The following is a 72089-nucleotide window of genomic DNA, read 5'->3' as shown; positions in this document are numbered from 1 at the left end:
TATTCAGGAGCTAAGACCATTCCAATGCCCCCTTTTGCCATGCATAAGCTAAACCAACAATTAAGATAAGCACAAAAATTAAAGCTTCTATAAATACAGATACACCCAATACATCGAAACTCATTGCCCATGGATAAAGAAAAACCGTTTCAACATCATAAACAACAAAAATGAGAGCAAACATATAATAACAGATTCGAAATTGTAACCAAGCGTCGCCCATTGGTTCTATACCCGATTCATATCTAGAAAGTTTCTCCGACCCTTTCCTAATCGGGGCTAAAATGCCAAAATAGGAATAAGACTTGATATTATTAGAAATGCCCAAAAAATATCATATTCGTAAAGTAAAAACATAGACGCACTCCTATGAACACGGAAAATATACCGGATGGATTGATTCGAATTGAAATTGTCAAGTCATCCATAATTGTTTAGTCAAAACAAGAATTCATTTTGACTAAACCATCTAGTTTCCTTTGTTTATTGCGGGGCATATCTCATTTCAAGATTCATCGACTAACTTGACTTATATCCTATTTCCAATCTACTTATTTTTATTTCTTTTTATTTCAATTTTATTTAGCTAGTACAACTCTAACTATTCCTTTTATACAAATTCTCTTGTTTTCACCGAGGATTCTTGCTAAAGAAACCTACTTCCAAATAAAAAGAAAATAGAATTGTTATTTTGTGTTTAGAATTTCTAACTTATTATTTTTAAAATTGTTTATTCTAAATTCTTTAGAGATTTCAATTTTTTTTTTAGGAATAGAATCTGGAGTTTGTCATTTTTTCTTAGTGATTTCGAATAGAACAAGTATTCAAATGTAAGAGAATGGATAGGTATTTTGATTTCTAATATCTTAGTGTTGGTATATTCCTTTTCTTTTTTTAATTAGAGGGGTTTCTCTTGATTGAGTACAAAAAAAGAAGACCATTCCCTTTGTGCTTTGATAGGTCTAGGTAAGGTATACGAAGAAAAAGCCTATTTGACATTGTTGACAATGAAACTTACCAAAGAGATTCGTTTCTCAACAAACTTTGGCTTGTTCACAAATACAACAGGTCATTCCCTAGACCTATTTGAATTACTCTTTGAAGTTTTTAACCAGTTTCGTGTCATGATTTTAATTCCTAAATTCATTAGGATTAGGTATACCAAACAAAAGGAGTATCACTAACTTAACCCCTTGATTGTGGACAGGTAAATTCGTATAGAATTTACCTCCGAAGATTAATGAGGAAAGGTTGGTTTAATTATCCACGATTCGATCCCTTTTTCTTTCAGTTTTCTGTTCTGCTTTAAATGATTCCCGTGAGTGAGTATATAGGAATAATTTTGATTTCGATGAACCAACCCAGCCGGCCAGTTACAAGCAACAAACAATAATGAAGAAATGAAAATTAGAATATTTTCTATTTTTCATTTTCATTTTATTTTATAGGGCTATACGGACTCAAATCGTAGACCTTTTCAGTAAAACGGATCAAAATTATTATTATCAAAAATGATCTGAATTGTTTCAAAGACACAACATGAATTTATTTATTTTTTTTTTTTTTTTTTTTTTTTTTTGCCTTGGGCTCTTTCATTAACTGATAGAAATATCAGCCAGTCTGCCATATTTTTCAAAACAAGATTAAGGAGATGGCTCCATGTGCTCTGATTTATTATTTGGGATTCTAATCTAGGAGCACTACCAAAGTGTTTCACAGGTGGGGTTATGTTGACATAGGTCTACCTCTAGCCTAGATCAACCTAAGTTAAATGAAGTCTCTATCGTTCGGCTAAAAAAATAAATTATGAAACTTCATACACTTTAAAGTTCATAAGACGAAAAGAGATTTTTTGAGGACCTTATACTCATTATGCCAAGCATTGAATGGACTGGTATTGACCTTATCAATATCTCAAATCAATGTATGGGGTCTGTTTGGTACCTAAATGGGCACCAAAATTGGACCGAACCATTTTTCAGGCTACATTCCCTCACAGTTATGGAGCAAGACATCGATTTCTGAATAAGATGCATTTTTTTTTATTGTATGATGGACCTCCCAAAAAACATTGGCGCGCTTATAAACGAGGTGCTCTACCAATTAAGCTATAGCCCTTAGTGCTTGTGATACATATTTTATCATGTAGATAATTTCTTGTCAAGATGTATATTCTATGATCTAACATCCTCCATTTTTGAGTGGTATTGCTTGTATTAGTATTGCTCATAAGTAATATGATATTTATAATCCATCGATGGCATGTGTTCCATTTGGTTATCTTTGGGATGATAAATGACTTACTTAACTCAGTGGTTAGAGTATTGCTTTCATACAATAGGAGTCATTGGTTCAAATCCAATAATAGGTAGAACTTATTAGATACTGGAGTCAATGGTACCTAATACGTTTTTCGACCTACCCTCTTTTATTTTTATTGATTTTGTATCTTTTTTATTTATTTTATTTTTGTTGTAGCAAAATAGGATTCTGCTTGATTGGATTCACTCGACAGAATCCTATCAAAATAGGCTTAGAAACAGAACTTCTTTTGATTATTCGAACGCACCAACTAGTTAGGAAATCACATTGACAGCCTCTACTCTTGTCCTAGCTCGTCGGAGAGCTAGACTAGCCTCAATTATTTGTCTCTTTCCTTCAGCTTTTCTCAAATTAGCTTCGACTATTTCAAGAGTTTTCTGAGCTTCTTGTGGATCAAACAACTAGTTAGGAAATCATATTAACAGCCTCTACTCTTGTCCTAGCTCGTCGGAGAGCTAGACTAGCCTCAATTATTTGTCTCTTTCCTTCAGCTTTTCTCAAATTAGCTTCGACTATTTCAAGAGTTTTCTGAGCTTCTTGTGGATCAATGTCATTACCCTTTTCCACATCATTTACTAAAATAATGATCTCATTATTTCCTATTCTAGCAAAACCACCCATCAGAGCCATCGTTAACCATTGGTCCTCAAAGCGTATTCTCAAAATCCCTATATCTACAGTTGTAGCAATAGGGGCATGATTTGGTAATACACCAATTTGACCACTATTATTGTATAAAATGATTTCTTTCACTTCTGAATCCCAAACAATTTGATTAGGGGTCAGTACACAAAGATTTAAAGTTATTTCTTCAATTTTCTCTCCATTTATAAGTTCATAGCCTTCGCGGTAGCTTCATCAATATTACCTACCAAATAAAAGGCCTGTTCAGGAAGACCATCTAATTCTCTGAAAAGGATCAATTGAAACCCTCTAATGGTTTTTTCTAGACCAACATATTTCCTTGGAGAACCGATAAATACTTCTACTACAAAAAAAGGTTGTGATAAGAAACGCTCAATTTTTCGTGCTCTTGCTATGGTTAAACGATCCTCTTCGGATGATTTGTCCAACCCAAGGATAGCTATAATGTCCTGAAGCTCTTTGTAACGTTGTAAAGTTTGCTTAACTCTTTGCACAATTTTGTAATATTCTTCACCAACTATCCGAGGTTGAAGCATGGTTGACGTTGAATCTAAAGGATCTACTGCTAGATAGATCCCCTAGGCAGCTAATCCTCTTGATAGTAGTAGCATCTAAATGTGCAAATGTCGTAGCAGGAGCATGGTCAGTCAAATCATCTGCAAGTACATAAACTACTTGAATAAAAGTTATGGACCCTTTTTTGGTAGAATTAATTCTTTCTTGTAAAGTACCCATTTCGGTACTCAGGGTAGGTTGATAACTGATAGCGGAAGGCATTCTACCCAATAAGGCTAATACTTCGACTCTTGCTTGGACGAAATGAAAGATATTGTCAATAAATAGAAGTACGTCTTGTTCAATAACATCTCGAAAATATTCCGCCATAGTTAGGATAGTGAAACCAACTCTCATACGAGCTCGAGACAGTTCATTCATCTGGCCGTAAACTAGAGCCACTTTTGATTCTACAATATTTTCTTCATTAATCACTCCAGATTCTTTCATTTCCATGCAAAGATCATTTCCTTCACGAGTACGTTCACCCACTCCGCCAAATAAGAATACGCCCCAATGGGCTTTGGCAATATTGTTAATCAATTCCATAATGAGTACCGTTTTACCAACTCTAGCTCCACCAAATAGTATGATTTTTCTCCCACGACGATAAGGGGCTAAAAGATCTGCTACTTTAATTTCTGTTTCAAAAATAGATAATTTTGTATCTAACTGTATAAAGGCAGGGTAGATCTATGAATAGGAGATGTTGTTCGAATTTCTACAGGACCTAAATTATCAACAGGCTCTCCAAGCACGTTGAAAATTCGTCCCAAATTCGCTCCACATACCAGAACACTTAGAGGAGCTCCTGTGTCAATCACTTCCATTCCTCTCATCAGACCATCTTTAGTACTCATAGCTACAACTCTAACTCAATTATTTCCTAATAATTGTTGTACCTCACAAGTCACATTAATTGCTTGACCAACAGTATCTCGACCTTAACTACCAGAGCATTATAAATATTAGGCATCTTGCCTGACGAAAAGGCTACATCTAGTACCGGACCGATGATTTGGAAGATACGGCCCAGGTTTTTTTTTCAAGCGTGGAAACCCCAGAACCAGAAGTTATAGGATTAATTCTCATAATAATAAACAAAATATGTAGAAATTTTTTTTTTGCAAAAATCATCGAATTCAAAATAAAGGTCCGATAGCACGGAGATCAGTTAATTCAATAAGAAATGTCAATATGAAATGGGAGTTAGCACTTGATTTCGTTCGTACCATTCAATCGAATCCAATTCAATTGTTTACTTATTCATCCACTTGAAATTTTCAAAATAGCTTAGTTGAACTCGAAAATTTCAAATGGATGAATAAGAATCTTGAGAAAGTTTTCAATTGTCTATAATGTAGACAATCCCATCTATATTATAGAAAATATTCGATCGAATTCGAACCTGAACTCTTTACATTAGGATTCATTATTTCTATATCATCGGTGCTTCGTATTTTTTATTTCAGCATATCGATTTACGCTTAAGCCTAGCCTATATTTTTTCTTTTCATTTTTTATACCCTTTCATAGATGAATTCCACATATTCTCACATCTAGGATTTACATATACAACATATATCACTATCAAGAGGAAGTTTCTTATTAGTTACGTTAGGTATTTCGATTCCAAAAAAGGTTAAAAAAAAAAAAAAAAAAATTGGGTTGCACTATATATATGAAAGAGTATACAATAATGATGCATTTGGTAAATCAAATACCATGGTCTAATAATCAAACATTCTGATTACTTGATAATATTAGTATTAGTTGGGAAGTTTGTGAAAGATTCCTGTGAAAAGTTTCATTAACGCTTAATTCATGTTGAGTAGACCTTGTAGTTGTCAGAATTCTTAATTTATGAGTTGTAGGGAGGGATTTATGTCACCACAAATAGAGACTAAAGCAAGTGTTGGATTCAAAGTGGGTGTTAAAGAGTACAAATTGACTTATTATACTCTTGGATATGAAACCAAAGATACCGATATCTTGCAGCATTTCGAGCAACTCCTCAACCTGGAGTTCCGCTTGAAGAAGCAGGGCTATGGTGGCTGCAGGATCTTTTACTGGTACATGGATAACTGTGTGGACCGATGGACTTACCAGCCTTGATCGTTACAAAGGGTGATGCTACAATATTAAGCCCGTTCCTGGAGAAGTAGATCAATTTATCTGTTATGTAGCTTACCCTTTAGACCTTTTTGAAGAAGGTTCTGTTACTTACATGTTTACTTCCACTGTAGGTAATGTATTTAGGTTCAAAGCCCTGCGTGCTCTACGTCTGGAAGATCTACGAATCCATCTTACTGATATTAAAACTTTCCAAGGCCTGCCTCATGGGATCCAAGTTGAGAGAAATAAATTGAACAAGTATGGCCATCCCCTGTTGGGATGTACTATTAAACCAAAATTGGGGTTATCTGCTAAAAATTATGGTAGAGCAGTTTATGAATGTCTTCGTGGTGGACTTGGTTTTACCAAAGATGATGAAAATGTGAATTCCCAGCCATTTATGCGTTGGAGAGATCATTTCTTATTTTGTGCCGAAGAAATTTATAAAGCATAGGATGAAACAGGTGAAATCAAAGGGTATTACTTGAATGCTACAGCGGGTACATGCAAAGAAATGATCAAAAGAGCTATATTAGCTAGAGAATTGGGAGTTCCTATCATAGTGCATGACTACTTAATAGTAGGATTTACTGTAAATACTAGCTTGGCTCATTATTGCCAAGATAATGGACTACTTCTTCACATTCACCATGCAATGCATGTATTTATTGATAGACAGAAGAATCATGATATACACTTTTGTGTACTAGCTAAAGCATTACGTATGTCTACTGGAGATCATATTCACTCTTGTACCGTAGTAGGTAAACTCGAAGGGGAAAGATACATCACTTTAGGCTTTATTTATTTACTGCATGATGATTTTATTGAAAAAGATCGAAGTCGCGGTATTTATTTCACTCAAGATTTGGTCTCTCTATCAGGTGTTATTACCGTAGCTTCAAGGGGTATTCACGTTTGGCATATGCCCGCTCTGATCGAGATCATTGGGGATGATTTCGTACTATAGTTCGATGAAGGAACTTTAGGGTACCCTTGGGGTTTTTGGTAGTAGTCCAAGGGGTTGGTTTACTTTTGGGCATGCTTCGTTTGTTTTGCTCCTATTCCTCAGACACATTTGGCATGGTTCTAGAACCTTGTTCAGAGATGTTTTTGCCGGTATTAACCCAGATTTGGATGCTCAAGTAGAGTTTGGAGCATTCCCAAAAATTGGGGATCCAACGACAAGAAGACAAGTAGTCTGATACAAGAAAGCTTTGGTATTGAGTATTTACTTAGAACCAAATTTTTTGAAATGGGTAGTTGAAATTCCAAAAAAAAGAGTCAAATATTCTTACATTGAATCATTCATAGATGTGTATATCATATATGTGTCTATAGGCAACATATAGATTTTTTATGGATTCATCTGGTTCTTTTGAATCTTGCTCGAGCCGGATGATAAAAAATTATCATGTCTAGTTCCTTCGGGGGATGGATCTATAAGAATTCACCTATCCCAATAACAAAAAAAAACCTGATTTGAATGATCCTGTATTAAGAGCTAAATTGGCTAAAGGTATGGGTCATAATTATTACGGAGAACCCGCATGGCCCAATGATCTTTTATATATTTTTCCAGTAGTAATTCTAGGTACTATTGCATGTAATGTAGGCTTAGTGGTTCTAGAACCATCAATGATTGGTAAATCGGTAGATCCGTTTGCAACCCCTTTGGAAATATTACTTGAATGGTATTTCTTTCCCGTATTTCAAATACTTCGTACAGTGCCCAATAAATTATTGGGTGTTCTTTTAATGGTTTCAGTACCTGCGGGATTATTAACAGTACACTAACAGTACCCTTTTAGAGAATGTTAATAAATTCGAAAATCTATTTCGTCATCCAGTAGCGACAACCGTCTTTTTGATTGGTACTGCAGGTGCTCTTTGGTTGGGTATTGGTGCAACATTACCTATTGATAAATCCCTAACTTTAGGTCTTTTTTAACTTGATTCAATTGTGAAATAACACGACGTGTGTATCTAAGAAATAATTGCTTGAAAGCCAATTCTCCCTAGATACATCTATTCAATTCTGAATTTCTTTCGAATATATAAATTATGCTAAAGATTCAAAACATATTTTCATCTTAATGGAAAAAAAAAGACGACAAAAAAATCCAATAGATTTAAAACTTGTTTTTTGGTAAATCAATTACGAAATGTTTTTCTAGAATGACCAATATCTGTTTTATATCTTCTAGGCGCAAATGTTCAATTTTTCTGAGTTTAGCCAATTTATCGTGAAAAGTAAAAAGGGATAAAGGAATCGTGTGCTGATTGTCCTCTAAAGGTAAGTTTTCTTCTTCCTTATGTAAAAAGGGAATAAATCAATGAATCAAATTTCGGCAGGCTTCATGAAGTGCTTTTTTCAGAGTTAAACTCCCATTTGTCCATATTTCGAGAAAGACTATCTCTTGTTTTTCATTCTCATTCCTATAAGAATGAATACTATGATTCGCATTTCGAATAGGCATGAATATAGCAACTATAGAATAACTTCCATCTTGAAAGTTATGCGGTATTTTGATAAGATATCCCCAATTTCTCTTGATTTGTAATCTAATACGCAAATCAATTGGTTCTGTCAAGCTAGCTATATGTTGTGTATTATCAACGATTTCTACATATGATATCTTGAGCAGTTACATATCCTGGACCTCTGACATAAATAGACGTGTCACAAGTTCCATATAGATCACTTCTCAATACAATTTCTTTTAAATTCATTAAAATTTCATGGACCGATTCTTGAATACCTGTTATGGTAGAATATTCATGTGGGACTTTCTCAGATTTTACACATGTGATACATGTTCCTTCTATTTCTCCAAGTAAAGCTCTTTGCGTCGCAATGCCTATTGTGTCTACTTCACCTTTCATAAGTGGAGACAGAATAAAGCATCCATAATAAAGACCTTTACTATCTTCTCTTGATTCAACACACTTCCACTGTAGTGTCCGAGTAGATACTGTTACTTTCTCTCGAACCAGAGTAATATTATTTGATTTGATTGAATCATTTATTTCTCTTGAAATTTCTTCAATGTTTATTTCTACACACCTCTTTTTTTCGGGGTCTGCAACAATTATGTGGCATAGGGGTTACATCCCGTACGAAAGTTAATAGTATGCCACTTCTATGAATAGCTCATAATGTTGCGTTTCTTCCGAGATCGAGACCTTTTATCATGACTTCTGCTGATCTACGACTGTACGAATGGCATTTGCTGTTGCTGCTTAAGTGGCAAAGGTTGTCCCTCTTTTCGAACCCTTGAATCCATAAGTACCCGCTGAGGACCAAGAAACCACCCGACCCCGTACATCTGTAATCGTGACAACGGTATTATTGAAACTTGCTTAAACATGAATAACCCCCTTTGGTATTCTACGTGCACTCTTACGTGAACCAATACGTCCATTTCTATGTGAACCAACTCTCGGTATAGCTTTTGCCATATTTTATCATCTCATAAATATGAGTCAAAGATATATGGATATATCCATTTCATGTCAAAATAGATTCCTTATTTTTACGTCGAGTCCTTTAGTGAGTCTGATTATCCTTGTCTTTGTTTATGTCTCGGGTTGGAACAAATTTCTATAATGCTCCCCCGCCAACGGATTAGGCAACATTTTTCACAAATTTTACAAACAGAAGCTCTTATTTTCATATTTGTCATTCCTTATCTTAATTCTAAATCTACTTCTTGGAAGAAAATAAGTTTCTTGCAAGTTTTCATCTCGAATCTTATTGAATAAAAACCACTAATCCTTCCAATCCTTGTTGCAGAGTCGATAAATTATATGTTCTCTGGTTGAATCATAACGGCTTACTTCAATTTTGACTCTATCTCCTGGCAGTATCCGTATAAAACTACGTCGAATCTTTCCTGGAACATAACCCAGGATCAGATCTTCATTATCTAACTAAACCCAGAACACAAAATTGGGAAGCGATTCAGTAATTAAACCTTCATGAATCCATTTTTGTTCTTTCATTCCAAGTAAAGCCTCCTTGAAGTATCAACTAATGGAGGAGAAACGATATTAGACAACTCGTCCCTTTTCTTTTTTTTTTAGAAATAGGAAGAAGTTTCGGATCCAATTTGGATATTAAAAGGATTACCATATATAACAAAAAATTTCTTCGTCGATTCCTTTGAGTCGAGCCTCTCGGTCTGTCATTATACCTCGAGAAGTAGAAAGAATTACAATCCCCATCCCACCTAAAATTCTAGGAATTCGTTGAGAGTTAGAATAGATTCTTAGACCGGGTCGACTGATCCGTTTTAAATTTTAAAAATTTCTATAGAGTCTTTTCCTATTCTTTCTATGGCGCAGGTTTAAAACCGAAAAAGATTTGTTTTTTTTTTCTCGATGTTTCTAACGTTTTCAATAAAACCTTCTCGAAAAAGTATTTTCACAATATTTTCGGTAATATTAGTAGATCCGATGCAAACCACACTTTTTCTATCCATATCAGCATTTCGTATAGAGGTTATTATCTCAGCAATAGTGTCCCTACCCATGGTGAACTAAAATTATGGGTGCCCCAAAATTGGATATAATCAACATGTTTTTCTTTTCTTTTCTTTTTTACTTAATTTGTTTTATGCATATGAATTATTAAAGGTATATGCGTGAGACACAATCTACTAATTAATCTAGTTCTTAATCTATTTCTTTAAAATACCCACTATAAACATATCAGTGATCTAATTTATAATACCTCGGGAGCTAATGAAACTATTTTAGTAAAATTTAATTGTCTCAACTCTTTGGGGATTGCACCAAAATATCTATTTCCTTTTGGATTTCCTTCTTGGTCAATCACAACTGCAGTATTTTCATCATATCGTATTATCATATGCTGTCACGTTTAAATTCTTTACAGGTACGAACAATTACAGCTCTGACTACTTCTAGTTTTTCTAGGGGCATATTTGGTACTGCTTCTTTGATCATATCAACAGTAACGTCACCAATATGAGCATATCGATGATTGATAGCTCCTATTATTCGAATACACGTCAATTCTCAAGCCCCGCTATTATCTGCTACATTTAACATATTGAAACCCAAAACCATATCGCCATAATCCAACATATATATTCTGAGCTTATAAACATGTCTACAGGCCATTTCACGAGTACACTATATAGGATTCCAAAATATAACCCAACAGATAACAGCCTAGAAAATAACCCTACAGGTCGTCATCCATGTACATCAAACTCTGGAATCCTATAGGAGCTCCACAGCTAGCCATGCTCTCTTTGTAGTTCCATGCGCACCTACAATGCAAGAACTACATAAGCAAATGATTAGTAAGCAAAATCATGCATGTCCTGAACTTGAGTAATAACGACATATGACACCATGCCATTTACTTTAAATATCACGATAAGAAGTATCATATTTCAATATTCGTCAAAGTCGACTAGAAATCATTTCATTTGAAATCTTTCATTTCATTGGGCCTTGACCTAGCTATTATGCACCGGATAGAGCTCTGCATAATATCAATATCAATAATCAAATGGCTAATATGAAATCAACACCGGCGAGTGGACCATCCTCTCGTAACCACTAGAGGCTCATCCCCTGACTACCCCTATGATCACCCAAGAAGTCTCCCACCCGGCAGCGCCAATAATCATAATATCACAAGGACACAGTCGAGTGGTCCGCCCTCCCGCGATCACCAAATGCCCATCCCCTGTCTACCTTTGTAATCACCCAGGAAGTAACACCCGCAATGCCAAACATATCACATAAGCATGCCTCGATGCCCTAGTAGTAGTCAATAAAACATTTATAATGAAACTTACTTTGAAATCATGTTTTGCATGCAGGATTTTAAACCATGTCACATGTCGTGCATACATATGAAAATGCTCATAAATGACATATTTAATGAAAATTGATGTCAATAGGTTACGCAACCTCATACTCAATAATCGTAACCACCATATGATGTGCTATAAGCCTCTTATCAAAGTTATGTAGATATTACTATGTCACATATACTAGGTTCTTGCATCGTAGTTGCAAATGGATTTTCACTTACCTTTCACCTTTGTGTGTGCAAGCTTCTATGGAGATTAGATCAATATCCTTTTTCACTCGAAGTCGGAAAATCACCTGTATTACCATTTAATATTAAAGAGAATCCTCAATTTAATAACCTTAACGCACAAAATCCCAAAATACATCCATTCTCACCAAAACAATTTAGATGGAATCATCATTTCAAGTTACCGATGGTATTACAAACTTATCCCATAAATCTCGCTATTTCTCGAGTCAAATTATGAACTTCAACGTCATCCAAATGTTGTTGACAACCTAGTACCCTTAGAATCTATTTTCTAGGCCCAAGAGATGATTAATGTACATGTAAAGGCTGAAATCATATTAAACACAAAATTGGACAGAATATGTTTTCAGATTTCCCTTGCCGTCCAATTATTTTTACAATCCCTTTTCGCCCTCTTATCTATATCCAATGACTCCGAAATTTTTACCACATTTCTATAACATGTATGTGAAGGTAATCATGCTCTAAAGTCATGACAATTAAAGTTTTCTCAGTCTCAAAATAGTCCATTTCCACAACATTAAAATCAGACAGTTTCCATTGTGACAGTTTTCGGTTTCTATTTTATTAGCATGTCGCTAATCGGATTTCAGGCTATTAGAAGACCATTTATATCCTTATAACTATCATATAAAAAAATTCATTTACATAGATACAAGTTATATCTTAAGTATTATCCAAAATCAAAGTTTAAACCACTTAACTCTAGCAATTCCACATCACTGCAGAGATTGCTTTCTTTCAAATTCTTGTGGCTAATTACCCTTATCTTTTGGCATCATGAAATCATTAACAACACTATAACCTAATCACAAGCAAGTTCATATGTTCAAGAAATTATAAACCCCTCAAGAAATAATGGATTCAAACCTCAAAACTGTGAAATAAAATGGCTGTCCAGAAATTCGAGCTTGCTGTTTCTATTTCTCCTTGGTTCTTTCACTCTCTTTTTCACTTGGAATCACTTAGATACGAGCTAATGGAGTTATCTAGGAGGTAGATAAGTGGTCTTTAAATAGTTAAGGTCATGCTTATTGCTTAAGGATTAAGGAATTTGTGGGCTGCAGCCACATCAAGCCATCAAGATGAGTCACTAAGCAGGTGGTGGCTTCTTGTTACAATATTTGACCTTTCTACCACTATCTTTGGATTTTTTTAAGCCTTATAAGATATATATATCCCTCCTACACGAGATCATGCCTTAAGGTTAAAGAAATTGAGTGTTAAAATGTCAAAATACCCCAAGCATGAGGTGTCTTAGCATGAGGTGTCTTCATGGCAGCAATACTTGAATTTCAACCATTATATTTGGATTCATTTGTGAGTTTTAAGATATATATCTATCCTATATTAAGTGTTTAGGGAGTATGTATGAGATTGATACCTTAAGGTTGAAGAAATTGAGTGTTAAAATGACAAACATTCCAAGCACGAGGTGTACAAGCAAGAGGTGGTCAATTGTAGCAAAAATCTGATTTTATATCTATCGTTGCAGCTACGAATCAAGTATCCTTGGCTTATTTTGACATGCTTACAATCCATTTCACTTGTCCTAAGAACCCAAAGTATTTTATAGAGTTAATTTCTTAACCATTCATTTAATTTCTTACCCAATTGACACCCGATTCTCAACCGATTTCAACAATTCGCACCTCAATATTTATAATGTCATATGAGACATATATTATTGCGTTTTGATCATGCCACTGCATGCCTCACATTCCAAATGTGTCAATTACCTATCTAGGGTTTAAGATGACATCGATCCACCGAATGGAAAGCTTGAACCTTTGTCGATACTAATTTCCAACCTTTTCGATTTCCATTACTTACCAAGCTAATCTTCAACATTTAGTTAACCTAATTTTCTATCATAGCTCAATGTGAAATTCACTACTTAGGTCAAGGAGTCAAAGATCATCACTATATAAAGATTTTATAGCCTCGATGATCAAACACACATTTTTAAGAGAAAGCAATTAGGAAATTGATACAAATGACAATGTAATTAGCATGGAATGCATGAATCATATTGGCCAAATGTAGAACGTGAAGTTCGGGGTATTACAAAATGATTAACATTTTTTGTAAAAAATAGTTTTGTTTTTTTTTAGAACGTTCTAAAAAAATCTTTATTTTGTTTTGTCCTTTATCTAAGTTTAGCAACTAAAAAAAAAGTTTTCGAGGGCGAATATTTATTCTTTCAATCTCTATTTCATTTGTAGGGCTCGTTCGTGACTTCTCCTAATAAATGAATTAATCTCCAGTTCATTTCCCCATCCCGACTAGTGAATCGTTAAGATTCATTTTTTCAATAAAATCTTTTGCATGCAAAGGTTCCATCTTTCCCATCGCTTCGAACTTAATTGTTAGGTCCAAATTCTATAATGGAGCTCATAATCCAATTTGTTCCTGAGTCAATCTTCTTAGTCTTTATTGGCTCCAAGCTCTTTATTTTTTTCTTGATTCGTTTAATATTTAATTATGGATGAATCAATTAGTATTGATGCTTTATTACACTATCTTTTATGAGATGACTCGTAGACCTTATAGATTGGAATTCTATACCATTGATATTCTTTTTCTCTCTTTCTCTCATCCTTCTATTTATCCACACCTTTACTTCTTTCATTTTGTTTTAGAACTTCTAATTAAAGTTTATGCAAAAAAAATTTAGTTGCTACAAAGATATCACTGATTTTTCATATCTTGACTGGTTCTTCATATCCAGATAATACGAAGTGATGAGTTGTTTATTAGTTCATACTATGGAGCTAGTCCTTTTTTAATCCTAACCCTAAAAAACCAACGAGTCACACACTAAGCATAGCAATTATATCAAATGGTCAATTGAAATTTTATTCAACCCTATAGAATTAAGAATTAGAATTGCTCATTTTGATTCACCAGAAAAAGAATGAACGAGTTTCCAATTTTTTTCTATCAATGGATAGAAGGGAAAGACAAGTAAAGGTTTCTTATTCTTCGTCTATAAAAATCCAAATTTTGATACCCAAGACCCCATAGATAGGCTTTCATAAAAATTCTCGTAGAATCGAGAATGAAGTTTTCATTCTGTACATGCCAGATCATGAATTAGTAACTGCATCTAATTTCCAAAAAAAAAATCCCAATTGTGTCGAACTTTCCCCCGCCATGTACAAAATAAATTTGGTAGCTGAGTACAGATTTTTTTCCTCCCCACATTGATAGAAGTAGATAAACGGGAATTAATTCTAACTCCCACATGAGGAAAAAAAAAAGTAAAAGTTCCCGACAAGAAAATAATCCTAATCTGTTGATAAGTTTACCTGTTTTCAAGGTATCTATTCTTACTAGAATACCTTGTTTTGGCAGGTTTCGTTGATGGAGTACATGGGCCCGGGAAGGACACCTGTCAAGAAGAATGGGCAAATCCGCTGCTATGTTGATTTTTTTTTTTCCCTAAATCATGACCAGTAAATCAACGGGCATTGAGGTAGGCACTCAATACATACAGTACAAGTAGGAAAAACTCAAGTCCCCGAAGGAATGAGATGCACACCCCTTATAAATAACAAGGCCATTGCTTGGCTGGTTTCTTAAGTTAATAGAAGAAATCATACTTTCATACAATATCTTAATTGAATTATATGTAATGATCAATAAATTAAGTTGAATTCTATATCTGTATGGATTAAAATCCTAGTAATAATATATTCTATAGATATTTGATCAATATCATGAATAACAATATCTGAGCTATCAAATCAATTTGTCGTCGAGACTTGAATAGTATAACATAGGAAGTTCTTTTATCCATACCGAATCCAAACTTGGATACACAAGATTCCCCTTTTTGTGGAAAAGGCCCATATCTATAATTATGATTTTACGTATGGACAATTCCTCAATATCTTGTTCATTCACAACAAAATATTTTCTTTGTGCGTCGGTAAAAAAAAAAAATTGCTTTTGGGGGAGAGATGCTATTTCACCAATCGAGTCACAACTCAGCACATTTTGAGTGAGATTTTGATAAGAGTTGCTCTTTGGAGAGCACAGTACGATGAAAGTTCCACATACTTGAAGGTCCAATTAGAGGCCCCCATCCCACTGCCAACATCTTGCGTCTTCTCTTTCTCTTTCTCCTAGTTAGTAGACGTAGATGATAGCTATCGAGAATCTTTTTCTCATCTTCATCGTCTGATCTATAGTGATGGAGTCAATTCAATAAGAGACCTCGAATCGAATCGGTTCATTTCATCTGGGAAAAGCCATCTTTTTCTCAACAATGTCTTTGTCATTTGATCTAATAGTGTTCCATTAGATAGGAACAGATTTGATAAATACTAATAACTCTTGGATAGAGTTTAGATACTTTTCAGACCTATTGTAGATACTAAGTAGCAATCAAAAATTTGTATCCATTTTTCATGATATTATGCATGGATCAGGTATATCATGGTGAATTCGTCGGAAAAAATTGTGTATTCCACAATGGAATAAGTCAGGGAAAACCTCTGAAATTACAACTTAGGTAATAGAGTCAATCCACTAAAGTCTTGAGCAGCGGTGTAGGATCAGATCCTAAAGATAGTACTATCGAGGGTTCGAATCCCTCTCTCTCCTTTTTTTTCTCATTGAATAGGTTTGTTTCTATTGGTTTGGCTCGGATTGGTATCATAAAGAAATTCTCAGATGTACTAGCACTGTATCTTTAATGTAGTCATCGATTCTCGCATTGCACGGTGAATGTGAAGAAGTGGAACATTATCTCGACAATAATAAGCCAAGCTAGTATTTATAGTAAATCCTCATGTTAAAGCCTATACGCGATGGATAGACTCCTATAACCATGATATATTTGCGCTTACTTGAACCCCAAGATGGGACTTTTAACCAAACACAGCTTTTTGATCGACTGGTTGGCAGTAGGCAGTCTCCCTAATTTTTTCAAGTGATTTCTCCTTTATTCTATATACTTGCCAAAGTTAGATATCACCAAAACCATCTCTTTTTTACGCTCTCCATAAATGTGCTCACCGATATATTTAGTTCAAAAGTTAGACAAATATCTATATGCAAAATAAGTGGAGCTTACTTTAAAATTCTTATATACCATGAGGTACGTATGCTCTTCCACCTATGTTTTGATCACCCAACTTGTCTTCTTTTGTTCTTTAGTTACATACGACACCTAGGGACAATTTTTGTAATACTCCGAAATTTTATGTTCGTTTAAATTTTCGTAGGATAGTGATTTAACTTTCAATATTATTTTTGGCCATAAGGAAAAGGGGACACCACCTTTGTAGTGGTTAATGCTAGAGGTAGTTAATGAATGCAAGCATGAAGTGCTAAATGTTGTGTGTACATGAAGTTATTATTAGTTAGTCGAAACTTAAGGCAAGTTTGGACTTGAATGAAGTGGACTATTTTGTTAGGACTTTAATTGACCAAATGATTAAATTATGTTACAATCTATAATTTTTGAATATGTAAGTTGGGTACAAGTTTAAATTTGGGGTACACTTTGTTAACAATGAAAGTTAGAGGGTTAGATTATATTAGTTGAAAAGATAAAAGGCTTCCTTTGTAAATCTAGGTTTTAAGGCCACTTATTACCCTATAATCAACCCACTTGTCCTCCATCATCACCATACACTTATACAGTAGATCAAACATGTGTACAAGTAAGAAAAAAAATGAAAAAAATGAAAAAAAAGGGGGTGAGGCGGTGGAGTAGAGAAAAGAAGAAAAAAAAAATATCAAGCCTTATCCTTATCTTTATATAAATATAAATACATCCATATCCATTGCCATAGAGAGATTTCCTTCATTTTACAAAACACTTATACACTTAAAAAGAGAGCAAAAACCGAAATTAAGAAAAGAAAGGAGAAGGAAGTAAGTTTAGCACTTTCAATTCATTTCAATCGAAGATCTTCAAGTTTTACGGTAAGATACCTTCCATGCTTAAGAGTTATGGTTTTCATGGTAATATTTATGCTTAAATTATGTATGAAAAACCACAATATGATTATGGTGGACAAGTCCACAAAGTTAGATATCTATTTATGCCTTAGGACAAGTCCGAAGGGCACCGGCAAGCCGGAATGTGCAAGTATGGATTTGATTGCATTCTTTTGTGTAGTATTATCATGATAAAAATCCAAGCATGGTATCTTACTGAGTATTTCTTATACTCATAGTATGTTATGCTAAATTTTCAGATCCATGATCGTTGGATTGATGGAAGTTAATTGGCGAAATCGATGATGGATTAAGGACAAAGATGTTTTGCATCGAAAGTATTCTTTTGTATGTTTTATTCGATGACAGTTTTCCATCAATTTTTCCTATGGTATTATGTAAAAATATGTACATGACATGATATAATATGGTATTAATAGTATATTTTGTAATTATATCTTTCATGTTATGATAAGAGACATTTTTGTAGTTTATTTTCCTTACAAGAGACAAAAGGCAGAAACGGGACAGTTTCTGGAGCCAATTTCAAAATGATGTTTCTAACTCTATAAACATCCATTTGAGATTCTAAAAATATTTCTGTTTTCCCCTTTGAGTTTTCTAAATATGGCCGAAGGAACCACTCAATTTGGATATCTATGGCCTGAGTTATCAAGGTTTTAACGTCAAGGGGTCAATCTGAATTTCCTGTGTAATACTTCACTGTTTTCAGTAAAACGTCTATATCATATGATCTTGGAAAATTTTCATATTTTAACCTAGAAAACTCCTTGAAATTATCTTTCTAATGCTACAAATTTCATGTAAAACGGAGTTGGGATGAATTTTATAAAAATTGTCAAACTTGCTGCCCAACTACTCTTGATAGTGCCGAGGCCGTATATGTAATGTATAATTTCATGTTGGCATGCACTTTTACCGGTCATTAAATTTTATAAGAATTGTTTTACCAAATTGAAAAATAAGTTTCTAAGATGTAATACTTCTATTTAAGAGTATTTACATGTACCAAAGACAGAAGTTATTATGTTTAGTACGTGACCCTCGAAATTTAAGTTCGGGGCGTCACAATTTTCCTTTGCACTTGGCTCTCAATCTCAAAGCACCATCCATCTTGTATTTAATCTTTCTATTGCTTCTAATTGAATGTGAAGTGATCGCAGCCTTCAACAAAGACTTGGACTCAAATACCAACCCTAACAATTAGAAAATAGAATCATATCAATCATCCATAGAGAATAGGTTAAAAGTAAGTTAAAGAATGTGTTAAAGTTACCTTGTCTTAAATTTGGGTCATCCATATCAGTCCTTGAATTGAAAGCATCAGTAGAAGCCTTTCTTCATGAAGTTGTATCACTCTCATCTGTACTATCAATGCTTCACAACTCGTTAGGGTCCCCATAGTCAGTATCCTAACCCCTAACCTGATGCTTATTATCCGTGCTAAATCCAATATCAAAATTTATTATTCATAGTTTCGGCATTATACACTGGATGTTCCTCCATCTTGCAATCAGATTCCACCAAACCTTCAACCTCATCTCCCCTACTTTGTTCGTCATCATTATAAGCTTCAACCCTGATTTCATCATCGTCAATACTCATATCACCCACATTTTGATCTTCTTCATAGTGTTACTGGAGGATTTCCTCGTAATGTGACCACAACTCTTCAGCATTCTCATGAAAAAAATTGATATGTCCAATCAATTTCAGGCTCCCTACCCTTGTTTTCTTCCATGAAAGGTACATAACAACATTCAAACATTTGTGGTTCATTGCATTGCGAATCAACTTCTAAGATCGATGACTGCAATTGTAATGGAGCTACAACATATATCTGCATTATTGGATGCCCATCTCTATCTTGAAGCATTTCTTTAATATCATCATCACTATCCAATCTAGTCAATCCCTTCCCTAAACTCCTTTTTTTTTTTTTTTTTTTTTTTTTTTTTTGGTGGTAGTAGTAGTAGTAGTAGAGCTCCAACATCAAATTACCTTTCATTTAAGAACTTCACCAAATTACCTTTCATAAACAATAAGGCATGGAAGAAATCAAAGAAATGAACAAACCCATGTTTGTAAGTCAGATTGTTTAGCTTAGCGTAGAAGTGTCCTTCGTGATGCAATTCAACAGTGAAGTAGTTTGAATTTGCACCTGCATGCAAAAGAATATAACAATGAGAGAATGAACAGCGAAATGTGGTATTAACATGAAGAAATGCACACTGATCAACTCAGGGCAATAATAGACTGCACATCATATAATGCTCAAAACCCATCCAAAACCACAGAAATTTCAACTTCCAACCAATGTCATGTAATTTCTAAGGAATGCCACGATCAAGTTCAAATTTTTAATTCCACATTTTATCAACAAAAATAATGAAGGAAAAATAGTGATCATGAATAGACAGCGTTCATACCGTATGTGGGTGTCATATCATCGGGCTCTCTAATAAACAAAGGAAGCATATTAATGCGACACGAAATCCTATGGAAAACAACAATAAATTCCATCAAAAATAGCAAGAAAACCTCGATCACTCAAAGCTTGAAATTTCGATCAGTAAAATCCAAAATAACGAATCCACAACGAAATAATACCTCATCTCAGTTTGCCATCAACTGCGTACAAAGAATAGTCGACTATGAGAGGAGAAATTTTAGATGAAAGGAGAAGGGGATGAAGATAAACCGTGTGTATGTTATAGGGAAGAAAAGGTTTTTGGAGTGGCCTGACCATTTCACCCTTTGAGTTTCAAATTAAAAGTGAGTCTAACTGTGCATTTAACGGTGAAACTCATAGCAGATGGACATAATGACGTTTTCCACAATGAAACATTGAAATAAAGGTAAAAATACAAAAAATTGAAACGTATAGACGTTTTGCACACTAAAGGTTAAATGTAGAGACTTTTTGTGCTATTAAGTTTTTATATATCCATGTTTTGAAATCTGCCAGAACATTGAATTTTAAGCGAAATTTCAATTTTGCAACAAAACTTTAATTTATCTCAATTAAGTCAGTAACTTTAATTCAGTTTGAAATTCCAACACTATGTAATTTATTTGCCTATCATCTCAAAAAATGACAAAAATTACTTAGTTGACAATCAAATTATAATGGAAATTTCATGTAATATCTACGTGGCATCCTAAAAATGAAAATGGTAAAATGAGAGTTATAGAAATGTCTTTCTTCATAAATAAGAGTAAAAGGAGTACCATTTTACTTTAACATCAAATCGCACAGTAATAAATTGGCGATTCTACGAAAGGTTTGTTTGGATATAGCTACCAATTAAGCCATTTTGATCAGCTTGAGAAATGATGTATGATGAAGTGGTGAAATTCGAAGCTAAATAAAATTATAATTAGCCAATTGAATTTAAAATGAAATTCAGTGACCTAATTGAGACAAAGTATAGTTTAGTATCCCTATTATTTCACTAAAAGTTTAGTGATTGCACATAAAATCCACCTATGCAAATAAATAAACTCATAAAGTTTTCAGGACTAAAAACTCCAATAAGGGTCGAACGGGTGGTAGGTATTAAAATCAAAAATCAAATTTATGAAGTGAACAGGCCAAATCTTATTTAAACAATTTTCATTTACTCAAATTTTTACCTATAGTCGGACTATTTCTCAATTTTTCTTGTGTAACTGGTATCCTATTCATTTTCAAACATTCATATCATGGAGTGTCATGCACGAGGCAAAAATCTCCAACTAATCTAATAGAAAATTACTTTTCAATCTCCAAAAAGAGCAAATTAGTCCAGATGCCTTTGTAAAAGTTGAAAAACAAACTTTAATTGTTGAAATTATTTAATTCTTTATTTAAGTATCACGTCACTTCGTAAAACACACGAATCATTTCATATTTATCGCAAGTTTAAGTAGTGAAGCAAATTTGAGTTCATAAAATTGGACATGTAATGGTCACGTGAGGAATTGATATAGGTTCGAGTTGTTTGAAACTTGAAAGCAAAAATAATGATTAGTTGGAGATTAATTTGTTCTTTTTGAAATGATAAGGACCAACTTATTAGTGAGGCAATATGTTGTTAACCAGAAGTGCAATTTTCAAATTTTAAAACAACGTTTACATGGATTCGGCCAACGAATTGGACCAATTTTGAACTTCTTCTCATTAATATAATAAGTTCACATGGAAGAGTACGCACTTGTTGATTTTTACGCTTTATATACAACTATTTTGTAAGTTACTATAGATTAAACATAAAAATATTGTATAATATATAAAGGTAATATTGGGGAATGATGTTAAGAAAAATATGAATGATTTTATACAATATAAGTTCTTATGGATATTACAGTGTAAGCTCTTAAATTATTACAATGTAGAAGACCCTATTTATAAAGTTACAAATAACAATAAAAGGAAATAAACATAAAAGTAAAGATTACACAATCAACTAATATGAAAAATAATCCTACACTAAAAGGAAAAATATTCCATACAATATTGCTATATTGTACGAATGATGTAAGCCAGATTTTGTATGTTTTGTCCATAATGGAATGACTTTACATCTTCTTGTTATTGACGCGCGTAATTGTTAATGTTATAAAAAAAAATGCGAACACAGTTAGATAATTGCAACGATAAAGATACAACAATTAGCCAGCTACAATTCACGGCCAAACAATTTCAACCAAGTACCAACGAGATTCTAGAATTAAACGGTTGCCAAAAGAGACAATTGATGCTGTTACACTTGCAACTAACCATTATGCAAACAAGAAGCAACGGCAAATGAAGCACACTAACCTAAAGCATTACCATAACGGGATCGGCAAAATTACGTGTAACATATGCAAACTTAGCAATAATCAATATAATTCATTTGCCAAAAAATTAAAAAGAGATTTTTTTTTTTCAAGATATATCTTCACGCCAATTTCATTATCCTTAACATTCAACAGCTCTTGGTTGATTCTTACGCTTTATATACAACTATTTTGAAGTTTCTATAGATTAAACATCAAAATATTGTATAATATATAAAGGTAATATATATTGGGGAATGATGTAAGCCAGATTTTGTATGTTTTGTCCATAATGCAACGAGTTTACATCTTCTTGTTACTCGACGCGTATAATCGTTAATGTTATAAAAAAAAAATACGAATACGGTTAAATAATTGCATCAATCAAGATTCAACAATTAGACTGCTACAATTCATGGCCAAACCATTTCAACCAAGTGCCAAGGAGATTCTAGAATTAAACGGTCACCAAAAGAGACAAGTGATGCTTTTACACACTTGCAACAAACATGCATTTTAAAAATAGACGTCTAACTCTTCTTTTCTTTAAAAATTTTCAATTATTATATTAAATTTATTATTTTTACGCCACAAATTTCTCAATATAATTCATATCATTTTATTAGGAAATTTTACATGGGGTATGACATTACAATTTTTCGAAATTTTACATCTAAAAAGTTATACCCATGTCAACTTTTTGATGTAAAATTCAAATGTAAATTTATATGGGATATGATTTTTTTATACGTAAATTTTTTAATGTAAAATTTATCACAACTTTTCTACAAGTTTGATTGTGTCCCTTCACTCAAAATGTTCGCATCTGTCAGTGTCAAACCAACAAAGGTGTAGTCAACTTGGCATGGTTTGAAAGTTGACTAGTTGACAGAGATTTGTTAAAATCATGTTTTTAACTTGATACTTTGGTACACTCAAGTGATTGATCAGATCCTAGAAGTGGCCGATTTGTGATCGTTGGATTGAGGGTTATTGGTAGCCCATATAAATAGGGCTTAACCCTAATTTACACACAGATTAAGTAGTGTGTCCACAACTTTCATTATTCTTCGTCTAAGTTTTTCTCTCTAGGGTGGCTTTACGATTTCTGGATCTTCATATAATATCTTGATTGAATTTCGGTTGTTTACTCAGCGTAGATGATAGATGAGAGTTTGATGTAAACTGTGTTAAACTTATAAAATTGTGGGTCGAGAGAAACTTCAAGAAATATGTGGATTTTGTTGTACAATTGTATTGAATGATTTTGACTTGGTTTTAATAACTGAAGCGTAATCTACTTTGTAAATGTTCAACGAGCTAGTAGCATTTAGAAGAATGAGAATATTCAAAATCGTCAGCGGGTGAAAAGTCTCTTTTCGATTTTCTACACATACTTTGATAAATTTGAGTTAAATGAACGATTGAGACCAACACAATTGTTCGATCAAATATCTTACCAAGAAAACTCATGATCAAGGTCAACAAAACCCTTATATCTACTATTGTGTTTGATAGCGAACAATACTATAATAAGTAAAATTGTATTTTTTTTTAAAAAAATTATACCATTTCATATTATCTAACCCCCATTTGGCCCCTTTTTTGTAAATGAAAATGGGTGGAATGATTTTTTTTAAAAAAAATGAATGGTTGAAAAAGAAGAAAAGATTTTCGATTTACGTGCAATATTATTTTACGAAAAATTGTGTGATTGAAAATAAGAAACAGAAAAAAAAATATAATAAAATGAGAATTAATGAGATTCAAATGGAGCCTAATACGTATATGTGATAATTATATCGGTAAATGTCGATTTAATTGTGAAGGGGAGTGACAAGCGTGAGGTTAAGGCGTTTAGCCTCGTAAAGAAGGTGGAAAAGTAACCGTTGAGCAACCAAATCCTGACAAAAAAAGAGGCTACTGAAATGTGGGCCCAGAGAATTAAGATTGTGATTGATATTTCACGAGATACTTGCATCCTTTATTTCTCAAAGTTTCAAACAGATAACTATATATATTTATTACTCTATTTCGGTTAGGTTAAACTGTCAGAGCAACTAGGGTGTATATTGCATTAAAAAATTGAGGATTAACTTTTTTTTTTTTTTTTAACGAGATGTCCCAGCTTGAGGATTAACTTGAATTTACCTAGACGAGTTTAAGCGCCTGTTTTGTAATTATTTAAATCGAAATTTTAATTTAAATTAAAATCAATAATCAATTTTAACCGCATATTTAATGGGTCCACGTTTTATCAACTTATCAAAATCTATTAAAAATTTAATTTTAATCCCTACCAAATATTACCACGACACATATTGTCGAATTTGATACAAAATTCATAACCCCAAAACATAATTTGATAAATTTAAACAAATTTAGTCTAATATTCACTCATTTAATTGAAAGTGATACTATGGGGGAAAGTGATATTTTTAGTATCAGTCTATATAGCGTCATAGTGATAGGTCAATAGATCTCATATGTTTACATTTAGCCCCTTATTTGATTCTGATAAAGATAAGATATTTAGCCTCTATTTGATCTTCATTAAAATTATAATTCATTATTTTTTTTATTTTTTATCAATCATATATTTTCTAATAAAATAACATTAAACGTAATCCCAACACTTTTTTTAACCACAAATTCTCAACAACAAAAAAATCTATTCCAACCATTAAAATTTCAAATAATGGTGGTCAAAGAGGGGCTTATTAGATTTTAATAAAATTTAGTAAAACATATGGTTGAAAAGTTGATAAAAATTTGTGAATCTCATAAATTGTTTAGTCGAAAATGAGTTCGAGAAAAAAAATGAATATTAAGAAGTGGAGGCCAAACTAGAGGTGGCACTGGATCGAGCTGGCTCAGTCCGTGTCCAAATCTTATGATTGGCTTTGCCTTTTGGCTCATGGGCCTCACGAGATAGTTGAGCTAGATTTTTTTGTTTTTCAAAATAAATTAATAAAATAAGTCCAAAATGCGTATTCTTTAAAGAAATTAATAAAAAAATCCAAAAATGAGAAAAAAAAATATGAGCCAGTCCAGGAGCCCAAACGAGCTCAATCATTGACTCGTACCGATTACCGGCATGTGAAACAATGTGAAGTCGAATCAGTCAGTGACTTGTTTCAAAATGGGCATGAGCCAGTCATTGGATGGCTTGACTCATTTTTCACTCTCAGACCAAACAAGGACTTAATTGGATAAGATTTAAATTTTTATCAATTTTTTAAGTCACACCAATTAGGTGCTTAATAAAACTAACTCACCTAAACCAATGTTAAACATCAGTTGTACTAATTTTATCATTTCAGGACGTATCATAGTCCCATTGAAGACAAGAAGCATTATTCTTGAGGCGCACGGTAAATCCTATTAAAACACTCCCAAACGTACCCTTAGTTGTATGTAATGATTACTTGCATCCTAATTAGAGATATGAACCAAACAAAAAGCAGTAGAAAGCTTACTTTTTTCAACAAACTCAGCTCAGAAATTCCATAAAAGGCCATTTAATGCTCATATTTCATGCATCACACTCTTGCCATCTGTAATGATTACACAGCAGCCATGAAAACGTTACATTTGAAGCTTTTGGTGTTATCTATCACATTGCCTCACCCATATGAGAACTCTCTTCTGATAAAGGCATAAATCTCTTACACTTTTTTCACTTCTTTAACGCCCCGACCTCGTTTTCTCTCTATTTATCAAAGCCGTTCTTTCTTTCAATATATTTTCAAGAATTTCTAGATGTTGTCAAGAACTAATAGCATGCAGTGGATGGATGGAAACAAAGAAGTGGAAGAAACAAATTCATGGACGCAGAACAATAACAGTGGCGGTTTGGAGAATAAAGATGATACAGAATTTGGTGCACTTTCTTCATTCAAATCTATGCTCGAAGCTGAAAATGAAGCCGACTGGTACATGTCTGCCACCGCCGCCACCAGCCACGAAATCAACATGCATGGAGGCAGCCACCATGATCTCGGTAACATCTCCTTTTCACCCAATTTTACTGATGCTGATAATAATCAACTGGTTTTGCAGTCGGTAGACTCTTCTGCTTCATGTTCACCAACATCTGCTTCAGTTCTCAATTCTTTGGATCCATCTCATCAGTTAAACTATTTTCTGCCACAAAAATCCACACTTATGAATCCAATTCACAACAATCTTTTAGAGGGGACATTTGATTTGGGTCGTGATAATGGGTTTCTTGAAAGTGCGTTAAATCGGGGAACTGGGATGATGAATAGTGCTTTCAATGATTTAAGTACTCAATCCCAAATGGGCGCTCTTAATTTGAGCTCGAACCCTCAGTTTTCGTCAGCTAATTTGCTTCAACTGCCTCAAACCAGTGGCGGTTTTGGTGCACTGGGTTTTGGGGATGGTTCCATGAACGGGAGTCCATTGTTCTTTAACAGGTCTAAGATGTTGAAGCCACTTGATGATTTTGCTTCAGTTGGAGCACAACCCACTCTCTTTCAAAAAAGGGCTGCTCTAAGGAAGAATCTTGCTAGTGGGAGTGTCAGCAGTTTGGGGGCTTTGAATTTAGGAGGTGAAATCAATCATTCTCGAAGTTCTACGAGCCTTGAAGGCTATGACAAGAAGGGGGAATTGAGTGACGTAAATGAGAGGAAAAGGAAAAACAGTAGCGGGGATGACGGGGAGGATTTTAGCATTGATGGGTCCAATTTGAATTATGATTCTGACGATCAATTTCTGGAGAATAGTACTGTTAATAAGATGGATGAGACTGGTAAAAATGGTGGGAACAGCTCGAATGCTAATAGTACTGTCACCGGTAGCGGTGGGGATCACAAGGGTAAGAAGAAGGGGCTTCCGGCGAAGAATTTGATGGCTGAAAGGCGCCGGAGGAAAAAGCTCAATGACAGGCTTTACTTGCTGAGGTCTGTTGTACCAAAGATTAGCAAGGTATGGATTTCTTACAGAAATTTCTCGTGAATTATGCCATATAGTTATCGACATGTTTTAGTCATTCGCATTCATCCATTCTTCGTTCTTTGTCAAATTTTAGTTTTGTTCAACGGTGTGTGATATTTTAATGTATATCATTGATGAGTAGCAATATTTCGATATGCATATTTGTTCGAACTGCATGCGCATTAAAGTCGTATGATAGCATTAAATTACTCACATGAAGTCTATGAATTGATTTCAAAATGTGTTGAGTTTTGGACCACAGATCGGATTCATTTGAAAGCTACTAAATTAAAATAATGAACTTAGCAATTTATTTCTTCAGCTACATTTTCAACAAGATAATAAATTTTGGATAAATATATACACCAAGGAGGCTTACTGAATGGTGTCCCCCCTTTCACAATGTATGATGGGCCCCGCGTAAATTTAAAACCGACAGCCCATGGTCCCCATCCTATTATGAGTAGTAAGTAAAAGATTCGATAAAAATTGTCCGTAAATTTTACACTTCCGAATCTATACTTCTGTAAATCTGTAACCTCTTAAACAGTCACAGTCCCTATTCCTCTTTATTGTCCTTTTCTCACTTGCTAATTCTTCTCTTTCGGTTTTTTATTTTCTTTTCATTTTCTTCTCGTCCTCGCTTTTAAGATAACAATCTCTGGTGCATCTCGCACACAAGTTTCTAGCCATGCGTCTTGTACGCTTGCATCGGATGCTCACGTCTCTTGAATTTAACTATTAAAAAGTTCTTTCTATTCTCCCATGTTGTTATTATTATTATTATTTATTTTGTTAATTTAAAATCATGTACAATAAGAATAACACATCTTTTAGATATTATTGGGATGCTTTTGCGTACATAGGAATTTCCTAATTTACTGTATGAAAATACTTTTACATTTATTATTGTCCTTCGAGTAATTACTAAAATATATGCAAGATTAACAATATGGTTCTCATGCATTTCCTAATAAGGTTGAATATCTTCATAGTTCATACCAAAAACCTACGGCGAAGCGTATCTCCATGGAATATTTACTTCATAGTCTGACGTTTTCTGAACTATCTATTTAACTAACAGTTCGTGAACAATGCACGCATTAGGCAAGTGCATATATGGAGCTATACTAGTCATTTCCCATATACAATTACTTCAGATCGAAGCCTTAATAAAGACATGTTAGCGCTTGATCTTATAATCAAAAAACCTAAGAGGAAGTAATATGTGTCCATCATTTATTGCACGACAAAAGAAATATCTTTGTTAAGGATCCATGGATATTTGGATATGCTGTCAGTCTAGGTCATGAGCTGAATGGGTATTTCGGAAATCAGTCTCAGTCTGATACTATCTTTGTTACTTTCTTTTGAAAAAGGAAGAATATCCATATTTTTTGTGGCTTTGAATTTTTTTTTTTTTATTATCTTTTTTTTTTTTGCCCTCTGAACTGCTTCTGCACCCATGTCTTTCTTCTGTGTTGACAGATGGACAGGGCATCAATACTAGGAGATGCAATTGAGTATTTAAAGGAACTGCTACAGAAGATCAATGACCTCCAAAATGAACTGGAGTCCACCCCTTCTAGCTCTTCATTGTCTCCGCTCTCGAACTTTTATCCTTTGACGCCTACAACACCAGGCATTCCCTGTCGTATCAAAGAAGAACTATGCCCAAGTGCATTTGCAAGTCCATTATCTAGTCCAACGGGACAACCAACAAGGGTGATTTCATTAATTTAGTTGCAAAATCTTTTGAAATCTTTGCTATTTTTACAAATTTATTCTCGACTGTTATTTAAGTTGGATTCTTTCGTATTTATGATGAGAATGCCTATCGGCATTGAATATTTCGTTTTGGAGAGCGTTTGAAGTTAATGAATTCCATATTTGTAGGTTGAGGTAAGGCTAAGAGAAGGGAGAGCAGTAAATATTCACATGTTTTGTGGGCGCAGACCAGGCCTTCTGCTCTCCACTATGAGGGCTCTGGACAACCTTGGCCTAGATGTCCAACAAGCTGTGATTAGCTGTTTCAATGGGTTCGCATTGGATATCTTTCGAGCTGAGGTAAAGCTTATTTTCTTTCAATTTTGAAACCCCGGCTCCCTCCCCCTTCACAGGGCTGGTACCTGAGACAATAATACTATGTTAGAAAGATAATGGAGAGATTAATTTCGCCCCATCAATTGGGCGCGAGAAGCACGGAGACTGAAGTATTTTGCCTATTAATTAAAAAGTGTATTTGTTGAGCTCCTAATAGAACTCAGTTCTACTTGATTGTGTTGGCAGTATATCCACAACAGTCACATCCTCGAAAGTAAACCTGCAACAAGTTCTATTCTTGTACATTTATCTACCTCTTTGATCGAGGATGATCTGAGAAATTTATATTTTAATTACTTCTTTGTAAAGAAACAAATTTTAAAAAATTTCAACGGTTGGGATGGGTAACTATGCTTTGATTACTAATTTTCATTAAAATCGTCGTTCTCTTTCTGATTTTTGTTCTCTTCCAATGTTATCATCAGCAATGCAAAGAAGGTCAAGACCTCCATCCGGACCAAATCAAAGCAGTACTCCTGGATTCAGCAGGCTTTCATGGGATGGTGTAAGGATTCGTATACGATGAAGTGTACGAGTTAAAGCAAGATTCCGAGATGTTACACTTCATCATTGGATCCATGATGCTGCAGTGTGATCTTTTTTATGAGCAATAATCCAATGAAGAAACAGACCTAGTTGAAAGTACTTTGCTTATGGAGTTTGCCTGTCGTTAAGTTTACATTGATCAAATTGCTTCCCCTTTTTTTTTCATTTGTTTGGAGAAATTGCCCCTGAGGCACTGAAGTTTGAACAATTAGGTATCTATTTGACCTTTTGAATGCTATGTTCAATATAGCTTTCTCTTCCTTTTCCGTGGTCATAGCTTTAGTGAAGTGTTGGGGTGCAAAGGAGACGGGTTGTAGATTTGGAAAAACATGATGAGTGGAAATCTTCGAGAAATCTTGATCCAAGCTTAGTAAAACTTACCAAACGAACATCGAGCGAGCTCGGCTCCGACTCACAACTCCTACACTTCGGTTGCCACAAGTTTGCCCACAAAGGGCAGACTTTTGTGGTGATTAAATGCACCCATGAGGGAAGAGAATAGAGGTAGCGATGATTGAATTTCTCCTTCAAGACGGCTGCCCTCACTTTTTCTCTCCATTGTGCAAACACACACACACAAAACCAGGTCGGGAATGGAATGTATATATAATGGATTAGTTTAGATCAACAAATGGGCCAAAGGGTAATTGGCCAACAATCCAAATCACAAATAACCAATCCAATAACTTGGGTAATCTACGAGTGTTGGGCCACGAGCAACATTAACTTAAGGGAAAAATTCATAATCCAGAGTATAAGTATAGTCCATTTCAAAAATAAGGAATCAAGTTTGAAGTTTCTAAAATTATATATATATATCAGCTTCCTGAAAAATAGCGGCAGCTTACCATTAATATCTAGACTCTCTAAAATAACAAATTCACCTACCTAAAATAACAAAATCACATCCCTAATTCATCTCCATAAGCCATGGGATCTGAATTTGCAGTCTACAGTCGCCGGAACTTTCTGAAGTGAGAATAATCACACAATTCAGGTCACAGTTCGAATATTACCGTCACATTATATCAAAACAATAGGTTAATTCATGAAACAAATTCGACTGCATCAATCTTTATTGAAATCCGAAATTTGATTTTAATCGGGTATGTAATTGTAATTCAATGAATCCCATGATTCGAAGTTCAATTTCTGAATTTACGTAATCAGAACACTAAAATCACATAATCACGTCCAGTTTCTGAATTCAATGGGAATTGTAAATGATTCGACGTTGAATTCACTATTTTAATTTCTGAATTCACTATTTTAATTAATAATGTCATGATTTGTTCATTTTTTTTTATTCATTATTCATATACATCTGAAATGTAAAGAACTGTGTAGTGATCACAGTAAACTCATCTTTGATCGTGAAAATTAACCTATTTCTTTTTTAAAACAAAACTGTGACCCGTGCTATCTGTTACATGTTGGTATAAATTGTCAGATCTGAAAATTTGTTTGTAACATATATTGTAACCATTATACAAGCATCTATTACCTATACAATAACCTATGACTTCTAAAACAAACATGTGACATGTGCATGACCTCTATATTAACCTGTGACTTGTGCATCTATCTCTAACATGTTGGTATATTGTGTCAAATGTGAAAATTTGTATGTGACCTTTGTTGTGATCACATTGAAGTCATCTGTGACCTGTGATCTGCCTATGAATGTTAACCTGTAGCTTTTTCAAACGAAATTGTAACATGTGATCTTTGTTACCTGTTGGTATAATGTGGTTTTTTCATAACACAAGCACCTTTACAATAAAATGACCTATACAATAACCTGTGATTGTCTAAAACAAATCTGTGACCTATGCACTAGTGTGTCAAATGTGAAAATCTGTTTGTGACATGTTGTGATCATTTCACAAGCATTTGTGACCTGCGTAAAACAGATATGTGACTATTATACAGTCATCTGTGAGCTGCGCTGTTATAGTATAAAGTAACCTGTGACTTTTTAAAAAAGAATCTGTGACCTATGCTATTTGTGATTGTGTCTGTAATGTGCCACATCTGAAAATCTACCTGTGACATGTAACCGTTGCACAAGCATCTGTGACCTGTATAATAACCCGTGACTTTTCTACAAACTAATCTGTGACTAGTGCAAAAGTCTTTGTAACCTTGGTATGACCACTTTAAAATCTGTGAGATGTGCTGTGACTGTGGGTTCTTAACCTCTGTTTTGTAAAAACACACCTGTGACCTGTATAAAACTAATATGTGACCTAAATACAAGCATATGTGACCTGTATAAAATTGATGTCACCGATCACAACTTTGTAATATTTGATATATTTGTACGATGAAACACAATAATTGACTTCGAAGCAATATAAAGTAAATACTCAAGAAATCCCAAGAATGCAAATTATTTAAATTCCAAAATGAAAGATACGGAGTTATTACAAACTAGTATCCAAAAAAGATTCCAGATTCCATCTATTACAACTTCAGAATTATATGCAGACTGCAATATACAATCACTCTATGATGGTGTTCTCTTTCCCAGATTGCTGCACTTCTTCGTTGCCTTTTTGATTTCTCTATGTTTAAATAACAACATTGTTATATCCAAGCACGCTCTACCTGCTTCAAAATTCATGGACATGGAGCTTATATCATTGTGTAGCATGTACTCGGCATATTTAATCACGTAAATGCCACAATCAAGTCTGGAAAAAAAAACATCATGTATGCTACAATATACTTCCATACCTGCATATTGGTCAGAAAAGAAGTAAAAATTGTCACATATGTATAGACAAATCACAACGGCATAATTGATTACACTACTAATTCAGAATTAAGACAAAAATAAAGCCCCTATTTACAGGTCACAAGCTCCAAAGATGCATATTAGTCACATAAGAAAGAACGGGGTTGGTCACATATGGATTGACAGGTCACAAATATGAGTACATTACTACTGCATGAATCACACAAAATTAAATTACGTATTACAGAGGTCACGGCCTCTAAAGATGCATACTGGTCACAGAAGAAAAAAGATTTGGTCACGGATAGGTTGGCATGTCACAAACATGCTATTTAGGTCATTAGTAATTTGTAAATCAAACAAGGATAGTACTAACTCAATGGTCAAACATGCTATTTAGGTCATTAGTTTAAGAAATGTAAATAAATCTACGCATCATATGAAAAATAAGGCCACTAACAACCCCAATAAGAGTTTCCATAACTTCGAAACCCATCCACGAATTCCATTCAACAAACCTCCCACAAAATCCCATAGAAGCCCAAACTTCACCATATTAAATAATTTTTAACCAACAGATTGAAGCATTCAACTCAAAATCTCAAAAATTGAATAGAGCATATTTCACAAACTGGAGAAAACATAATCAAATACTCATCACCCATCAATTTTAGGGCTCGTACACATGATTCAATTGAATTACAAAACTGAACAAACGGTAATACCTTCTTCATGGAAGATTTCGAGTCTAACCCCGTGGATTTGGGCGTTTTAGACGGGGATACTTTATGTGTTTCATCCATCTTTCTCTTACCTCTTCTACCTGAGGCATCTGCTACGTTCTTCTATCGGTGTTCGTTCCTTGAACGAGTCATTTATGCTCTAGCTTCTGAGTTCTTCCCTTCACATAATGATAATATTTATAGATTGGTGGTTATGCAGTTTCTGGAATAATGTGGGTGTTGGTTGTGGCTGGGATTTCACCGGAGGCATAATGACATCGACGAAAAGCTCTTTGCGATCGTGGGTTTGCGAAGAAGAGACGTGGGGAGATTTATGAAGAAGAAACATAGGGAAGGTTTTGAAATACAGGGAAGTTATGGAGTTTTCTAAAATTAAAAGTCTTAAATCACGGGATATACAGTTGTTAAAGTGTATATTAAAAATATAATGTATCTAATTTTTCAACTCTTTGATTTTTGAAAAGACAAACATCCCACCTGATTTAAGAATCCTAGATTTTAACTCTAGGGTTTTCTAATTCAGCTGCTACTTGTCCCAAGTTGTTTTTAGGTCGAACCATCACTAAGGTATCCATATAAATTATCCAACATCATTGCCCAAAATTTATTTGGGAAATTTTCATGAGAGTAAAAGTTTCAAATTTCAAAAATCGGATATTCATTAAATTTTGTTTATAATTTAATTAATTGATTAGATATTTTATTAATTAAATATATTAAGGTCACGAATTTATACAATTTGGTCACAGATTTACAATTTAATAAGCTACGTATTATTTTTCGATCACAAATCAAAATTTTTTAACGTCACAACTTATTTTACGGTCACAATTCAAAAAATTTGTAGAACATAATTTATTTATCAATTACAGATCAAAAAATTATTCGTCACAAATTATTTATATGTCATAGATCACAAATATTATAGGTTAAAACTTATTAAATAATCACAAATTATTAATTTTTTAAGTCACGTTATTTCTTGGTTACAATTTATCTTTTTTTATTAATCATAGATTAACCAATTTAATGGTCACAATCAACCAATTAATCTGTGACTACCACCAAACAAGATAGTCGTCGCCACCACAATCACCAACAAAATCGTCATCCAACCACCAACAAGATCACCGTCGCTACTACCACCACCACCACCACCACCAAGATTCAAAAAAAAAATCAAATCCACTACCACACTACTATTAACCACCATACTAAAACCAACAAAAATCACCAGCACAACCGTCAACAACCAATTAATCTGTGATCACCACCAAACAAGATCACTATCGCCACCACAACCAACAAAATTGTCGTCCAAACACCAACCACCAACAGCAACCAATTAATTTGTGACCACCACCAAACAACCAATTAACCTAATTAGAGAAGCGTTTGGCAGTAGAAGGAAGGCGGTTGGACTGGAGAAGAGAGAGGAGGACGGAGAAGATCTCCAGGTCCCGGTCAATGAACACAGAGTCCAGAGTCAATCGTTTGAAAGAGTAGATAATAGGGAGCCCTGATCGTCGGATCGAAGGGTGGAGACAGTAGTCTCAAAAAGCTTGCCTCCGATGTTGAGCTTGGTATGATCACCTCCACTGTGTTGGGTGGCGAAAGTATCATTGGGAATTCCATCCTCCATGTACAATTGTTACTGGGAGCTTATCGCTTGGGATCAGTTCACAATCTGTCGTCTTGAGTGGCAATGGTGTGAGGGAGGAGTGGCGGTGACGCCGTGAATGGCTGTGGTGGAGGTAGGAGAGAAGATGAAGCGGGAGGAAATGGTGGAGGGAGAGACAGCTATGAAGAGAGGGGAAAACTGGTGGAAATAATTTTAGGGTTTGGGATGAAAATTGTATATTTAATATTTAAATATAATATATCTTATTTTTGAAAGATGAAATTTACCATCTGATTTTAGAGCTCACATTTTTCAAAGTACGACTTTGTGTAATTTCCACAATTTATTTGGTACCAAAATCCAACACATAGATGTGTCTTTTTTTAACACGAATCTGGAAAATGTCTTTTTTGCTAATCAAAGTGAAAAGAGCGTAACTGTAGTGTTGGGTTTGTGCTTCACAATTGGGCTTTGCTCAAATGAAGGAGATGACAAAATAATGAGAGCCGTTCAAGTTGGCCCAATAATTGGATAACGCAGGAGTCCCCCTTTGGAAATTCTCTTCAGAGACGAGCGTGCCATAGATGGTGACACGTGTAATGATTTAGGCCATTGGATCGATACTTTGAGTGAAAGTTAAAGGTGGTGTTAGATTAGGTTTTGGTTGTTATTCCTGAACAATAACTGAGGAGAAATCTCTCTAATTTGCTCGGTGTAATTTCGAAGGTTCTTCTCACGGCATATTTGTGCTGGTAACACTTTGGACTGTGCTTTCGGATTTTAGATTGTTAACCATAAACTATGGCTACTATTTTGAATGCTTGTTCCAACATATACGACTTAGGTTTACAAACTTTATTAAAAACTCACAGAACAACAAAATCTCAAAAGCTTTTTCTATTGCAATAGCTTTTTCTCTTGCAGCAAATGAAGGCTTTCCAAAATCCTTCGAAGAAAACACTACAGAGCATAAGGCACTGATGGCACTAAGTACCCTTAATTTACGAACTACATCATTTAAACTAGAATTGTTGGGGCACTCCCACCAGAGCAGGAGAGACCCCTCCAAAAATAGGCGTATGCCGCTGAATTGCGGCGAGCACACGGTATTCTTTAGTAAAAGGCGAAAGAATAGTTCGCTCTGTGCTCACCGCACGGCTGCGTGCCTCAATCAGTGAATGGGCCGCTCCTTTTATATCATTTCCTTCCCTCATCCAGACTAAATATTCGATGTGGGACTAATTAAACAAACCCATTTACTCAACTAACGACTTCTATTTGCAAACAATTCTTTAGTGACGACTTTATTAGTTTTTCACTGACATGTTTGGCTAAGCCTAAAAGTTTGCTTATAAGTGAAATTTAAAACAATTATTATTATTATTATTTTTATTTATTAAAATCTGAATTTGCATTAAGAGCATGTTTGCCTGAGTTTTATAAATTTTAATTACTTTTATGTAACTTTCATGTATAGATAACTTCATTTTAATTGAAGAAGTTTTTTTTTTTATTAATTCTTACGTTTAAATCATAATAAATAACTTGTTTATTTTTGACCAAATTTATGATAAAACTGACTTTCTAGCGTCTAATTTAACTGTTTTAACTTAACCGAACATAATCTCAACAAATAATTAATTTCGACAACAAAGTAGTAGTTACATCCAAATAAATAATTTTCCCTTCACTTAAACAAGTTACAAAAAAATAAAAAAAAGGTTACTACTAATAAACATATGATTTATTTTCAGCAATCTTACATCGGCTTTTATCTCCAAAATTTGCAAGAGTAATATCATTATCATTCTTACATAAATGAACAATTGAGTACACCAAAAAACTGCAACCTAAAAGATCTAAATTCTATGGGTGGGGGGGTCTCCTTCAAAGACAGGTCCAATAAACCTTGGACTCGTAGCTTCTCAAGATCTAAATTGAAAAAGATGGCATAATCTAATGTTATTAATTTAAACCATTTAAAAATGAGCTACATCTTTATTTATTTTTTACAGTACTCACTTGTCTGATATGTCCTTGTATATACAATCAAAGAGAACAAGTAACTTTGATCAAGCTCCTGGAGCAATTAAATTTAAGAGAAAATATCTCCACAAGCTAACAAAATTTCCACTTGCGATCGAAGAATTTTCTTGTAAGTTCTAACTTATCTATGAGCAATAGCAAATTTTTAAAACTGGGATTAATCCACATATTATATTTATAGCCTTTAGGTGAAAGAACAAGGAATGTAACTACAAGAGAGAATGTCAAAGAAAAATCGAAAATGCAAGGCACAATCCAAGCTTCAAAATGAAATATCATTGTTTAAGGTTTTCCCTTACACCGATTGGTTGGCTGAAGCTCTAAACAAACATAAAGACCGCACCCTGGTCCAGTCCAGTCGAGGTATTTGGACCAGTTCTCAAGTATTTCAATTTCAAAGTTCTAACAATTTTGAAAGATAAACTCACGAATATACATATGGCCCCCTTTTTCTAAAAAAAAAAAAAAACATTTATTTAATTCTCAACCCAACAATAATCATCGGTTCAACCAGTGACCCACAGGTTAAGCCAACAACCCACTGACCTGGTAGTTTGACCGGATTGATGATGGGGCCAGATTTGATAACTATGCATAAATAAGTTCCATGATATGTAATTATATTTTACACTCCCACAAAGAAGAAATGTAAAGAATAGACGTATTCTATTAGAAATCAATGGGCAAAAGAGACCAAAGACCTAAATAAACGAGGTCTCACCATAAATAATCAGACAATAAAAAAAGGCAATACCAGGTTCTATGTAACTTCACAAGATTGCTCGGACCTTAAAGTAGAATAGCCCATTTAACCATTGGTTTTGATAAAATTTCAGCAAGTTTTTATTAACAATTAAACAAATAAAGCTTCATCCATGAAATTTTGGGGGTAATAAGATGTAAATTTATTAATGAAATATTGGTAGATAATCACACGACTGTGACTTTCGAATTTTCCACAAATGACGCGTTTTTACCGACAAAATTCTTTGGATAATGATGCATGATTTTACCTGTGAAAATTCAATAATTTACGTTGCAACGTACAAGACAACACTAAATTGGTGTTGTGGGGGGGTGGGAGAGGGGGGGGGGATAAAGTGACTATATCGTACTATGAAAAGTGAGCTTGGCAAGATAATTTTAACTTACTTTATAATTTTAATCACTTCCCAAACTTGCACTAACCTACCTTATCTAGAGACGAGATTAGTCTCAAAAGGCACCATTAAGAAAAATAGCCTTAAACCCTCTTCATTACCTACAGGGTTCCAAAAAACTTTCTTCACCATGAAAAATGAAGTAAATTGGATAAATATCCCACATTGTATCCCAATAGAGAGGATCTTTACCCAAGCTACTCCAGATAATAAACATACAAAAGTAATATATAATTATGCAATAAAAATTTCATCACCTTGAGCTCTCTTTCATTTTGCTGCAATCAGCAGAGATTAAAAACAATTTAGAAAACTATTTCGTTCCACAGAAAGTTTCTGTAATCCGGATGAAAGAAAGAGAAGTTTCAGACCAACGTATAAGATTATCCCTAGGTTTGCAATCAAAATTTGCTTCTACCAAGTATTCAAGACATTGTCCATAATGTGAGAAATTACAATTGTAAAAACTGTCAAGATCGCAACTACTCGGGTGCTCTAAAATCCAGGACCATCAAAACTGGTATAATTCATCTCCAAAGCCTACTTATGAATCCCTTTTTGTCTTTCTTCATCCGGTTCTCGAGAGACGGGAAATCAATTGCATTATAGGCAAGATCGATAACGATTGGATTACGAGGAACGGCTTGGAAAGCAGGTGGAAAGGCTTCAATGCGCGGGATTGACTTTGTAGCGGGATCACCCACGGCCGATTCATAAGAGTCCAAGTTCTCCATAAGCAATTTCTCCAGCTAAAATTAGCGTACAATACAACCATTAAAAGACGTTTTCTTTAATTTTGAAAAGGAATATGAACAATATTTAACATGCACAGATATTGGAGACACCGCAGGCAATCATGCACAATGGGAGAGAGTGAGTGACTAACAAGGAAACCGGAATGAATAACAAATGAGAATTAATGTCATAGTTATTGTGCGCTATAAAGGTGAAAGAAGAAATTTACTGGACTTGACATCCCATGGATTAAGACCAGTATTTAACAGTAGGTTTCCCCATGAAGATTAAATTGAGGTAAAACTACTAATTCTTGAAACATTTGTTGTGGCACACAGGTAAGCCCGTCAAGAATGTATACCTTCTTGACGTTTCCCCCATGAAGATTCAATTATGTGCGATTTAGTTTGCTCAAGGAAACATTAAAGGGGAAAGCTATGTGCAATACCTTCTTATCATTTCCTGTTAATGATATACTCGAAATCTTTTTCGAAAGATTTTCCGGAGCCTTATTCTCCTCCATAATCCCTGTTGCATGCTCAATACAGCTGTTGGATCTACATTCTTGATACAGCATCTTCAACTCCTTGATCATCACCTGTTAAGAGTGATGAAACCCCAAGACAGGAGATAAAGAGAGTTCAAGTAAAGTTTTCAGGGAATTGGAAGTTATTATCTCGAACACATTCCACAAGTGTAAGGGTAAATATTTTGACAGAAAATAATACCAGTGAGAAAAGGATTCCCCACATGGTTCTGTAACTACATATGGACAACCTCATGAGCCAACAGAGGAATATTTTGGATATAAATTTAAAAAAGTAGCAGAGTAAAGCATAACAACAGGCCCTTGTCCAAATAAATACGAGTTAAAATGCACAATACATAAAACAAATGTACAGTATTTTAAAGATAAGAAACCTGCACACCTCATCAGCATTATTCGAACTCTGAAGCTTCTTAAGGGCAGTGTCAGCCAGAGAGCGAGCTTTGCCATACAAAATGTAAGCTTCAGTCCTCTTTCCAGCCAAACTGTAAGATCTAGCTAAGTAAAAGCACCTGCACAAATTATAAGGAAGCTTTATCTAATTTGACACATGTTCACATTGATCACACGTTTGGAAAACACTTCTAATACGAACTAAAGAAATGCCAAAGAAAGACACGACTGCTAACGTAAGAAAAAAATGAGACTGCTGGATATTTGAGTTATCATACCATGCAAAAGGAATATCAGACCAAAACTAGAAACAAAAGTTCAGCGGTATGAGACATTTGAACAATACACAGGCAACAAAAGTAAATAACAAACTATATGCAAACTAGAGTGTCAATGTCAAAGTAGTAATATTTGTCCCCCGAAGGCTAAAAGACTACACAACCTACTATGCACTTGAAAAATGCAGTAGTTGCAGATAGGAAGGAGGATAACAATCTAATATCATCTTAACAATATGCCTAAAATCTTACAATACAAGGGACAAATGATAGTTCCCTTGGTAAAAGTATGTTCATCCAAACAAATTCAGTAGTGAATGAATCGGTCCCAAAAGATAATTATATAATCTAAAGTGATGTCTGCAAGGAGCCAAGGAAAAGAAAAGGCATAAACTAAAAGGAACTGACAAGGGTCAAACCTTTCTGCTCGAAAGGCAGAACTTTTGAGTTCGCATTCCTCGGCAAATGCCACTTCTTCTGGTTTTCTATCTCTTCCCGAACTAACTAAGTCAGAAAGATCAGCAGTATTCTGTCAGAAAGAAAAGTATGTTCTGTCAGAATATGCATATAACCATGCTTACTGCTATTCCTAGAGCGTCAACTGCTCATTTTTCGTCAAAATTATTTTTGCTTATACTTAGAAATATCAAAATTTACAGCGGAAAGAACAATATGATGGACATTCACCTGTAGTAGAAGATCATATAACCGGACAAGTTCTTCAGGCTTCGTTATTTTTTCATTCTTATCGACGTGAAGCTTGCTGAGTTTACTTTTGGCTATTTTCACCAACAACTGATTACGCTCAATTGTTCGCTGTCCTAAGATAGCACCAATAGCTTTATCAAGGCCACTCAGATCATCTTTCATTTTTTCAGAATTACCTGTGGTAACCTAAAGAAAACAATTAACTGAGTCAGACTCTTCAAAAGAATTGATAGAAATCTGATACCATGTCCAATACGTGTGACAAATAACAAAGGAAACAACCACATTTCGCATAGCAACTAGCAGTTCTCACCAAATCATTGCGTATGTAGCTCCTGGCTTCATTGTAAGCAGAAAATATTCTGTCAAATAATACAAGTTTTTTCTCTGCAGGAAGCGAATCTGCTGCTGGACCATTGATATCTTTTTCCAGCTCCTGAGCTGATCATATTTTATAACATAAAAACAGCGCTTGAGGCAGGGTTGAAATGAAATGCAAAATGAATGATGCAAGACTAAATCAGTCATCAACTCTAACCAAGGAGGAGGCATTCACAGGCAAAATAAATCACATAAAGATGCAACAATTAAATCTAGAAAACTAGAAATAATTCCTCCTTTCATCCTCACTCAAAACAACACTTAAAAGGCATTCTAGGTGAAAACTAGAAATAATTATCAAAAAAATCCAATCAACCCATAAAAAGTTTAGCACATGTCATACAAAAGGAAAATAAAAGAAAACAAGACCCTAATGACTTAGGTAAATCTGACCTTTCAGTATGGAAACCCGAGTCTTCGCATTCGAAATTGGAAATCTATGACCAAGCCAATAGAATTCTGTCATAGACGCAGCTTGCTGAGATCTAGCCTCAGCCATGGCAGCCTACCATGAAAACAATCAAATTAAAAATAAAAAATAAAAGGAGGTCAATGAGGATTAAATCATAGCGAGACGCCCGTGTAGTTTCTTCTTTTTTCCTTGTGTCCTAGGACAAAACTACCCTCCCCTTAATCTATGAAAAAGAATATAATCAGAATATAGCTACTGCATCTATAACAAGCATTGCGTACTTGGAAAAATACACACCTCCAATTTAGCTTTGAAAAGGTCGAGAGCAGGCCCTTCCATTTCTCCTATGTGTACTAGTTCAGAAGTTGGTAAATTTGACTCCCCAATTTTGTGTAGGCAATATCGTATACTTGGCTCGAGTTCTTCAACCCGTTCCCGGCACAATACTTGGTTCTCTAAGTCTCCATACTTCCCAAGTTCCTCATAAACAGCCCTATCAGAATTATGGAGTTAGCCAACGTTACAGCAGCAAAGACGGAAGAAATACCCTTGTAAACAGGTAGTGAGCTGATGAAAATGTAAAAACATCTGGTGCAAAGACGTAATAAATTCACTTAATTTTTTCTTGAGTCAAAAAATAGAATTTTATGCTATGTATAAAAGCCAAAAAGCTAAACCTTCCCATCTATGAATAAGCCAAACTACACAATTATCTGACATGAATGTACCTGGAACTTTTGAAACATTTCAATGCTATTTCCCAGTGCTGATCTTGTTCAAATAACAAATTTCCCTTCATATAAGCGGCATAGGCCTGCAAGTTAGAAACCAAAAGCGGCTTCATAAGAAATTTTATCTTTTTTTAATTAAAAAGAAGTTGAGCATGACTCAACAAAGATAGAACAGCGTTATGCATGTAAGACATTGAAATTCAAACGGAATACAACCAGGAAAATCAATTTTTACCTAAAATATTGTGGGCAGAAAAAGGTAAAATCGTGTATTACAATAATTCAGGGTAGAATTTACTCAAACAAATCAAAGCCGTGGGCTTAAAAAGTCAAGACAAGGGAAGAAAAGTCTTGTGTACTCTCTGAAAAAGATACAGCAGCTAGCATTGATGAATTCACTAATAGGTTCATTTACTTGTCCAATAATCCTTTACCAGTTCGTATACTTTCCATGAGCCTATCCAACTATTCATGGGTGTTATCATGACATAGAAACTGCCTCTCCTGCTTTACATCTACTAAAATTGCCATTCATATTAAGAAACTTTAAAGATGACATAGAAGGCCATCAAAACAGCAATAATCCACGATGCTAACAAGAAAAAGCCTACTTAAAGGCTTAAGGAATATGGTAATCTAATAAATGAGTCATAATATAATCACTGAACAAAGAAGCCAAATCAAAGTCAAAACCCACACCTCCGCTTCTAGAGATGTTCTGGAATCTCCTTTGAAGGCACACAACTCCTGGAAAAGGGTTGCCCATTTTACTGCCTTCCTCAATCTACCTATAAGGTAGCTGCGTTGGCGTGCATTTGGACCGTCTAGTAACGTTTTCTTTTCCATGGCATGGCTCCATGCTCTTTCAGCCGTATAGAGAACCAAATGGAGAAACCTATATTTGTACAAGGGAACAAGTGCTTCAATTAAAAGAAATCTTTCGGTAAGAATTGAAAAAGAAATCAGCGAAAAAAAAAAAAAAAGGCTTTGTGAGTAGCCGTGGATCTTTTTACAAGACTTGAAAGAATTCCACAAGAAATCATTCAAGTGGAAGTGAAGAAGCTCAAATGAGAGCTTCTTACGTTACTCAATATACTCTTTTGGGATATGACAGTTTTGGTGAAAATTGAATTATAATTGAAATGAATTTATATGGTAAAAGGTGAAATTAGGAAACTAGAAAACTTAAACAGCACGAAAGCCTCATGAATTGACCTGCTAATTAAAATATAATTATGAAAATTTGCATATCCTTTCATAGACAACACAAGTAAAATCTTCAAATTATTAAACTCTTAAATGAAGACATCAATTGAATCCTGTGATTCACAAAATAAAAATTATGAATATGGAAACCAGTACACATGGTCACATACCTGACTTCAGTGACTGTAGACGCAGCAATGGCTTTTTTAGTATATTTTCCACGGCCGTGTGTGAACTTCAGAGATTTGTAAAGTCTTCTCAAGCGTGCAGTGCAGTATCGCCTAAGAACTCAAAATGAATGAGCAGACTCGACAAAAATTTTAAAAAATAATAATAATAATGATAATAATAAATTGCATCAATTTCACACAAAACTCCGAAAAACAAAACCTAATTCAGTATCTCAGACCCCACCATTTGTCATCATTTTCACCACGGCTAATCCATTCTAGAATATTCTGAATACTCTATAAATTCAGCACATGGGGAGGATGAAAAGTAAGTTGAAAGTTGTTGCAAAACATAATTTTCCCCTCCCCCTTCCTCTTGTGGGAATCTCCCTCTGTTCTATATTTTATTTCTCTATATCCGTTCTCTTCCTCTTCCATCTCTCTAAATCTGAATTCTCTCATCTTACTTATCCGATTTTCTACATTCCCCCTCCTCCTTTCTGTTTACATTTCACTAACTTATTGTAATTTCATTTCAACTAATAGTGTTACAGCTTGGGTTATTGATTTGCGGCTGATTGCTTTCAATTGTGTGTTGAACTTGAGTCGAATTTGGTTGATTTTGGTTGAAGTTGAGCTCCAACCATAACAAATGGTATTTGAGAAGCTATGTGATCTAGGTATGGCTGAAACTAGAAGGAAATCAAATGAAGAGTACATTAAGAGGTTAGACAAAGAAATATCAGATTTGGGTGTGCCCTTCATTCAAATCATTTGATCAAACACTGAAAGTGGTATGCACTAAGCAAGAAAGGATGGAACAAATAATGAAGCAAATTAAGTGTTTGTTTGGTAGGAATTTTGTTAATTGATTTTTTTGACCGTTGAGATAAAGTGGGTCCTACCTCTGAGAGAAAAATTCAAAAATAACGGCTGGAATAGTAAAATAACGGCCAAAAATTTGATTTTAATTGGCTTTTAAACTATACCAAACAAGCTCTAATAGGAACCACGAATTGGTGATTTCAATGATGAATAAAATGATTGAGGTTAAATCAGCCTCCAAAGGGGAGTTGAGAATTTTGGAGAATTGGCCAACTATCGGAAGAAATGAAGAGTGAAGTTGAGATATCAGTTGCTGAACTGAATGGCGTACTGTAGCCAACGTGCATTGAATCATCATTGCCTCGGGTTGGAAGAAATGAAATTAAATCTGGACAGTTTTTAATTCAGGATATGAACATTGCATCCATTTCATTTAGGATGAAAAATCGGGGTTATGAAGAGCAGAAGCTTTTAACGAGGGTCCTTGAGGAGCCAATAGAGAATTGGGACAGATACAAGGGATTAAGAAGACATTTAAGACTACAGAAGAATGAAGGAAGTTGAGTTGAGTGTAACTGCTGCTCAGCTTTTCCAGTAGAAAACTGAGTCCCTTCAGGTTGGAAATGTAAGGATTTCGCTTAGAACTCTTAAGAAGCATTTAAGGATTTTGTTACCAAAACTTCAATTAGTTATACCCAATAGAGTAGAAAGCGAATGGCTTGACCGAAATCACAATGCCTGAAGAACTGTCAAAATAATGGATTCCTCTGTTTTTGGATCTGAAATTAAGAATACAAGAGATGAAGTTTCACCCGCTTTGAGACGACATTCATTAGGAGAGATGTAAGGATTTCGCTTAGAACTCTTAAGGAGCATTTAGGGATTTTGTTACCAAAACTTCAATTAGTTATACCCAATAGAGTAGAAAGCGAATGGTTTGACCGCAATCACAATGCCTGAAGAACTGTCAAAATAATGGATTCCTCTGTTTTTGGATCTGAAATTAAGAATACAAGAGATGAAGTTTCGCCTGCTTTGAGACGACATTCATTAGGAGCTCAATATCTAAAAAGTTCTACAAAGAATTCTTTTACCAGCAATAGAGTATTCGGATTTATTAGAGAAAATGTGTGAGCTCAGAACAAGATGGATGAAGAAAAGAATGAGCCACCAGGGTTTCATAAGGCATATGTAACATTGCACTACCTGCTTAATCCAAGAGTGGTGAAGAGAATGAGGCCGCTACTAAGTTCGTACAAAGAAGATATCCAAACTCTGAACCTTGAGGACAAGGTTAATTTAAGGGGAAAGGATGTCATCACTTCCACCAGAGCTAATGCATTCTAGAATATCCCGTGACTACTCTATAAATTCAGCACACGGGGAGGATGAAGAGCAATTAAAAGTTGTTGCAAAACAGAATTTTCCCCTCCGCCTTCCTCTCGTTGGAATCTATCTCTGTTCTATCTTTTATTTCTCTAAATATGTTCTCTTCCTCCTCTCTCTAAATCTGAATTCTCTCTTCTTACTTGTCCGATTTCCTCATTTCCCTCCTCCTTTCTGTTTACATTTCACTAATTCATTGTAATTTCATTTCAATTCATAGTGTTATAGCTTGGGCTATTGATTCCCAGCTGATTGCTTTCGATTGTGTGTTGAATTTCAGTTGATTTTGGTTGAAGTTGAGCTCCAACCATAACACCTTTCCCCTTTCAAAATAAGTAAATAAAAACTATAAAAGAGTGTTTTCATTTATAGAAAGGCGCCGCAAGCACACTGAAAAATAGAATTATAAACAGTAATTGAATTATACCGGTAACGAAGGTAATCGCCAAAGCGCAGCCCATGCTGCATTTGAGCCGATTTCAAGAGCTGCAGCACTGTCAATTGGCCAAAACTATTAATAAAAAAATCAATTATATATAGAGTAGTAGTCAAATACATTATATACCATTGACGGAGAACTTGGGGATATTGATCTGATCAGTGGTGACCGAATTCTGATCGTCGATTTCCATAGCGGCGACATCGTTTGCTTTTGCCATCTAAGAAATCTAACAAAATGAATTGAATTGAACTTCAGATCTGAAAAACGGTGGGTGTCCAATTGAATGGGAAGATTGACGGTATATTCCGGCTGTTTCTAAAATGCGCAGGGAATGCGCATAGCTGCTGCTGCTTCCGTTCGGGCTTAGAGTTTTAGTTCGTAACGTCAATCTGATGCCTTGAGCGCATAGGTTTCCTCCGAGTAGAAGAGAGAGGTCTTAGCGGGGCGGGTCGGGTTCGGGTGGACAAGTTTGGGACTGGGACCGAAATTGAAAGTATGTTTGATTGCAAAAATGAAATTTTGGTTGAAGAAAAACGAATTCTAGAAAATTGAATTGGTTAAAAATTATTTCACTGAGAATCGTTAATTATTGTGTTTGATTGGTATAATTTTTCAAGTGAAAAATGTTAAAATAAAAGTATTTTTGGTGTTCGTTTGGCTTGTTATATATGAAAATTGTCAATTAAAGGAATAAAATTTACTAGTATTGAGAATAAAAATTGTTTCTATTGTCAAAAAAAACAAAAAAAGAACAAAGAAAATTCCACCTAGAAAACCAATTGGTTTTCAAGCAAAACAAGAAAATTCCAATTTTGAAGAAAACCAAATTTTATGAAGAAAATATGTTATCAAACAGTAAAAAAGTGAAAGATAGAATTTGAATTCCATTTTCGATATATTGCTATCAAATATGGCCGAAATGTTATTTTAAAAGTTGAAATGGGAATGACCCCCATTTTTTTGTAAACTCATTCTCTTATAAAACTCTTATTTGAGTCACATTATTTTTATAATAATGTATTTTTGAATAGTGAATCGTTGAAAAATATATGGTTAAAAAATTTGAAAAAAAAAATTGATTTACGTGTAATAGTATTGAAGAATGTGGGTTGAAATGATATCAAATCATTGTTTAAGAATGTAATTTTGAAAGAATGCGTATGGGGTCAAATAGGTCCAAAAATATTTCACACGTAAATTGAAAATTTTACATTTTTTAACAAAATAATATTATAAAATTCATTTTGGCAAAAAAAAAAAAAAAATGGGGCTCAAACAAATATACAACCATACATTAATAAAAAAAAAAAATAGATTTTATTATACTAATGATATATCAATGCCCACACATATACGTATTGATTCACTATTTAAGATATTTCAATTTTAAAAGATTATGAGTTATAATAAATTTAGTGAATTTGTATAGATTTTCATTAAATTCATAAGAATCTCATTAAAATAGTGAAATTTCGAAATCCTTTGTTATATGTATTTTTATTTGAATATATATAAATCTCTTAAAATTCCCCTAATTAAAAACTGATACATCCACGAGTTATCAGAGAGCTAGATTTTAGTAAATTTAAATGAAAATTTTAAAATCTCAGACGACTACCCTAAATTTTAATAGGATTCATTTAAATATCAATCGTGAATGTTTATATTTACAAGTATTTTTACAATTCATTAAAATCTCAATTATGATCACCCTGTAAGTACTGAGTATCAATTATTTAATACATGGGTCATTTAAATAGTAGTAGTGAATATTGAATCCTCCATGCTTTGATAAATTTTTTTGCATGGTATTGACACCACTACTTCACCATTAACCATCATTCTCTATATTCTTGTTATATCATGTGAAAAAAAAGTGATTGTCTTGAGGGGAGAAACCGAGTTGAATCGAGATTAGAAAGGGAATTTTTGGTTTAAAAAATAATAATTTTGTACTTCACTTTATGGACAATCATTATCCCATTGGAAAACATTGGATATTTATGTTCTTTGTTAGAAAAAATGGTTAATGGTTCAACTTTAAACCCAAATTTCAGCGGGATCCACCTTTCAATTAATACGGGACATAGCATATTCACGTTCTACTCCACGAGATGATTAACATGATATATTTATTTATCGAAAACCATTTAAAATTGAATGAAATATTAAGTGTTAAAGTAACCCACATAAACTAAGGATTATGGAAAAATTTGATTTTCCAAACACTTATCCCACATAAGAAAGTTAGGAAACTTTGGTGTAGTTTATAAGGTGGAAGTTTGGTATTGGGTTTGGGCTCCAAGCGTCTTTGGAAGGGGGAAGACCTATATCCTATTGGGTTCGGTCATAAACCCCCGCGCGCATGCCGTCGCCGTCGTCCGACCGACAGGCTCGGCACGGCACGAGTCCGGTTCGGTGCGGGTACGAGTGGACCTTTACAATATATTAACTTTTTAGACAAAATTTATTTAAAATTTTGGGCCAAATTGTAAATAATCAAATTCTTGGGTACAATATGAAATTTAAATTTTGGCTTATTCCAGATATTTTATTTTCTTTTAACAGTTGACTGTTCGACTGTTTACCGACCAAATAGTCGACTGTTAGCCGACTGTTAACGACTTAACAGACACGACTTTTAAAAACAGTATGTCTGTTCGGATTTTTGAGGTTTGTCTGAAACGTGATGACTGTTCGAATGACCACGAACAAGTCTATAAATAGCCAATCTTTCTACCAGAAAATTTACACCATTTTCATTGTAAACTTTCTGTGCTTTGAATCTCATTTCCCTCTCTCTCTCTCTTTCTCGTTCTGATATTGTCTCGAAGTAAAACATACTTTGTTGAGTTCGTTGGAACTCCTGTAGATTGCAGTGCTGCTTTCGTAGGAGACGAAAATTCGTTCTATCCTGGGAAACGATTGCTAGACGCCTTTAGCACCGTTGAAGGCAGTAAATTCGTTTTAAGGAAACATCGTGAAATCGGTGGGCTCGAATTACAATTTTGGATCATGTTGATCTATTATTACATTCAGGTGATTATGTCGGATTGTTTTCGAAGGAGTAACTTCAAACTCCAGAAATAACATTCTTTTGCCAATAACAACTAAATTCTTCACCGAAACTGTTCGAAGAACAATTCAATCACAAATTGATATATAGTTGGCACAATTCAACCACAAATTGATATATAGTTGGCAACATCATTAACTCTTCGAACAATTCAACCACAAATTGATATATAGTTGGCAACATCATTAACTTAATAGATAGTTCCACATTATTTTTTGGTAGAGCATAAAGCCCGTAAAAACTGCTAGAACTGCTTATTACGTTCGAGTCATGTACAATTCGATGCTCTAAAGTCTCACCGATAACTGTTATTCGACCAATCAACTGATGTCAACTTACATCACCTTGTAACTGAGGAGAACTTTTAGTTGAAGTTTATGATGAATGTACGAATTTCCATTGGTGCGAGTTCCACGACCAACTTCACCGGATCGACTGGACGTCCTCTCAACACGTTGTCTTGTTTTCCATTCAAGCCTTCTACTTTCCAAACTAATCTTTTCTTCTCCATTTCTCCTCTTTCTTGATTAGCAGATAAACTCATTTCTGTAACTTTGATCATCTAAACGAGGACATGTGAAGGTTATTTATTATCAATAGAAGATACAAAAGTATAATCACTAACTTATTTGACTTGAAAATACTTACCTTATTCGGAAAAACTCTTTTTAACTCTACGGTTGCCAATATTGAAAAGTCGTTATCCTCTCCAACCTAGGATCAGACCGAAATGATTAATCATAACCAGACAAGCAACATTTTTTCTGAAATGTTTTCATAATAATATCTTTCAGAAAATCAAAACAAATAACTGCACAAAACAGGTTTTTACTGAACATTGGAAGAAAAATGATATTTTCTGGTGTGTGAAGAAGAAGAACGAACCTCGTATAAATGAGCAAACCGGAGTAGGACACTTCCATCTTCAAGCTCCTGAGGTATCGCAACAAAGAGGTAATACTAAAGTCTAAAAGTAAAATTAGTTGATAACTCATAAATGCAACCATCGTTCTACACCGACAGCATATATAGCAATGTGGATTGAATAGTAATGAACTGCATTAAATAAAAAAAAACTGAAGATGCACTGAAGTGTTACCTGGAGAGTTATAATTGCAACATTGTGGGGTAAACTGAAGGATGGATCCATGCCGCAAAATGATGGTACTTGGAAGTTTGTCCAGTTTTCATCCTATAGTTACATGAAAGAAATGTCAAGTTAAACAGAACGATTGCATTAGTAGCAGACAAATTGCAGGTCTTTAAATTACCTGCTCAGTGAAAGCTAAAACAAATGGAGAGTATATCTCCTGTCCAAATGTTCGACGCCACTTGGATCCCTCTCCAAGTGGATCAAATCTTATGAAGTACTTCCCTTGGACCTGCAAGAAAGTAAGGATGCTATTTAATCTAATTAGATATAGCCTCAGAAGTACACTGCAAAATAAAGGCAGCAGATTTTGGCACCCACATCTAGTTTAATTTTAGATTTTTTACTAGACATCATACCGTTAAACCTGTGCAATTATCAAGAACACAAACTGTTTCATTTAAAGCCTCATCAACACCTCTGCCATCATCATAGATCAATCTCCTATAAAACAAGGGGCCTCACGTCATTTATCTCAAACCTGTTGGTTGTCTCTCGACCAGTATATATACAAATATCAAAGGAAGGAAATTAAATTTCAATTTAGAGAAAAAAAAATTAATAATAAAATAAAAAAACACTAAAGAAGATTAGAACAACCTATGGAGCATTAACTCCACTTGGCCATCAACAATGCTTGAACCTCCCACAGATCTATCCACCAAGATTGAGAGCTCCGTGGTCCTATCTTTCATGAAAATTCCAAGATTGATCTGAAAGAAACATCGACTGAATTTTCATTTCTGAAGCCAAAAATATTCAATCACTCTGGAGATACATACTAAGTCCACAATAAAGGAGAATACTTCGTCATCTTTGAAGTTCAGAAAAATAAACTCGTCCAGTCTCCAGTTAGTTGAATAAGCAGAGCGATTTATGAAAAATCCTTTTCTTAAGAAAAAAATCTACTAACTTCAGATCTAACTCAACATACTGGATAATAGTTTCCAGCAACAGGTTGGTTCACTTGAAGGTCCCAATCAGCTCTATAGTCTCGAATCTGCAAGATAGCAATATACTTGTCATACGACAATGCTTACAATTTACCAGATAAATTAAAATGGACAGATGGTCCATGATAAGGATGAAATATGCTGACCAAAATCTCATGTTGCAAGTAACAACATTCTTCATTACCATCAGACATAGAAGTAGTGTGTGCAACATACCCGTTCAAGAAAATCACGTCCATTAGAATCTGTGTAAAATGTTTTGTTGTTTTGTAACGTGGTTGATATCTGAGATACAACTTCTTTGCTAACTCCATCATCAATGGGTATGGGGCCCACCTGCAATTTGGGAAGATTTATGGAAGCCGCTCCAATAATGGCATTTCTAGCTATATTTATTTTCAAATCTCCAGGGACAAATGAAGTAAGATTGACTTACGGTAAATTCAACCTCAACGTGATCCTTCTCCTTGTAGACTCTCGTAATCTACCTTACACGAGTTACAATCAATGATGAGAAAACACTTCCAAAATTATTCATGGTACATACAGGTTGAAAGTAATGATTGAAATGTAAGCACTGTGATATCCATGAACCTGACAAAATCTTCTTTCTGACTTAAATTCTATGACATGACTCTTATTCCAAATGAGCTAAAATAAATAATATTAAATTAATGTATCTGGCAATTACCTGATATATCCATGAACTAATTCTTTGATGGACTTCATCAAAGAGTGGTCCCCGAAGAACTGTAAGTGGAATCTGCAATGTCTTTGATCATTAAATTGGATGTAATGCATCAAATACTTAACTTTAATGGAAAATTGTCTACCTTTTTAGACTGTATTGGGAATGAGGTACCATTTGGGCGAAAAATGTATGCTCCAGTGGCCTTCAACAAGTAAATATAATAGTTAGAAGATAAGTTAAACCATTCTACAAAGGTAAAAATCAAGCAGAAAGAATAACGAAAGCTATGATTTCAACAGAATTCATTTAGGGTCGAACAGAAGAGCTCAAATAAAGAGAAGAGGACCAATACCTGATCTGAATCAAAGCCTACTCCAGCATAGTAACTATATGATTGCCCCATAGAAACTTTAACCTATATTTGTGAAATATACATTTTAGCATATAGGTCATGGTATTAAACAAAAAATTATGCCGATGAGATGAAATGAAATAGGAGAAAAGATGAGGCCCTTCTAGAGTAACATACCGAGTTTCGCTTATTAATATATTGGATAAGTTTTCCATCATTCCCAGAATATATAAGCTTCAAGTTGCCTGGGCCTATTTCTATAGTATCATTTTGTCTTCCATCAGATGCGTAAGATGTTTGCTTCCCTGAAACAGGAGATGCACGTATAACCAGACTTAAAATGGATTTCACCGTACACGATTAACTGAAATCAATGGTTTGAAAATATAAAAATATGGCTAACCACCTGAGATTTTACCACTTGAGATCACATAAGTACTGAAACCCAAAGGTGGTGCAACTGCTTCAAATGCAAGCCAATACATGGGACTAACACTGGGTGATTCGCCCGTATAAGCACTAGCATAGTACTTCCTCACAGCTAATGTGGCATTAACTATAGGAAGAAGCTGTGATACAATTACTTTTCCAGCAGAATCCTGAACAGTTATATTCTCATTGATAACCTGGACATGTAACACGAGTTTAAAAAGTTTTGTGAGCATAAAATTAGGCATTAGTCTATGACATAACTCTGTAAATGATTTTTTATTTTTCAAAGGATAGATGCTTATGCTCTAGAACACGGACTATAACTTGTTTATCGTTTATCAAGCATTTCGTACTGAGATAAATATTTGCTGATTTGATGTCGCATAGATCGGTCTTTTTTTTATAAATAATAACAAATACAATCCAGGAGTAAAGATGCAGAAGATATTAAGTATGAATTAACCCTCCTTTGAAATTAATCTAAATAATTCAACATCGGTAACACATGAAAAAATGTTTTTTAAAGTACTCACAGGAATTCTCACAACATCTGTTCTTGTCCACCCCAAAGAATTGTAGACAACCACCACCTACAGAAAAAGGACATGGTACTTATATACTCCAAATGAAGTAAATTATGTTAGGAAATAACTTTGATATTTTCCCAACAGCTCAGAAATCTTCACTGCTACAGAAAAGGCTTTTACAGCAAATCAACAAAAAATCATTCTACTTACTAGTTTTTTCCCAAGAGACAAATCAACTTCTGTTGGAGGACAATAGCTTATGTTCAGAAGTGGACACTGTAAAGGAATGCATAACAATTTCAATGCATCAATAGTTTACTCAAAAATTAACATAAAAGATCAAACTATCTACATCTAGCAAGAGAAAGGGAAAAGAGACAATTTCAGCAGAATGAAAGGTCTCAAATGTTTGCCTGTGTGAATTTTGGAATGGGATTCTTGCATACTGAAGATGGCGATGACTGGGTCATACAACCAAGTGATGCAGCAACAACCTCCTCAGCCTGCAAGTAGTCTTACAGTAAACACATTAATTTGAATAAATAGTGAAGTGATCAGCTTTAGTAATGACTCAGTACTAGGAAATTGGAAAAAATTTCACCTCTTTGTAACCTATTGAAAGCCGTTTAGCATAATCATCGGCAACATGTTGCTTTTCTGTACCAGTAACCGCATCATGATGTTGTGCAATAGCCAAAGCATCAGCTAAAGAGTCAGTCGTGCGTCCTGTAATTCTTCCTCTGAAAAATTCCAATTGCCTTGCTGCCTATTTAGTTATATAAGCAAGTGAGGATCCAAATTATCAAAAAACATATGAAACAGTATTACAACCTACCAAATAGTAGCCACTCATCTTTCTAACATAGCCTTTGAGGGCAGGCCTACTTGTAAAATAACCAGTCCAATAAGCATTGACTCGGTCTGCATATCTGATACACAACATGCATCAACCATTAGCAAACAACTCGAGAACAAAAAATAAATAAACAAAAATAGTGGTGTTTATTGAGTAATACAGTAAAAAAATTTTGGACTTACGGGAAGTAATCTTCAGTTTTAAGAGGCCAGGACTCATTTAAAGCATATTTTGCATCAGTGTATATAGATGGAGTTGAATATAAGGCATTTACACGGCCATCCTACATTGATTGTATGAAAAGTTTATAAAACAAGAAATAGAACTAAACACTAGACCACTAGTAATGAAAAAGAATTGATAGCAATAATAAGGACCGAGCAACTATTCATCAAACATATTGATTTTTTGACAAAATGAGCTCAAACTTCTGTAATAGAGGTAAGTTACCAACCAGCACCAAAAAGAATGTGAAGAATACAAAATACTAACTTGATTAATGTAATGTATGAGTTTGTCCATATTGCGAAACCATGTCTGGGCATATTGATACTTGAAATCTGTTCCCATGGTCCACATTATATGGTTTGAACGGGTAATGTTAGCCTGTGTAACAAACCGAAAATCAACCGACCAAGACAGTTACTTCATATACATTTGAACTTAATTCATTTGAAATAACATTTCCTCAAAATTGAATTAAAAAAGAATATAAAAATATCATTAGACAACACTTCTACAAACAATCAATTAAAAAGGGCTCGAAAAGTTTGCAATGAATTGGAAAAGATTAAAATAAAATCCACACACCTGCGACAATGCAGCAGCTACAAAATCATTAACACGTTCTTGAACGTTGTAGTCAAAGAGGTTAACGTTATCCTTCAGTAGTAAAAGATTTAAGGTATAAGTACTGTGCCAGCAGAAATAGTTCCCAGGCCCAACAACTCATTCATTTAAAACTTTACCTGGACAATCGGCGAATCATCATTGACTTCAAAGTAAAATGTACTTGGTGGTTCGTAGTTATCAGGGAATGCACCAGAAAATATCTAATATGGTGGGTAGCAAAACAAGGTTCAACATTTTGTTCAATGCATGAGAAAAAAGTTAAACAATTTGGCGAGACATAACAATATTCATAAACATTAATATATGTATATATCTTGGTCCAATTATGACATTGAAAATTTTGGCAACGTGGAAATAACCTGAGCAGATGAACCAAGACTCTTAGAACCCTGCCAGATAACCTCAAGACTCTTGTCACCTTTCCTCTTTGCTCTATCTTGGTAGTCAATACGTCCAAAGAAAAGAGAGTCAAATCCAACCTAAACCGTTAATAACCACAATGTGATTATATGACTAAACTCATATAGATTATTTTGCAGAATATGTGACCAGACTTAAACTATGAATAAGAAAACAATGGCTGGACATTAATTAAAGTGGAAAAAGTCATGACTTTACCTCTGCTCCCAGAAGGTAAGCCTGAACAGCAGAATGTCCAAAGGGGTCAATTTGCCAACCAATTCTTGGACTGACATTGAACTCCTTTTTAATAAACCGGTGGCCCAAAGTCGTCTGATCTATCATGTCAATGTAATGTGTTGCCGCCTCATCATGCATGCACATACCACCATTTCTACATTTACATGAACAAATGGATAAAATGAATCACCTATCATAGAACAGTTGAAGGAAGAAAATATATTGTCTTTGACATTCGTATTTACTACATGAGCAATCAATTGAGCCCATGTTCGGCTACTGTATATAATTTGTTTATCGACATATTCCATAGAACCCACAAGTAGTCCTCACTTATCCGCCACTCATTTTTATCTATTTATAATTTAAACCATTTATAGACAACTCCAAAAATGCTATAAATTAGAAACACATACAGGTGGCTCTTTATTCTCGGTGCACAAGCTAATATCATCTAATTTTTCATAATTGTTCATAGAATTCTAAATGTTATTAGCGTAATATTGTATAATACATCATCTCTAGTTGACCCGAGCTGACAAGAGTTCTGACTGTGTTTTGCATTTCTTCACTCTGATCTTCCCACCACCGCTGAAAAAATGCCTGTGTCACAAGCAATTATATCAACGTGCATTCCAAGGGACACTTGACAAACACAAACATATAAGAGAAAGGTCGATAGTTTCACCTGTTCAACATAAATAAACTTTCTGTTTTTATCAGCCAATAGTGCTGGAATCAATGAATCCAGTACGTTCTGAACACACGCTCCCTGCATAATAATAATTAAAAAAAAAACCAGCATTTTCAACTGATGAAATTCAATCAACTTCAAAAATGACACTAAAAAAATCAATATATCCTCATTGACATTTTTCAGTCAACAACGATCTCTTTAATTTTCCAAATAATACAGTAATTCATTTTATGAAAATATCCAGATTAATATGAAATGAAGCTCAGAAGAAATGGAAAAAGTAAAATAGAGCCTATCCCAATCGAAAAATCAATCAATTCATTAATCCATGGGGGAGAATATGTAACCTGTAGAGAGTTATTAGAGCCAACATAATATTGATCAACGGTCTTCAACCACCCAACATCATCATGCGTATGAGGAACCAAGTGAACATTAAGCTTCCCAGGAACAATGCCCTGTGAAGTATTGTAAACCATATACTTGCATTCCGCCACACACAAAACACTCAGAATCACAATCAGAATCATTAAACTAACTGTAGTACTCGCCATAGTGTGAACTGTATACTGCTGAAGCCTGAAGGAGAAACTAATATTTCAGTCAATTCATAGTTCTATGAATACGCAAGAAAAATGGAGAGATGAAGCAAATAAAGGATTACTCGGAGCGTTAACTCCAATGAGTAAAAAAATTGAAATTTTTGTTTGTTACTTATGCAGAATTTTGGTAACTAATAGAAAGCAAAAGTCTTTGTCACGTGAATTTTGAGGATGTTTGGGTAAGATTACTCGTTTTAGATTTTAATAAATTTTAAACGTCTTTCTAGATTAAAACCCGATTTGATTTTCATTTTTATCAAAACACATTTTTCTCTCTCTCTTTTTTTAACCACACATTCTTTATTAAAATAATATTACACGTAAATAAAAAAATTTCCTTGTTTTTCATCCACACATTATCCATCAATCTATTATTTCAAAAATGCAATTTTTCATAAAAATAAGGTTCAAGCACCCTCTAAGATAACATCAATTAAAATTTTAATGATTTTTAGTAAAATTTATAAAAGACTAGGCGTCTCCAATTACAGTTCTAATGAATTTCTTTAAATTTTAAATAATTTTTAATAATTTGTGAATTTATAAGGATTCATTAATAAATGATTTCAAAATATCTGGATAAATTTTGAACTTAAAAATACACAAAATAAGCTATTTTGCAATTTTACGATTTTTGCAGAGGTGTCCTCAACTGAGATTAATGAAATTTTTAAAAGCTTTTTATATTCAAGTATCCTTAATTGTGATTTTAATAAGTTTGATTAAAATCTAGTTGTATCCAATTGAGATTTTAATGACTTTCAATTAATTATTATTTCAAAAATGCAATTTTTCATAAAAATAAGGTTCAAACACCCTCTAAGATAACATCAATTAAAATTTTAATGATTTTTAGTAAAATTTATAAAAGACTAGGCGTCTCCAATTACAGTTCTAATGAATTTCTTTAAATTTTAAATAATTTGTGAATTTATAAGGATTCATTAATAAATGATTTCAAAATATCTGGATAAATTTTGAACTTAAAAATACACAAAATAAGCTATTTTGCAATTTTATGATTTTTGCAGAGGTGTCCTCAACTGAGATTAATGAAATTTTTAAAAGCTTTTTAAATTCAAGTATCCTTAATTGTGATTTTAATAAGTTTGATTAAAATCTAGTTGTATCCAATTGAGATTTTAATGACTTTCAATTAAATTCTTTAAAACTATGATATCATCAATGACCCATGAATTTATAAGAATTTAATTAGTAAAGGACTTCAAAAGATTTGTATGAATTTCAATCTTAAAAAATACACATAAGAAATATTGTGAAAATTTATTATTTTTAATGAAGTTTTCATGAATTTTTTGAAAATTTATTCAAATTCACGAAACTTATTAAAATTTATGATCTTTTAAAATTATTTAACATCTCAATTGATGACGTTTATTGATTCATTCATATGATTTAGTTAAAATTTATTGAAATTCATTAAAATTTATAACTTCTAAAAATTCATCAAAATCGCACTTAGAACACCTGGCTCATGCTTACTTATAGGTTGCAAATTAAAAATAATGTTAGGTTAGGTTAAAATTATTATTTTTCATGCAGAGAAAAAAATATTGTTAGAAACTTAAGACATCACTGCTTTTTATTATTAAAGTGAATAAAAAGTTGTATATATATAGTAAATTCAATTATTTTTTAAATGATTACTTATAAGTATTCTTAACCTGCTTATGAGTTGTGCCAGACAAAGCATTGGATTTAGGTAGTTTTTTTTTTTTTTTNCTATCTTTTAGACTAAATCTTCAATTGGACTTGGACTGAGCGACATGTTTAATTGAATAATTGACTCTCTCTCTCTCTCTCTCTCTCACACACTCACACACACACATTTGATAAACAGTTAGAAGGATAATTCTAAATGTACATAATTTAATTTACCAAATAATTTGCCTACTCTCATAAGCACGTGAACCCCGCGTGAATAAAATAATCTCAACATGTGATCCCCATATACCTATTGTGAGTGTATGTAAAGTATTAAGTAAGAAAAATTAGGTACATCTAGCATGATCCCAATTAGAAATATCTGTTGTTATCTTTAAGGCTACATTTTAAGTTGGACTTGGATTGAGCGAAAATGTTTAGCATGTTTAACTGAATAATTGACAAAATCTATATTTAAGGTCGATTATCACGAAAAGTCAAACTCGTACGTAAGAAAATTTTGACGTGAACTAAATAGGTTATCATGCTCCCACAATGTCTTTTTATATAATTTTATAGATTGGTTGTTTCAAAAAAAAAAAAATGGTATGAATGGATCGATTATCTATGCCAATCGTTGTGTGGTGTGGTCTGTTTTAAACCTCTAGTTAAATCTAAAGTAATTCTATTAAAATCTTATATTCTAAGGAATTTTATTCAATTTCACGAAAGTAGAAATTATAAAATCTTAAAAATTAATTAAAATTTCCTTCCCAAGTCTGAATTCTAGAATTGTATTATGAAAAAAGATGCTTGTACAGGAAAAATGTCGTCAGGGAATTATTAGGACTGACTTGGCAAAATGTGATTGGATGGATGAAAAATGTTTTTTGCTCAATTATAAATGGAATCTTGCCAAGTATAAATCTGAGAAAATTCTGACAATTTTTCCCCAATAATGTAGTGTGGCTCTTGTACTAAATGATGAGATGGTAGAAATATATTTGGCACAAAACAATTTATGTGTACCATTTAAATTATAGCTTGTTAGTATTTATGAGTTTGACAACATTGCCAATGTGCCTTTAAAGCGTGGAATTTCACTTCGACAGCTTCATAATATTATCTCACACAAAGTCAGCAAATCATTAATTGTTTTAGCTATTTGAAACGTATCCCTTGTGTAGAGTAATGCTACTTAGTCCTACTAAAGTTATAAATCTAATTAATTGACGTTAATGTGGTATTAAATGATAGGTGAAATTAAATAAGTCATTTAATTTTACTTTTCATTTACCCTATCATCTAGTGCCATCTAAATTATGGTTAGCCTGCACCAAATCTAGAATAGAAAATGGACAATCACTATGTGATTTCTTCTTTCTCTCTTTTTTTCCTTAATTATATTCCTTGTCGGTTTTTCAGGATTTTGTTTAGGAACAATCCACGGTCTTGCCTAATACTTTAATTTGTAATTCTAAATTTAACGTAAATAGAATTAAAAGCAATTTCAGAGTTTACGAACAATCGATATCACATAAAGATGGACTCATAGGATTATGTTTGTATTAACCTAACAATATTTGGATAAATTCGATGACGCGATAGTCACTCACGAATCATTTCTCAATGTGAAAATGATCTATCTAGGCACTTGTGAAGCTTTTATTCTATGGCGTCTAATTTCATTTTAATAGAAAAAAATAGGGAAAAAATAAAGACTAAAAAAGAGTAATCATCGACAAAAATGATTTTTTAAAGACGCATAAACACGACAAGAAAAGATACAGAAGATCAACCAGGGCTAACGACAGATTAGGCCGTCACCTAATTTAATCATTCAACAAACGAATCATGTTATGCACATTGCCATTAAGATCATCAAATCCAGTACTAAATATAAAATTAATTGCTCTAATGTTTATTGCAATTAAAAAATAAAAAATAAAAGATCTCATAAGGACTGAATAATTGTGGTGTCACATGTCGGTTTTTATTTATAATTTTCTGTGAAATTAAAATGCAGTTATTTAAATACGGATCCTGGGATCCCATGCTTCATGCTCGTGAGTGGTCGGCTTTATCACATTTATGTCCATTCCAAGTGTTTTTTTATTATGGACAAATTTTTTTCTAATATAGCCGTTTAATTTCTATATTTATATTAACTTATTTATGGAATATTTTTCCAACAAAGATTTATGAAGATATTATTTTCAGATTAATATAAATAAAAAATTTCTCATTAATCTTAAATATTTTTTAATTATTATTTAGTTACTGGCATAAATTTTTGTAAGTAATATTTTTGGAAGTCGTGTACATATATATATATATATATACACATATAATGAAAATTTACTTAGAAATAAACAAGAATATAATCAAATAAAATATATCAATTTAAATACATCCACTATTAACAATATAACTAGACTAAACACAGAGATTCAAAATCCGTCCAAGTACAACTTGCATCTAAAACACATATGATCACCTCAATATATTATCCTCAATTTCCATGTTGTGAAATCAAAGTCAAAACCAAAACCCTAACTCCACTGTCCTTGTCCTCGCGAATTTCAAATTAATATTCAAAATGAAGTGAACTCAATGATCGTATACAACTGCAAATTCTGCTACTAAAACCTCGAAATCGGGGAATATACACAATTATTGTGAACACTGGCGGGAATGAGATAAAGAATGGCAATAATTTTGGTGTATTAAATTGTCTCGATATGGTCAATTTTTCTGAATCTATTATTTCATTGTGTAATTATTCACGTTTGCTTGATGAACTTTGCTTGTATTATTCACGTCGGACCTTTAATGATTTGAATAAAAGAGGGGGTAAATACAATGATAGTGTGATGCATCAATATTTTATTGTCGGCCTTACAGAGTCACAGACTCATAATATGCGGTTGAGACTTGAGATAGGAAACCACCATCCAGCCACCAAGTCAAGCGTCTAGTTGAGACGACCTCACTTATTAGAGGTTGACAACATCTGGCAACTAAAAAATTTGGAATAATGACATTAGCAGTCGCTCATTACGATAGTTATTTTACGTGACATATACAAGCCACATGATAATTTGATGAATAAGTCAATAAAAAGCTAGCCAGTGTTCTCAAAATTGGACTGGACCGACTGGGTGAACCCCAAAAAAAGAGACCCGATAGGAAAACCAATCCAATTATGCTCATAAAATCGTTCGTTCAAAAACTGGTGTCATAACCGTTTAACCGATTGGTTAATCGAAAATCAACGATCCGAAAGTGATTTTTACGATTCAATGGTCAGAATCAAGTTACAAAAAAAAAAAAAAATCGTGCCGCTTTTCAATGTCTTTCTAGATGTAGAAGTGATCCTTAGCCTTTTCCTCTTATATTCGATGAGGTTGAAAGAAGTTGTGGTTGCTTTATTTTTCATCTTCCTTTTTTCTTTTTTTTCTTTCTATTTTTAGATTTTCGAGCGGTTGATTTTGTGTCATTTCTCTATCATTTGTGTTGTTCTTCTTCTAGTAACATTAATGAGCGTCTCTTTCACGTAATGACGGTAATGACAAGCTCCACTTTTATTTAAGGACTAATTGCTTTCACGTGCATTGCACGAATTTTGTATTTATCGTATTTTTATTAATGTATGAATTTTAGTTTTTTTAGAAAGCTTTTGAAACAATATCTAAAAATATTTCCTTGATATAAGAAAATAATTGTAAATTATTTTTATAATTGCATAGCAGTAAGTTTAAATGATATCACTCTTTAAATTAACGAGTTTTTGTCTCTCGAATATCCAACCGATCAATTAATTCTTTATAACGTACTCTTTTTTTTTTTTTTTTGACAAATAAGCCAGGATGGTGACTCAGAGGGATAGCAGGTTGCTACTTTCTGGTCTGGTCCAAAGAATTAACACAACAGCCCTCACCGTCCTCTGGCTTATCGCCGGCAGTCTGTTCAGGGTTCCAAACTCAACGATGGCCAATAAAAATGGTTTGTTCTTGCATATCCCTACTAGTTTTCCAAATTAATCCCCCGTTAGAAAAAATATGCTTATATATTTCATGTTTGAATAAGAAATATACAAACTATTTTACTTGTATTTTTTGATATTGTTGATATGATTGAATTGATATATTTCTAAATTTTGTGTAATTCAATATTGTAAAATTGAAAAAACTCTCCGTACAGTGCGGAGAGATTTGAACCAAGTGTGGAGTAAAAATAAAAAATAAAAAAGGTGCAGAGAAAAAAAAAATCTCTCCGCGCAGTGCGGAGAGAGTTGAATCATGTGCGGAGAGTTGGCAAACTCTTCACACAGTGCGGAGTAAAAAAAAATCTATTCGCACAGTGTGGAGAGATGACAAACCAACTCTTCGCACTGTGCGAAGAGAGTTAATCTCTCTCTTTGCACAGTGAGGAGAGTTGGTCTGCACCATGGCAAAACTCTCCGTACAGTGCGTAAAGAGTTGAACCATGTGCGGAGTAAAAAAAGTGCAGAGAGAAAAAAACATCTCCGTATAGTGTGGAGAGAGTCGAACCATGTGTGGAGAATTAACAAACTCTTCGCACGGTGCAGAGTAAAAAAAAAAACTCTCCGCACAGTGCTGAGAGTTGTTTTCAAATTCATTAATTACAAGTTAAATTTCAAGATTGTAAAATTTTTGTATATACAATGAAATAGAGTCGAAAAACATGCTTCAAAATCAATTATGTCTTCTTTAAATTCCAGTCAGAGCTCAATTTCTGAGCATGCAAATCATACTTACGGTATTGCAAACGAGCTTTCTCATAATTCATACCATGAAACAATATGTGAGTTGTGCAAAGAGGGGGATATTGATAGTACCATGACATTGCTTTCACAAATGGAGGTTCTAGGGTACCACCCAAATTCAATATTCAAAACTTGCTTGATAACAGCTCTTGGACATTAGAATCGGATACAATTTTCAATGAAATTATACTTTCGGGTTGAAAGTTAAGAATTAAAGTGTTCAATGCATTGCTCAAAAGTTATTTGAGAAAATACATCTTGAAACTTGCATATAAAGTCCCGAAAGTTTTTGTTTTTCTCTTCACACTGTGCGAAGAGATAGTTTGCAATCTCTCCACACTTTGCGAAATCTTTTTTTTTTGCTCGTGTGGAGATTTTTTTTTGTTCATGAGTTTATATATACTAAAATTATTATTATTATTTTAATGTTGTTGGCATGATGCGTGTGTGAAAAAATATTTGTCAATCACGATAAATAAAATTTTTTACTATGGAAAAATATTTGTCAATCATTATAAACAAAATTTTTCACAAAATGCATAATAAATTTTCTTATGACGCTAATAAAATTACAATAATTTTTTTTTTACAAATAATATAAAAAAATTATTTTTATCTTCAACAAAAAACACTTTTAAAAATTAACAATTTCATGACCACTTTTTCTTTTTTTTTTTTTAAATTCTCAGAAATACAATTATAAAAAATGAAACAATATTGAATTGCAATATTTAATACTTAAGATATTCAATATTAAATAAATTTTATACATTTCTAACAAATTATAAATCCATATATGCAGTTTACCGTATTTGCAGGCAGCTTACCGTATATGCTGTCTATCGTATTTGCATTTTACCGTATATGCTGCCTACCGTATTTGCAACTTACCATATTTGCAGCCTACTGTATTTGCAAACAACTTACCGTATTTTCACCTTATGGTATATGCTGTCTACCGTTTTTGCAACTTACCATATATGTTGCCTACCGTATTTGCAACTTACTGTATATTTTATATACCGATTTTTGCACTTACAGAAATTGAGAATGCAGAACACCGTACATTCACTTACCAAATCGAATTTCAAAAAAATTTCAAGATTTTTATTTTTTCAACATAAGCATAAAATAAATATTAAATATATATGAAGTACAAAATATAAATGCTTATGAATATGGTGCTCAATCTTCAATTTTCTAATATTGAATTACACAAAATTTAGAAATATAATCTTCACATTCAATTCAATCATATCAACACTATTAAAGAATACAAACAAAATAATTTGTATATAATCTCGTATATTTCTCATTCAAGTATGAAATATACTAATATATTTTTTCTAGATGACACATACTGTTATGCAATTGTAAAAATAATTTTCAATTATTTTCTTATATCATGTAAATATTTCTAGATATTGCTTCAAAAACTTTCTAAAAAACTAAAATTCATATATTAATAAAAATACGATAAATGCAAAATTCGTACAACGCACGTAACAGTCACTGTGCGGAAAGAGTTTGTTTTTTTTAACTTCGCACTTTACAGAGAGTTTGCCAACTTTCTGCACTATGCGAAATTTATTTTTTTTATTATTATTTTTTTACTCCACACTATACGGAGAGTCAGCACTCTGTGAGGACAGTGTCCGCACAAAATGTCATCTATTTGTATTGTGTGGAGAGTTTTGCCATGGTGTTTGTCAACTCTCCGCACTGTGCGGAGATATTTTTTTTATTTTTTTTACGTCACACTGTACGGAGAGTTTGTCAACTCTCCGCACATGGTTTGCCATTTCTCCGCACTATGCGGAGAGTTTTTTCTTTCTTTTTTACTGCGCACATGGTTTGTCATCTCTCCGCACTGTACGAAGAGTTTATTTTTTATTTTTTTAAAGCTCATGTGTAAAGAGTTTTTTTTTTTTGCTTATGACAGTTTATATTTACTAATTTTTTTTAATACTTGTGGCATGATGTGTGGAAGAACATTTGTTTGATATAATTATTTTTTTAATGTTAGTGAGACGATGTGTGGAAGAACATTTGTTTGACATAAACAAAATGAAAAATAAAAAATGATATCATGCATAGTAAAATTGGATTCATTTACTATTGCATGAATAGTAGACCCCCTTTCCCTTTTTATTAGAAGTTAGAAATGGATGGGTCCCATCACTTTTAATTTAATATTATTTTCCTTTTGTGTTGCACTAAATTATTGTTAAATAAAGAATGTTTAACTAATGAAAATAAATTAGAAATAGTGTATTTGTTAATAGTATAGTTGAATTGGAACCATTAACTAATTAGATTTTGATTTTTTTTTAAAGGATAGTTTTGAATATTTTTGTTGACCGGTTCAATTTCGGTTCGACCTTGAATCAACTTGACCCTTAACCTTTTCTGGCTTGATGTCTGATTTGATTTTCAAAACATTGAAACTATCGCATTAATGTATAAAATAATCACATGTCATTTGTATGCCATGCAAAATGACTGTCGTAGTGAGTGTGAGTGACTATGAATGACATTACTCAAAAAATTGAGAAGGCCATGCAATGTTCCAAATTAAGAGTTCGAACTCACAATGTTACATCTTGGTCACAATCCTGCAAATGTTTTGCAATGCTAAAAAAGGTACTATTTGGATTATAATTAATAAGCTAATCTTTTCATTGATATATAAATTAGCAATTACTTTGTACTTAAGACTATGTTTGACCATTGAAGTCGCACATTGAAGTGATAGATGTTACATATATCGAATCACGGTTAAGTCTTATGTTGACCTCGCTTTCTGTTAGGATGGCGTGGACAATAAATACTGGTTCCACTTGTGTACAGTAAGCAAATTTCGACATAAATGAACAGGATGCTAGTTGATAATACTTTGAGTTAGAACGTGGGAGATGCTTTATAACATGAGACAAATATAATTGGGATCCAACAATATATTTTAAAATCGATTGTAAGATAATAAACAATCGTCAATAACTTAAAGAAAACGGTAATCAAAACTCAAACAAAGTCTGGTGTATATTCGACAAGAGAGTGATTCATAGAATGGGTACTTATAGTGTTACAAATGAAAACGGTTTCCATTGGATAAAAATCCATGTGGATTCATCTCGTTGGTTAAGCATACAATTTTAGGCATCAATTTGATCTCCCTAACCTATGGCACATTTAATGCTTCTGCAAAGAGTAGTCACCCTATTGCCTAAATTGACAAGACAATACATTTTACTTACTACAAAAGTTATATCAATCATTCTAAAAGGATTTCCTACAAAAATTCATAATCCTTTTGGATAGGTCGTCACTTGGGATAGTTGGGCTTTGTCTTTAGCTCGTGCTGAGTTTCATCACCTCAGCAAACAACTGAGCTTAGCTTCAAAGCTTCGTTCATAACATAGGATTGCTTAGACGGATATGATTTTCTGAATGGAGTAGGTCGACAAGCACAGTAATTGACAAAGGGGCCTTGATGGGCTTGTCCACATGAGGTGAAGCGTAACATTTTAAAGTAAATATAATTTGATTTTTCAGTATTATTTAACCATTGTTTGATAAGGATTAAAATCAAAATTTTAATAGAATTTGACAAAAGTTGATGAAATGTATGGTGGAAAAGTTATGAATATCGTAAAATGTATTGTTAAGATTAGTTGTTAACTTTAATTTAAATTAAAATCTGAATTTTAGTTTTTATCAAATAAGGGCTTAATGACATCTAGTAGTATCTAATCTATATTGCTAAACACACAAGTAATAACAATCTCACTTATCACTGCACACGAAATGACGGCATGGTTCTTCCTCGTGGGCAAATTGTGAGTTTGTTTTACATTCACCATTCCCTTTTTTTTATTTTTGATGATTTATCTTATTTGGATTTGACGATGTTGCTAATAAAACATGTGTCAACCTTTTAACACAGAGTTAATAAACATTTTGATAATCAAATTGAAAGGTAAGAAAAGAAATCATTGAACTGGAATAAAAACGTAGGTTAAAATGGTTAAATTGAAATAATTTAAAAATAGATGACTAATATGAAATAAACCCGTAAGTTAATGACCTCCTTCAATTATTTTCTCTCCCTGAAAAACGTCTTTCGAAACCAAAAATGAGCGGGTCGCTTTTTACCAAGAAACGAAACCTCGATACTGAAGATGGAAACGAAGATTTACTGTTACGAATAGTGTTCTAAAAGGCGTAATACATAATAATGTGTGAAAACCAAGCTATGAGCTACATGAGCTTAGACGAGACATAGGCGTACAAAAGCATAAAAAAACGTTTTCGTATTTTAATTTTTAATAAATCAAAAAAGTATTTAATAATTAAAAATAATACTTACTAAACATTTAAAAAAGATTTATAGGAACATTATACATTTTTTTCAAAGTTTCCACCAAAATAATACGTTTCAAATTTATATAAAAAATAGTAAATAAATAATATAAGAACTAAAATTTAATCTAACTCTTTTTTCAGACTCCAATTCAATATTCTTTTCTTCATCCAATTCGTTTTCCGTGTCTTCCGATATAATTGTTTGTTTTAAAATAGGGCAAAATGAAGAAATTAGTCATTGACAATTTTTTTTACAACATAAAATAAAAAAAAATAAAAAAAAAGGATGTTAATGCTCTTGCACGTTGATGGCCTAACAAACCCCAGCATGAAAGCGTCAAGGAATACTCAAAACATCGTTTGCTCCTCGGTGCCCCGTTTGTAGCCAGCACCCGAGGATCGGGCGTGTCTCAAACCTACAACGGATATCTTGGCTCTCGCATCAATGAAGAAGTGGCTTGGCGTTTTGGCTGAGCATCACGCCTAGGCGCTGCCTTTTAGAACACTAGTTACGATAGAAGAGAAAATTATGAATTAACGAGAAGAAACATCTGTGGCCCACATTGATACTGAACCAAAGAAAACGAGCACCTTGGCCAACATATTGCTTATTACAACACTCAGGTTTAGCAAATTTTCTTTCGATTTCTTGTTCATTTTTAGGTATATTAGTTTCAGTAGTTTTGTATTTCTTGCGGTCTTCCTTCAAGATTTTTTTCCTTTAGTTGTAGTGGGTAATTGTTATTAATGCATTTCACTGTATTAGATATTTAGGCCGTGGGATTCATTTGGAGAAATAAATTTGATTATTGACCAAATTAGTAGTTTTTCTTCATTTTGTCCCCAAATCCCAAGTATCTATAAGTTTCTTTGTCCTATTTTGCTAATTGGGGTATTTTCGCTTGACATACTATGATTGTGGTGAGATGTTTGGGTTATCTTAATATGGTCATTTCCTGAGTAATGTGGGTGTGTGTAACTTTGATTCTCAACTGGTTTCAATAAAAAGTCGAAATTTTTTGGAAAGTTTTTGAAATCTATAGTGGTTAGGCACTGAGCTTTCAAGGTGGGGTGGAAGTTGACATGAAGTACGAAAATATTGGTTGCGTTACATGTAGATAATAATTTAATTTGGAGTACTCTAAACCCTTAAACCAAATAAGAAAAGAAAGCTTCTCCACTATCTTTTTGACACTTTATCTATCAGTAAATTAATATGTAACTCCCAATGTACAAGTAGCCCCATTCGGACAATATTAAGGCTTACAATGAAATACATATTCTTTCGTTAACTTCTATGGTAATTGGCATTATATGGTACCAACGATTGAATGTGCCTGTCTTTTCTAGTGCTTGTTTGATAGGGATTTTGATAATTGATTTTTTTATCGTTAGAGATAAAGTGAGTCTTACCCGTGAGAAAAGAATTCAAAATGACGCCGGGAATAATAAAATAACGATCAAAAAATTGATTTTAATTTACTTTTAAATTGTACCAAACAAGCTCCTAATAAAGTTTATATGGGCGAATTACCAGTACATAGCATAAGTCATAATACACCACGAAGAAGTTTCTGTTGATGTCTCCTTCAATTACAAGCACCCGAAATTGAGCCGTGTACTTGAAAGTAAATAAGTAACATAGGGTATATTGATATTCAAATGGTGTATAAAATTATTAGAATTTTCAGGGAGAATTTTTCTTTTCTTTGTTTCTTTGGTGACTTTCTGGGCTAATAGTTTCTAAATGATCAGAACTCAATTCTTTGAGATGTTACTTTTGAATTGATGATATGCTTTCTGATTTGTCAGCCTGTAGCCCGCTAGGGACGCAAGTCTCACTGTACTATCCTTGAGCACTGCATCTGTTCATTGTTTACTTGAGAAAAGTAAATCTTTACAGATGAACTCTGCAATGTTCAAGCAGTCCCGAGGAAAATGTCATTCTGGAACATGGGAGCGTGATATCAATAGGTAGTCTCTGGTTTTGATTTTAATTGGTTTTTAAGTTTGATCAATCTGGATTTGTTCAGAGGATCTTGACTTGAACTTGGCGTACGTGCTTATTTTCCTGGTCATAGTAACTGTTATAATTGTCATTGACCGACCTGCTTGATGTTTACTGTTCTCAAGTTTAGCCGTTAGCATAGATGACAAGAAGTTGTTTTTGCTGGTTATTCATTTTTATACCTAGATTATGGCTCTTGCTATACACCACATTTAGGTGAGGAGACCAGGAAGTCGCCTGGATATTATTTGGAAGTCGTACGAAAACTAGCTAGTCCTTCCTATACAAATGAAAACCAAACCAAGTCTATACCAATACTTGTAATTTCTTCTTGACACGCGGAAACCAACTAGTTCTTCCTATAAAAATGAAGATTCTTCTCAAAACCAAACCAAAGACTATACCACAACTTTTCATTCATTCTGTAGAAGAACGAGAACCAGCTAATCCTTGCTATAAAAATGATGAATTTTCTCAAAACCAAACCAAGTCTAAACCACCACTTGTCATATCTTTTGCAGATGTGCGAAAACCAACTGATCCTTCCTATAAAAATGAAGATTCTTCTCAACGACAGAAACCAAGACTAAATCTCAACTTTTCATTCCTTCTGTTGAAGCGCGAAATCCTTCCTATAAAAATGATGATTCTTCTGAAAACGAAACAAAGTTTAAATCACAACTTTTCGTTCCTTCTACAGACGTGAGAAAACCAGCTAATCCTTCCTATGGCTATAAGAATGAAGATTCTTATCAAAACCAAACCAAGTCTAAACCGTCACTTGTCGTTCCTGCTGCAGACACTGCAACGTGCAAAGTTGAAAGAATCTGGAAATGAAGTTCCCAGTGGTTCTGGTTCTTGGCCAGTGCATCAATACCTCCTCTTGTCGATAGCATTGTAAAGTTTAAAGGGAAAAGTGCTCATGTAATATCGTCTAAGAAGCATACCCTGGAAACTCTACCTGAGGGAATGAAAAGGAAACTTGGTACATTTTTGTTAAATCCTTCAGAAATCAGCAATGTTAATTTATTATTTCTTTGGGCCTTCTATAGATATATTTGTAGATAATGACGGTTACTTATGTGACTTGCTCGTCTTTCTCATATTTCTGCACAATAACTATTTGCCAATCAAGATGAATTATTCGAAAATATTTCTTTATATAAAGCAGAGAGAACACAAAAGAATTGATTCTGTTGATGAGCAGCTGCTTTTCACCTTGCACTATCCGCTGTCAGAGAGGCTTTCTGCTATCTAGTCAACACAAAAGGTGAAGATCATCACCAACTTTAAGGAAGCTCCATGAACTCTCTAGAAAATTGGTGATGATTCATGACTAGAAGAATGTAAAATGCATCCATGCCTAGAAGATGCTAAAAAAATCCAATTACTATCACCACCATTTATGGATGTATCTAGAATTATGTTCACCACCATACTAGAACCTTCCATAATCATCCATTAACACATATAAATACAGGAAGATTGTGTATGCATGAGTGATAAGATAAAGTGTGTGAAGAGAGTGAGAGCAAATAGAAAAGTGGGAAAGAGAGACATAGTGAGATAATGTAGTGTGTTAGTGAGGAGTGTCTCCATATAATCAAAATGTGTTCAAAAGTGTGTAAAATCTATTTTATAAATAAAATAATATCTTTCTTTAAGTCTTATATTCTACAATTGGTATCAGAGCAAGGTGGTCGACGAAGGATTTTTTGAGCTTCTTGAGTTCGTACACAAAAGGAGTTTGTGAAGCTTTTATAAAGTTTGCTTGATTACAA

The 72089-nt window shown here is 33.6% G+C and overlaps 4 protein-coding genes and 1 pseudogene across 4 annotated transcripts; 1 reads left to right on the top strand and 4 right to left on the bottom strand.

Annotated features, from left to right (window-relative positions):
• Positions 1-2576: 2576 nt before the first annotated feature.
• On the bottom strand, positions 2577-2952 carry LOC111365580 (ATP synthase epsilon chain, chloroplastic-like). The gene is made up of 2 exons (XM_022986135.1): positions 2788-2952; positions 2577-2723 (listed from the first exon to the last, which is right to left on the bottom strand). The coding sequence occupies exons 1-2, from the start codon at positions 2950-2952 to the stop codon at positions 2577-2579; spliced, it is 312 nt and encodes a 103-aa protein (XP_022841903.1).
• A 4800-nt stretch (positions 2953-7752) lies between these two features.
• Positions 7753-10348, bottom strand: LOC111366220 (annotated as a pseudogene).
• A 15633-nt stretch (positions 10349-25981) lies between these two features.
• On the top strand, positions 25982-30396 carry LOC111366219 (transcription factor ICE1-like). Its single transcript, XM_022986926.1, has 4 exons — positions 25982-27472; positions 28970-29206; positions 29378-29548; positions 30010-30396. The coding sequence occupies exons 1-4, from the start codon at positions 26285-26287 to the stop codon at positions 30091-30093; spliced, it is 1680 nt and encodes a 559-aa protein (XP_022842694.1). The 5' UTR covers positions 25982-26284; the 3' UTR covers positions 30094-30396.
• An 8282-nt stretch (positions 30397-38678) lies between these two features.
• Positions 38679-47070, bottom strand: LOC111366218 (signal recognition particle subunit SRP68). The gene is made up of 13 exons (XM_022986925.1): positions 46778-47070; positions 46640-46706; positions 44002-44112; positions 43325-43520; positions 42623-42708; positions 42192-42387; positions 41876-41987; positions 41415-41542; positions 41081-41287; positions 40813-40922; positions 40105-40234; positions 39624-39773; positions 38679-39189 (listed from the first exon to the last, which is right to left on the bottom strand). The coding sequence occupies exons 1-13, from the start codon at positions 46869-46871 to the stop codon at positions 38968-38970; spliced, it is 1809 nt and encodes a 602-aa protein (XP_022842693.1). The 5' UTR covers positions 46872-47070; the 3' UTR covers positions 38679-38967.
• Positions 47071-49827: 2757 nt separating this feature from the next.
• Positions 49828-57584, bottom strand: LOC111366217 (probable alpha-mannosidase At5g13980). The gene is made up of 29 exons (XM_022986924.1): positions 57227-57584; positions 56871-56954; positions 56697-56785; positions 56162-56336; positions 55903-56022; positions 55660-55743; positions 55502-55573; positions 55184-55297; positions 54874-54974; positions 54671-54764; positions 54437-54601; positions 54249-54338; positions 54046-54111; positions 53842-53898; positions 53283-53502; positions 53054-53181; positions 52877-52939; positions 52667-52726; positions 52525-52596; positions 52270-52317; positions 52050-52169; positions 51815-51880; positions 51481-51593; positions 51240-51324; positions 51002-51112; positions 50830-50922; positions 50616-50663; positions 50379-50444; positions 49828-50292 (listed from the first exon to the last, which is right to left on the bottom strand). The coding sequence occupies exons 1-29, from the start codon at positions 57431-57433 to the stop codon at positions 50095-50097; spliced, it is 3009 nt and encodes a 1002-aa protein (XP_022842692.1). The 5' UTR covers positions 57434-57584; the 3' UTR covers positions 49828-50094.
• Positions 57585-72089: the final 14505 nt, after the last annotated feature.

The sequence above is a fragment of the Olea europaea genome, chromosome 17, assembly GCF_002742605.1.
Source record: "Olea europaea var. sylvestris chromosome 17, O_europaea_v1, whole genome shotgun sequence".
Taxonomy (NCBI): Eukaryota; Viridiplantae; Streptophyta; class Magnoliopsida; order Lamiales; family Oleaceae; genus Olea; species Olea europaea.
Note: the sequence above shows the minus strand (reverse complement) of the source record. Positions and strands in the feature narration are given on the sequence as shown.

Coding starts and splice junctions, on each gene's coding strand:
- LOC111365580 (XM_022986135.1), bottom strand. CDS start 2,952: ATGGCTCTGATGGGTGGTTTTGCTAGAATAGGAAATAATGAGATCATT. Junction 2,724..2,787: donor GAAAGAGACAAATAATTGAG/GCTAGTCTAGCT, acceptor TTTCCTAACTAG/TTGTTTGATCCACAAGAAGC.
- LOC111366219 (XM_022986926.1), top strand. CDS start 26,285: ATGTTGTCAAGAACTAATAGCATGCAGTGGATGGATGGAAACAAAGAA. Junction 29,207..29,377: donor CAACGGGACAACCAACAAGG/GTGATTTCATTA, acceptor CCATATTTGTAG/GTTGAGGTAAGGCTAAGAGA. Junction 29,549..30,009: donor TGGATATCTTTCGAGCTGAG/GTAAAGCTTATT, acceptor TGTTATCATCAG/CAATGCAAAGAAGGTCAAGA.
- LOC111366218 (XM_022986925.1), bottom strand. CDS start 46,871: ATGGCAAAAGCAAACGATGTCGCCGCTATGGAAATCGACGATCAGAAT. Junction 40,235..40,812: donor TCTGCCTTTCGAGCAGAAAG/GTTTGACCCTTG, acceptor TAATTTGTGCAG/GTGCTTTTACTTAGCTAGAT. Junction 39,190..39,623: donor TAACAGGAAATGATAAGAAG/GTATTGCACATA, acceptor CGCTAATTTTAG/CTGGAGAAATTGCTTATGGA.
- LOC111366217 (XM_022986924.1), bottom strand. CDS start 57,433: ATGGCGAGTACTACAGTTAGTTTAATGATTCTGATTGTGATTCTGAGT. Junction 54,975..55,183: donor TCATACATTACATTAATCAA/GTTAGTATTTTG, acceptor CAATCAATGTAG/GATGGCCGTGTAAATGCCTT. Junction 51,325..51,480: donor GTGGAGTTAATGCTCCATAG/GTTGTTCTAATC, acceptor CTTGTTTTATAG/GAGATTGATCTATGATGATG.